General features: G+C 47.6%; 2 protein-coding genes across 4 annotated transcripts; both read right to left on the bottom strand.

Moving 5' to 3' along the window:
• Positions 1 to 31667: 31667 nt before the first annotated feature.
• On the bottom strand, positions 31668 to 36794 carry LOC144488555 (small integral membrane protein 26-like). Its single transcript, XM_078206616.1, has 2 exons — positions 36161 to 36794; positions 31668 to 34303 (listed from the first exon to the last, which is right to left on the bottom strand). Exons 1-2 carry the CDS (start codon positions 36309 to 36311, stop codon positions 34122 to 34124), a joined length of 333 nt encoding a protein of 110 aa, XP_078062742.1. The 5' UTR covers positions 36312 to 36794; the 3' UTR covers positions 31668 to 34121.
• A 2469-nt stretch (positions 36795 to 39263) lies between these two features.
• Positions 39264 to 69579, bottom strand: taf5l (TAF5-like RNA polymerase II, p300/CBP-associated factor (PCAF)-associated factor). Of its 3 annotated transcripts, XM_078206613.1 has the most exons (5): positions 69435 to 69579; positions 66848 to 67157; positions 62576 to 62680; positions 58754 to 59478; positions 49820 to 51415 (listed from the first exon to the last, which is right to left on the bottom strand). In XM_078206613.1, exons 4-5 carry the CDS (start codon positions 59405 to 59407, stop codon positions 50624 to 50626), a joined length of 1446 nt encoding a protein of 481 aa, XP_078062739.1. In that variant the 5' UTR covers positions 59408 to 59478; positions 62576 to 62680; positions 66848 to 67157; positions 69435 to 69579; the 3' UTR covers positions 49820 to 50623. The 3 variants fall into 3 exon arrangements, with proteins under 3 accessions (XP_078062741.1, XP_078062739.1, XP_078062738.1); XM_078206615.1 differs by lacking the exons at positions 49820 to 51415; positions 66848 to 67157 and adding an exon at positions 39264 to 39401 and having other exon boundaries at positions 69435 to 69576; XM_078206612.1 differs by lacking the exon at positions 66848 to 67157 and having other exon boundaries at positions 69435 to 69576.
• Positions 69580 to 71768: the final 2189 nt, after the last annotated feature.

The following is a 71768-nucleotide window of genomic DNA, read 5'->3' as shown; positions in this document are numbered from 1 at the left end:
TAGAGACTAGATAGGATTTGATTTGCTTTATTATTGTCACATGTATTGGGATACAATGAAAAGTATTGTTTCTTAAAGTAAAAGTTTTATTTATTAGTCACAAGTAGGCTTACATTAATACTGCAATGAAGTTACTGTGAAAATCCCCTAGTCGCCACACGCCTGTTCAGGTACACTGAGGAAGAACCTAACATGGCTAATGCACCTAACCCGCACATCTTTGGACTGTGGGAGGAAACTGGAGCACCCGGAGGAAACCCACGCAGACACAGGGAGAACGTGTAAACTCTACACAGACAGTGACCCAAGCTGGAATTGAACCTGCGTCTCTGGTGCTGTGAGGCGGCAGTGCTAACCACTGTGCCACCGTGCTGCGCACTATACAGACAAAGCATACCTTTCATAAAGTGCGTAGGGGAGAAGGAAAGGAGAGGGTGCAGAATGTCGTGTTATAATCATAGCTCGGGTGTAGAGAAAGATCAGAGACAATTCAAAAGAGTTCGCGTACAGTGTTAAAAGCATAGAACGAGAGTAAAAGATAGAATTAGATGGTATGCTGGGGACAAGAAGTCACCTCGCTCCAACACCATCTTAGATAACATTGTTGAACAATTCACCTTCTAACACCCTGCAAGCAATCTCACCGAAAACCCCAAATATTTATAATGCAGCCGCAAGCTTTCACATCTCGTTGTTTCTCCTGCTTCTAAACGGGTGTACGAATAAAGAACAAAGAAGATTACAGCATAGGAGCAGGCCCTTCGGCCCTCCAAGCCTGCACCGACCATGCTGCCAGACTGAACTAAAGCCCCTACCCTTCCGGGGACCATATCCCTCTATTCCCATCCTATTCATGTATTTGTCCAGACACCCCTTAAAACTCACTATCGTATCCGCTTCCACTACCTCCCCCGGCAGCGAGTTCCAGGCACCCACCACCCTCTGTATAAAAAACTTGCCTCGTACATCTCCTTTAAACCTTGCCCCTCACACCTTAAACTTATGCCCCCTAGTAATTGACTCTTCCACCCTGGGAAAAAGCTTCTGACTATCCACTCTGTCCATGCCCCTCATAATCTTGTGGACTTCTATCAGGTCTCCCCTCAACCTCCGTCGCTCCAGTGAGAACAAACCAACTTTCTCCAAACTCTCCTCATAGCTAATGCCTTCTACACCAGGCAACATCCTGGTAAATCTTTTCTGTACCCTCTCCAACGTTTCCACACCTTCTGGTAGTGTGATGATCAGAATGGAACATTATATTCCAAGTGCGGCCTAACTAAGGTTCCATAAAGCTGCAGCATGACTTGCCAATTTTTAAACTCAGTGCCCCGGCCGATGAAGGCAAGCATGCCGTATGCCTTCTTGACTACCTTCTCCACCTGCGTTGCCACTTTCAGTGACCTGTAACTCATCCAGTTAACACCGGCGTCCGAAAAGGAGTAGGTTTCACAGGTTTCTACCAATTTGTTGCCTCGAATGAATAAAAGGGAGTTATTCCTTCTTTAATTCGAGGAGAAAACTTTGAAATGATCCCCAAGACAGGATGTGTGCGACTCCTGCGATGTAAACGTGGAGTTCCGATCGCAGAGTTGTCGACGGAAAATAAATTAGGACGAGCCTATTTGGGCATTTTTACAAAGAGGTCGCTGCTGTGTGAGGATACATCCTCGATAGAGCAGTCACTTCATTCCTGGTTGGCGCCGACTGTTACGCATCTGATTGTGCTCTGGACACTGAGGTCACCAGTTAAAGGTCAACACAGGGAACGTGCCAAGGTGCTGTTTACAAAAAGCACAGCCACCGCCCCCACCCCCCCCTCTCCACCCCCCACACACACACCAGCACCCCCCTCCCTCCCCACGCCCCAGGTGCATACTCTGCATCCAGACTCACAAAGCAACGGCCCTTCCCGGAACTCAGTCACGGCAGAAGATTCCCAGGGGAACGGCGCAAATGAACCATAAAATATTGGGCGGCACGGTGGCACAGTGGTTAGCGCTGCTGCCTCACAGCGCCAGGGACCCGGGTTCAATTCCAGGCTTGGGTCACTGTCTGTGTGGAGTCTGCACGTTCTCCCCGTGTCTGCGTGGGTTTCCTCCGGGCGCTCCGGTTTCCTCCCACAGTTCAAAGATGTGAGGGTTAAGTGGATTGGCCATGGTAAATTGCCCCTTGGTGTCAGGGGGACTAGCTAGGGTAAATGCGTGGGGTTATGGGGATAGGGCCTGGGTGGGATGGTTGTTGGTGCAGGCTCGATGGGCCGAATGGTCCCCCTGCACTGTAAGGATTCTATTCTATTCTATCTATAAAAGAATCATAGAGTCCCTACAGCACAGAAGGAGGCCATTCGGCCCATTGAGTCTGCACCGATTCTCAGACAGAGCATCTTACCCAAACCCAACCCCCAACCCTATCCTCGTAACCCCATGAATTTACCCCACTAATTCACCTAATCTACACATCTTAGGACTTTAAGGGCAATTTAGCATGGCCAATCAATCTAACCCGCACATCTTTGGACTGTGGGAGGAAACTGGAGCACCCAGAGGAAACCCACGCAGACACGGGGAGAATGTGCAAACTCCACACTAAAACTCCACACAGACAGTGACTCGAGGCCGGAATTAAACCCAGCTTCCGGCGCTGTGAGGCAACAGTGCTAACCACTGCCACCCCCACAAAGCTTCAGGGATGTCCTTAAACCACCCTGAAGAGCTCAAAGATCCCCTCTGACTTTTGGCTCATGATGGACTAAAATGAAGAGGATTTATTCATGAAGACATCCAACACCTCGAGTGACTGAAATCTTTTTTTGTAAACATCACATACAATTATTGTCTCAGTGCAAGAAACCTTCCTCCACCCACTCCCCTCCCCACACCAAACCTCCCCCCTCCGCCCCCATTTCAGAGGGCAGTTGAGAGAGAACCACATCACTTTTACAGGTGCACCATAGAAAGCTGGTTGTATCACAGCTTGGTATGGCTCCTGCTCTGACCAAGACCGCAAGAAACTACAAAGGGTCGTGAATGAAGCCCAATCCATCACGCAAACCAGCCTCCCATCCATTGACTCCGTCTACACTTCCCGCTGCCTTGGGAAAGCAGCCAGCATAATTAAGGACCCCACGCACCCCGGACATTCTCTCTCCCACCTTCTTCCTTCGGGAGAAGTCTGAGATCACGAACCAACCGACTCAAGAACAGCTTCTTCCCTGCTGGACCTACCTTGCATTAAGCTGATCTTTCGCTACACCCTAGCTAAGACTGTAACACTACATTCTGCACCCTCTCCTTTCCTTCTCTATGAACGGTATGTTTTGTCTGTATGGTGCACGAGAAAGAATATTTTTCGCTGTATACTAATACATGTGACAATAATAAATCAAATCAAAAAATCTAGGCCAGACCGGGTAAGGACGGCAGATTTCCTTCCCGAAAGAACCAGATGGGTTTTTCCAACAATCGACAATGGTTTCATGGTCGATTCTTAATTCCAGATTTTGTTTTAAAAATTGAATTCAAATTCTACCACCGGCCGTGGCGGGATTCGAACCCCGGACGCCAGAACAAGGCATCGGAGAGAGAAATCGCACAAACTCCCCAACCATTAATTTACCCCCACGCCCCCCCCCCACCCAACAAGTGGCGCAGTCTGCACATTGTGCATTGGAGTTATCGGCCATCTCGGAACCTACTGAACGGGAGTGGAAACAAGTCAAGCTCCATCCCCAGAGAGTGCGTTAGGAAGACTCTGCAACAATGGTTCATTACCGGAGCCACGAATATAAATAGAGTGGGTAGAGTTAACACGGTGAATGCAATTGGTGATTGCAGCACTAATTGCACCCAAATATCACGCCTGTCATTAAAGGTGTTCTTCCCACAACTTCCACCCCACCCCCAACCAGGTTTCTGCTCACACCTCTTCGCACGATTATCAAATGCAATCAGACAGTGTTTTCAGAAAGAAAGACTTCCATTTAATCTGCGTTCCTCATGACCACAAAGTGCTTCACAGACAATCAAGTACCTTTGGAGAGCGCGAACACCGGAAAAACAGCAGCTATGGGGCGGCACGGTGTTTAGCACTGCTGCCTCACAGCGCCAGGGACCTGGATTCGATTCCGGGCCTCGGGTCACTGTCTGTGGGGAGTTTGCACGATCTCCCCGTGTCTGCATGGGTTTCCTCCGGGTGCTCCGGTTTCCTCCCACACTCCAAAGATGTGCGGGTTAAGTGGATTGGCCATGCTCAATTGCCCCCTAGCGTCAGGGGGTCAGAAGGGTGAATACGGGGATAGGGCCTGGGTGGGATTATGGTCGGTGCAGACTTGATGGGCTGAATGGCCTCGTTCTGGGGGCGGCACGGTAGCGCAGTGGTTAGCACTGCTGCTTCACAGCTCCAGGGTCCCGGGTTCGATTCCCGGCTCGGGTCACTGTCTGTGTCGAGTTTGCACATTCTCCTCGTGTCTGCGTGGGTTTCCTCCGGGTGCTCCGGTTTCCTCCCACAGTCCAAAGATGTGCGGGTTAGGTTGATTGGCCAGGTTAAAAATTGCCCCTTAGAATCCTAAGATGCGTAGGTTAGAGGGATTAGTGGCTAAATATATGGGGGTAGGGCCTGGGTGGGATTGTGGTCGGTGCAGACTCGATGGGCCGAATGGCCTCCTTCTGCACTGTAGGGTTTCTATGATCTATGTTCTGCAATGGAGGGATTCTATGGATTCTAATTTGTGCACAGCAAGATCCCGCAAACTGAGCCTTTTTTTTGTGATGTTGACTGAAGGATAAATATCGACCGAGACATCAAGGATAACTGCCCCCGGCCTCTCCCTCAGAATAGCGCCACGGGGATGTTATATTCCACACCCCCCCCCCCAGAGCAGGTAAATGATCCCTCAGTTTCAACATCCCATCTCAGAGATAGTGCACCTCCAACAATGCAGCACTTCCTCAGCGTTCCACAATGTATCAGCCTTGATTTTTGTACTCAGGTCCCGGATCCGGGGAGTTGGGGGAGGATCTAATCCAGATGTGGCAACGCTACCTACCGAGCCATGGCTAACATTTAAAACATTTTAAAACACAGGTTCAAGGTGAGAGGGGGAAAGTTTAAGGGAGATGTGTGGGGGAGGTTTTTCACCCAGAGTGTGGTGGGTGCCTGGAACGCGCTGCCAGAGGAGGTGGTGGAAGCAGGCACATTAGCGACATTTAAGAGGCATCTGGATGGGGACATGAATAGGGAGGGAATAGAGGGATATGGTCCGAGTAAGGGCAGATGGTTTTTTTTAGTTTAGTTAGAGCATCATGATCAGCACGGGCTTCAAGGGCCGAAGGGCCTGTTCCTGTGCTGTACTTTCCTTTCATAGAATCTCTACAGTGCAGAAGGAGGCCATTTGGCCCATCGAGCCTGCACCGACAACAATCCCACCCAGGCCCTACCCCCATATCCCTACACATTTACCCGCTAATCCCTCTAACCTACGCATCTCAGGACACCAAGGGGCAATTTTAGCATGGCCAATCAACCTAACCAGCACATCTTTGGACTTTGGGAGGAAACCGGAGCACCCGGAGGAAACCCACACAGACACGGGGAGAACATGCAGACTCCACACAGACAGTGACCCAAAGCTAGGAATCGAACCTGGGTCCCTGGCGCTGTGAGGCAGCAGTGCTAACCACCATGCCACCTTTTTGTTAAAACACTGAATTTGTTCGTTTTACTTTAAGAAAAATTCTGCTTACCATTCCTTCATATAGTTGAGATTGACAACTTAGTAAAGTTTGAATTGTACAGCTGAAAATGGGTTTATCTCAAATAAAATGAGCATTTTAAAGGGTGGTGTCAACCCACCTATAACTGAAAATAACATTTAAAACTAGATTACTGGAAGTAGCCCGCCATTGGCCAGCAGCAGGGTTTTCCAGTCCCGTCGCTGTCAGTTACGGTTACCGGGTGTAGGCCTCACTGGCTAGGCCTGTGTTTATTGCCCATCGCTGTCTTAAATGCTGCCATTATTTATTCAAGGACAGGCAACAAATGCTGGCCTAGCCAGTGAGGCCCACATTCCCCAATTTAATTTTTTAAAACCTAAAGCTGGAATTTTTCGGCCATTCCTGCCGGCGGGATTTTCCAGTCCCACCGACGGCCACAGCAGGGGAACCCAAAGAGGGGCAAACCAGGGGAAAACCCATTGTCAGCCACAGGACCTCTGTTGCCGTAAAACATGCTGCGGGTTGGAGGAGGGGAGCCACAAAATCCCCCCCCCCTAGCTCATCGCAGTCAGCTCTTTAGTACATTTATAAGTTAAGTTCATTGAACACCTCACTGCACACCTGCTTAATCCAAAAGATTCCATTAAATCTAAGCAAAGGTCGACAAAGGAGCCCCATTCGCGGAAAATCCAGTTGGAGTCTAATCCACCCGGGGATGGGTGGGCGGCCATTTTGTGAGTGAGGCCTGTCGCTGGAAACCATCGCAAAACACCACAGGAAACTCGAACCGAGCACAACTTGTCCTCCGAATTCCGTCAGCTCTTTTTTTTGCCCACCAACATCGGACAATTCCACCAACAAAACCGCGGCAATCCCAATTTACTTTTCATCTTTCTTGCAAAAGCTAGAACTTAGAAACATAGAAAACGGGTGGAGGAGTAGGCCATTCGAGCCTGCACCACCATTCAATGTGATCATGGCTGACCATGCACTTTCAGCATCCCCACTCCCGCTTTCTCTCCATTCCCCTTGATCCCTTTAGCCACAAGGGCCACGTCCAGCTCCCGCTTGAACATATCTAATGAACTGGCCCCTACAGCTCTCTGTGGTAGAGAATTCCACAGGTTCACAACCTGTGTAGTGGCATTGTCAACGGGCTGGTAATCTAGAGACCCAGGTTTGAATCCCATCATGGTGGATGGTGAAATTTGAATTCAATAAAATTCTGGAAATTAAAAGTTAAATCTGCACTGACCACAATCCCACCCAGCCCCTATCCCCGTAACCCCACATATTTACCCTACAAATCCCCCTGACACTGAGGGTCAATTTAGCATGGCCAAACCACCTAACCTGCACACCTTTGGACTGTGGGAGGAAACCGGAGCATCCAGAGGTAGCCCATGCAGACATGGGGAGAACATGCAGACTCCGCACAGACAGAGGCCGGATTCGAACCCGGGTCCCTGGTGCTGTGTGGCGGCAGTGCTAACCCGCTGGCTGCGCCACCGTGTCCAGGATTTATGGGGTCTGAGCTTTTTTTAAACACCAAACATAAAAGCAGACAGCCCCCTCGTGTTATTGAATTAACACAGGAGGTGAGTGATCATTTCTTACACAGCTAACAGCAACCTAACCTGAACCTTCCTGCAACACACTAATGGAAGAGCCGCACACAGTCTGCAAAGAGAGGATGGAGCACCGTCTCACAGTCGGATGCATTTGTAGATATTTTCAGAGCACTTTATTGGGTAAGGTGAGGGTTAGACAAAGAGTAACAGCTGGTTGGGGAATTTCACATGCTAAGCAGCTCATTTAAATTCACATCCATCTCCATAAATATTAATAAGTAACAACATCCTCATTTATTTTCCATCCTGAACACCCACCATCCCTGCCTCCAGTTTCTAGTCAAAGCCATGCTATGCTATTGATCATCTGTCCAGCGTGGCTCTCCCAATGAGTTCACAGCTCCCCCATTTCCCTTGGCAGGTTAATAACCCTCTTAAACAAACAAACTGACATTCTTTACCCACTTCTTCATCACTAACCACAATCCCGGCAAAGAACTTCTCTACACTTCCCCACTCCTTCCAAATCTTATCGAGTTGGCCCTGCGTTCCAACATGACCACCCACCCAAGCGGAATCCTTCTGATTCCTTTAAGGACGTTAGTCTCGCTCATTCTAGATAAGGCAGCAACATTTTATATCAAACTAGCAATATCAGCCAAACAGCACATTGTTTAAAGGGGGCTTCAGGAACAGAGATAGCAGGTGGCACGGTGGCGCAGTGGTTAGCACTGCTGCCTCGGAGCGCCAGGGACCCGGGTTCGATTCCCGGCTTGGGTCACTGGCTGTGTGGAGTCTGCACGATCTCCCCGTGTCTGCGTGGGTTTCCTCCGGGTGCTCCAGTTCCCTCCTTCTGAAAGACGTGCGGGTTAGGTGCATTGAGCTGAAAAGGCGCCGGACTGTGGCGACTAGGGGAATTTCACAGTAACTTCATTGCAGTGTTAATGTAAGCCTTACTTGCAACTAATAAATAAACTTTTTAAAAAATGGCTTGAGGAGTGTTTGAGGACTCTGGGTCTGTACTCAATGGAATTTAGAAGGATGGGGGGGAATCTCATTGAAACTTACAGAATACTAAAAGGCCTGGATAGAGTGGACGTGGGGAAGATGTTTCCATTAGTCGGAGAGACTAGGATCCGAAGGCACAGCCTCAGAGTGAAGGGGATGACCCTTTGGAACCGAGACGAGAAGGAATTTCTTCAGCCAGAGAGTGCAGAATCTAAGGAATTCAATGCCCCAGAGGGCTGTGGAGGCCAGATCATTGAGTGTATTTAAGACAGAGATAGATAGGTTCTTGATTGGTACGGGGATCAAAGGTTGCAGGGAAAAGGCGGGAGAATGGCGTTGAGAAACATATCAGCCATGATTGAATGGCAGAGCAGACTCATAGAATCCCTACAGTACAGAAGGAGGCCATTCAGCCCATCGAGTCTGCACTGACAACAATCCCATCCCCGTAACCCCACATATTTACCCTGCTAATCCCCCTGACACTAGGGTCAATTTAGCCTGGCCAGTCAACCTAATTTGATGGGCCGATTGGCCTAATTCTGCTCCTGTCTCTTATGGCCTCTCGGTGACAGGGCTACATTTGGGACCCTTGGCTTTATGGTGTTTGAGCATTGAGGACAATAGCAAGGAAATGATGATAAACATGTATTAAAAATGCTGGCGAGGCCACAGCTGGGGTATCTTGGCTAATTCTGGGCACGACACTTTAGGAGGGATGTCGAGGCCTAGGGGCAGGGTGGGAAGGATTTATTAGAATGGTACCAGGGATCGAGGGACTTTAGCTCTGTGGAGAGACTGGAGAAGATGGGATTGTTCTCCTCACAGCTTAAAGGGAGATTTGATAGAGGTGTTCAGAGCGGTGAAGGGTTTTGACAGTTGTAAATAAAGGGAAACCCTTTCCAGTGGCAAAAAGGGTCAGGAACCAAGAGGAACACTAATTTAAGGAGATTGGCAAAATGAGGTGACCTGGGGTGATAGGGGCGGAAAGAATATTCACCAAGTTACTCAGATCTGGAACGTGGGGGAGCTGATTCAGGACTAACTTTCAAACAGAATAAATACCAGAAGGGAAAAAATTGTACCAATACGGGAAAAGAGCAAATTAATGAAACATCTTTTTATTTGCTCTTGGGATATGAGTACAGCATTTATTGCCCATCTCTAATTGCCCTTGAATTAAGTGGCTGGCTAGTCCATTTCAGAGGACAGTTAAGAGTCATAGAATCATAGAATCCCTACATTGCAGAAGGAGGCCATTCGGCCCATCGAGTCTGCACCGACAACAATCCCACCCAGGCCCTATGCCCGTAACCCCACATATTTATTCTGCTAATCCCCCTGACACTAAGGGGCAATCCAGCATGGCCAATCCACCTAACCTGCGTATTGTTGGACTGTGGGAGGAAACTGGAGCACCCGGAGAAAACACACGCAGACACGGGGAGAACATGCAAAATCCACACAGACAGTTGACCACATTGCTGTGGATCTTGAGTCACATGTAGGCCAGGCCCGGAAAGGACGGCAGATTTCCTCCCCTAAAGGACATTAGTGAACCAGATGGGTTTTTACAACAATCTGGTCGTTTTGTGACCATTATAGAACATAGAACATAACAGCGCAGTACAGGCCCTTCGGCCCTCAATGTTGCGCCGACCAGTGAAACCAATCTAAAGCCCATCTAACCTACACTATTCCAATATCATCCATATGTTTATCTAATGACCATTTAAATGCCCTTAATGTTGGCAAGTCCACTACTGCTGCAGGCAGGGCATTCCACGCCCTTACCACTCTCTGAGTGAAGAATCTACCTCTGACATCTGTCCTATATCTCTCACCCCTCAATTTAAAGCTATGTCCCCTCGTGCTAGCCATCACCATCCGAGGAAAAAGGCTCTCACTATCCACCCTATCTAATCCTCTGATCATCTTGTATGTCTCTATTAAGTCACCTCTTAACCTTATTCTCTCTAACGAAAACAACCTCAAGTCCCTCAGCCTTTCTTCATAAGACCTCCCCACCATACCAGGCAACATCCTGGTAAATCTCCTCTGCACCCTTTCCAATGCTTCCACATCCTTCCTATAATGCGGCGACCAGAACTGTACGCAATACTCCAAGTGCAGCCGCACCAGAGTTTTGTACAGCTGCAACATGACCTCCTGGCTCCGAAACTCAATCCCTCTACCAATAAAAGCTAACACTCTGTATGCCTTAACAACCCTATCAACCTGGGTGCCAACTTTCAGGGATCTATGAACATGGACACCGAGATCTCTCTGCTCATCCACACTACTAAGTATCTAACCATTAGCCCAGTACTCTGTATTCCTGTTACTCCTTCCAAAGTGAATCACCTCACACTTTTCCGCATTAAACTCCATTTGCCACCTCTCAGCCCAGCTCTGCAGCTTATCTATCCTTATAAATAAGGATAGATTTTAATTTCAGATGTTTTAACTAACTGAAATTAAATTTACCCCAAGTTAGTGAGATTTGAACTCTCCAGGCCATTAATCCAGGTCTCTGAATTACTAGTAACATGATCATTATGCTATCAAGCATTCAAACTGGATAGCTCTATCAAATAGCCCGCACACGCATGTTGGGCTGAATTACATTGCACAGAGGGCCTACACTGGTACAGCAGATAATAAAGAAAGTGAATGGAATGTTAGCATTTATAGCTAAAGGAATAGAATATAAAGGTAAGGAAGTATTATTGCAACTATACAAGGCATTAGTGAGACCGCACCTGGAGTATTGTGCACAGTTTTGGTCCCCTGATTTGGGGAAAGATGTAGTGGCATTGGAGGCAGTTCAGAGGTGGGTCACTAGATTGATTCCAGAGATGAGGGGTTTGTCGTATGAAGAGAGATTGAACAGTTTAGGCCGATACTCCCTGGAATTTAGAAGAACGAGGGGAGATCAAATTGAGGCATACAAGATGATAAAAGGTATGGATAAAGTAGACGTAGATGCTTCCTCTTGTGGGGCATTCTAAAACGAGAGGTCATAGTCTTAGGATGAGGGACAGCAAATTTAAAACAGAGTTGAGGAGAAACTACTTCTCCCAAAGGGTTGTGAATCTGTGGAGTTCGCCATCCCAAAGTGCGGTGGGTGCTGGGACAGTGAGTAAGTTTAAGGAGGAGTTAGACAGATTTTTAATTGGTAATGGGTTGAAGGGTTATGGGGAGAAGGCAGGAAAATGGGGATGAGGAGCATATTCAGCCATGATCGAATGGCGGAGTGGACTCGATGGGCCGAATGACCTAATTCTGCTCCTATATCTTATGAACTGACTCTCTGACAGAACATCTTTACCCCAGTCCACCCCCACTCCTCCCCCTGCCCGATAAACCTAAAGGCAATGTTGTAAACACAACAACGACGATATGGTTACCATTGTAAGACTAAACACTGAGCGTACATTAAGTATGCAAGAATTATCAGACTGTAAATCACCACAGGCATAAATGGTAATCAAGTGGATTGTCATATCATTAGTTTACAACGGTAAAACAATGTTTTGTGTCCAAAACCATTACCAAGTTGGATTTACAGTCATTGTATCACATCTACCACTCAACAACTTCAGCTGCTCAATCTCCAATCTCAAATCACCCACTCTACAAATAATTCATTGACATGGAGAATCCTGGTACCTCAGTAAATGACGCAACCCATACAAAGGCTTTGACAAAGGGTCTTCTGGACTCGAAACGCCAGTTCCTTTCTATCCTTACAGATGCCGCCAGACCTGCTGAGATTTTCCAGCATTTTCTCTTTTGGTAGACGCTACCCATAACGTGTTCATACTTTCAAAGACTCCCACCTTTAATTACCTCTTGCACACCAATAAACCTTTCACGCTTTAGTTCCCTTTAAAACTTATTTCAACTAATTTTGTTTGAATTCCTTCTCCCCGTCACTTACAGCGTCCCCAATGTATTCAATGGTATTTCCCCCTTCACACACTCCTCTTCATCAGGCTTTTTGGCATTTCCTCTAAAGTTTGTTTATTAGTGTTACAAGTGGGCTCACATTAACACTGCAATGAAGTTACTGTGAAAATCCCCTAGTCGCCACACTCCAACGCCTGTTCGGGTACACCGAGGGCGCTCACCTGATGAAGGGGCAGCGCTCCGAAAGCTCATGACACCAAATAAACCTGTTGGACTTTAACCTGGTGTTGTGAGACTTCTTACTGAGGGAGATTTTAGCATGGCCAATGCACCTAACCAACACGTCTTTCGGACTGTGGGAGGAAACCGGAGCACCCGGAGGAAACCCAAGCAGACAACGTGGAGTGACAGACAGTGACCCAATCCAGGAATCAAAGCCGGGTCCCTGGCGCTGTGAGGCAGCGGTGCTAACCACTGTGCCACGTTGCCGTCCCCTAATCACTTACAGCATCCCCAACGTGTTTAATGGTATGTCCCCCTACTTAGGCCTTCAGATCCCCCTCTTCATTGGCCATTTTGGCATTTCCTCTAGTTAATGAGCCATACCCAAAGATAACCTGCAATCCTCCTCCAACCCTCCCCCCGTACCCCCCACGCCCCCTGCACCCCCCTCGCACCCCCCCCACGCCCCCTGCACCCCTACCCCCCTCGCACCCCCCACCCCCTGCACCCCCCACGCCCCCTGCACCCCTACCCCCTCGCACCCCCCACCCCCTGCACCCCCCTCGCACCCCCCCAGGGACCCGGGTTCAATTCCGGCTTGGGTCACTGTCCGTGTGGAGTCTGCACGTTCTCCCTGTGCATGGGTTTCCTCCGGGTGCTCCGGTTTCCTCCCACAGTCCAAAGATGTGCGGGTTAGGTGTATTGGCCATGCTAAATTGACCCGTAGTGTTAGGGTAAATACATGGGGATCGGGCTTGGATGGGATTGTGGACAGTGCAGACTCGATGGGCTGAATGGCCTCCTTCTGCACTGTAGGGATTCTATGATTTGTTATGCCTCTCTCTATCCATCTGGAAACAGTACCAGATTAGATGCCCACATAACCATAACAGGGCAGGGATATGTGCAAACTGGCTGCCACGATTCCCATATTACAACAGTGACAGCACTTCAAAAAGTACTTCAAAGTCCTTTTATAGATGCACCATAGAAAACATTTTTACTTGTTGTATTACAGCTTGGTATGGGCTCCTGCTCCGACCAAGACCACAAGGAACTACAAAGGGTTGGGAATGAAGCTCAGTCCATCAGGCAAACCAGCCTCCCATCCATTGACTCTGTCTACACTTCCCGCTGCCTCGGAAAAGCAGCCAGCATAATCAAGGACCCCACGCACCCCGGACATTCTCTCTTCCACATTCTTCCATTGGGAAAAAGATACAAAAGTTTGAGGTCACGTACCAACCAACTCAAGAACAGCTTCTATCCTGCTGCCATCAGACTTTTGAATGGACCTACCATATAGTAACTTGATCTTTCTCTACACCCTAGTTATGACTGTCACACTACATTTTGCACCCCCTCCTTTCCTTCTCCCGTGTACTCTATGAATGGTATGCTTTGTCTGTATAGCGCGCAAGAAACAATACTTTTCACTGCATGTTAATACATGGGACAATAATAATCAAATCAAATCATTGGCTGTGAAGTCCTTTGGGACATGCCTGGGTGATGAAAGGCGCTATATAACTGCAAATCTTTATCTTTTATATATAAGGATCCCCAAAGGCCTCAATGATCCCCGGGGGGTTTTTTGTCACTGATATTTTCCAGGAAACATTTTTATTTCACTCGGATTTCTTTTTTTATTTTTCCAAAATGGCACAGTGGCACAGCGGCAAGCACTGCTGCCTCACAGCACCAGGGACCCAAGTTCAATTCTGGCCTCGGGTCACTGTGTGTGTGTGTGTGTGTGGAGTTTGCATGTTCCCCCGTGTCCGCGTGGGTTTCCTCCGGGTGCTCCAGTTTCCTCCCACAGCCCAAAGATGTGTGGGTTAGGTGGATTGGCCATGCAAACACCTCTGCTGTTTGTGATATATATAAATGATTTGGAGGAAGATGTAGCTGGTGTGATCAGTAAGTTTGCGGACAACACAAAGATTGCTGGAGTTGCGGATAGTGATGAACATTGTCAGAGAATACAGCAGGATATCGATAGGCTGGAACATTGGGCGGAGAAATGGCAGATGGAATTTAATTCAGATAAATGCGAAGTGATGCATTTCGGTAGATCTAATGTAAGGGGGAGCTATACAATAAATGGCAGAACCATCAGGAGTATAGACACACAGAGGGACCTGGGTGTACAAGTCCATAGATCCTTAAAGGTGGCAGCACAGGTGGAGAGGGTGGTCAAGAAGGCATATGGCATGCTTGCCTTTATTGGACGGGGCATAGAATATAAAAGTTGGCATATGATGTTGCAGCTGTATAGAATGATGGTTAGGCCACATTTGGAATACTGTGCCCAGTTCTGGTCACCACACTACCAGAAGGACGTGGAGGCTTTGGAGAGAGTACAGAGAAGGTTTACCAGGATGTTGCCTGGTATGGAGGGTCTTAGCTATGAGGAGAGATTAGGTAAACTGGGGTTGTTCTCCCTGGAAAGACGGAGGATGAGGGGCGACCTAATAGAGGCGTATAAAATTATGGAGGGCATAGATAGAGTGAACAGTGGGAAGCTTTTTCCCAGGTCGGAGGTGACGAACACAAGGGGTCATGGGTTCAAGGTGAGGGGGGCAAGGTTCAACACAGATGTCAGGGGGACGTATTTTACACAGAGGGTGGTGGGGGCCTGGAATGCACTGCCAAGCAAGGTGATTGAGGCGGACACGCTGGGATCGTTTAAGACTTATCTAGATAGCCACATGAACAGACTGGGAATAGAGGGATACAAAAGAATGGTCTAGTTGGGCACATGAGCGGCGCAGGCTTGGAGGGCCGAATGGCCTGTTCCTGTGCTGTATTGTTCTTTGTTCTAAGTTGACCCTTAGTGTCAGGGGGATTAGCAGGGTAAATATGTGGATTATGGGGATAGGGCCTGGGTGGGATTGTTGTTGGTGCAGACTCGATGGGCCAAGTGGCCTCCTTCTGCACTGTAGATTCTATGAAAACAAAAGGATTTCAGTCACAGAAATCAAGTACTTAAAATCTGGAGATGGTGCCTGGAGAGAGCATTTTGACTTAAAGTTTATTTATTAGTCACACATAGGCTTACATTAACACTGCAATGAAGTTATTGTGAAAATTCCCTGGTCCCCACATTCTGGCACCTGTTTGGGTACACTGAGGGAGAATTTAGCATGGCCAATGTATCCAGCCAGCACGTCTTTCAGACTGTGGGGGGAAACTGGAGGAAACCCAGGCAGATCCGGGGAGAACGTGCAGGCAATTATCAGGGAAGAGCTTACTGCACAACACTGGGGTTGAAGTAGTGGATTTAAGATGATCAATTGTCAGGGAAAACCTTACTGCACACACACACACTAGAGAAAGCCAGTTCCTAAACACCAGGGCATTGTACATGTGAAGATTGAGTCATTGTTAATTGAGGAGCTCCCAGTTGCATCTTCCTAATCCCAATTAAGGAGAGGGGGAAGGAAGCAGTCCATTCTTCCCCTTGTCCTCTCTGTGACTGGGATTCATGGGGCTGGCTACAAGCTGAACAATAGCCAGGCACTGGAGGCTGGCTCCCTGCAGTTTGTGAATGTAGGCGCTGCCGGAAGAAAGCAGGGAGGAAGCCGGCTCTTTAAACTGGAGGGGAGCGAGAGAGCAAGCGCTGAGTGTAGCGAGTGGCAGCTGTAGCGAGTCAGCGCTGTCCAGCCTGCGCTGTGTCTGTGCAGCAACACACTGCCCACACTCACTCAATCACTCACACACACACTCGCTCAAGCAGCCCAAATCCACCTCCCAGCTGCAGACCCGGCCTTTGCTTTGTTACAGCAGACAGCCCCAATGAATTAATAATGCCAACAGCAGAGGAGGGGAGAGAGAGAACCTTTCCATTTAACAGACACGACAAAAAAAATAAGCTTTGCCACAAATACCGACTGACCTGTCACACTGGCTTTTGCCACTCTCTGAATAATGGCCTTCATGCTGTCTGATTGGTAACAGGACAAGCGGGCTGTGATGCTGGAAGCCGTGAGGGTTTTTTCTCTCTCTCTCTTGCCTTGGTGCAGTGTCAGTGTTGAATCAGACAGAGGAAGTCAGCTGTACGAAACTGAGCACAGTGTTTCCCCTACAGGACAGGAGCAGAGCTACACACTGCAACTGGACAAGATAGACACCTACCAGAAATAAGACAGAGCAAGGTTTGCCCACCTACAGTGGTGCGGCACCGTGGTCAGCACTAGGGACCCGGTTCCGATTCCCGGCTTGGGTCACTGTCTGTGCGGAGTCTACACGTTCTCCCCGTCTCTGCATGGGTTTCCTCCGGGTGCTCCAGTTTCCTCCCACAGTCCGAAAGACGTGCTGGTTAGGTGCTAAATTCTCCCTCAGTGTACCCGAACAGGCGCCGGAGTGTGGCGACTAGGGGATTTTCACAGTAACTTCATTGCAGTGTTAATGTAAGCCGACTTGTGACTTGAAACTTTAAACACACACACTAAACTGCAACTGGACACGGTATAGAACTCTAGAAAATTACAAGTAGCATAAATAGGGTTGACAGCCAGAATCTTTTTCCCAGAGTTGAAATGTTTAATACGAGCGAGCATGCACTTAAGGTGGCACAGTGGTTGGCACTGCTGCCTCACAGCTCCAGGGACCCGGATTCAATTCTGACCTCGGGTAACTGTCTGTGTGGAGTCTGCACATTCTCCCAGTGTCTGCATGGGTTTCCTCCGGGCGCTCCGGTTTCCTCCCACACTCCAAAGATGTGCGGTTTAGGTGGATTGGTCATGCTAAATTGCCCCTTAGTGTCGGGGGGGATTTGCAGGGTAAATTTGTGGGTTTGCGTGGGGATAGGGCCTAGGTGGGATTGTTGTCGTTGCAGGCTCAATGGGCTGAATGGCCTCCTTCTGCACTGTAAGGATTCTAAGGCGAGAGGGGGTAAGTTCAAAGGAGATGTGAGTGGCAAGTGTTTTACACAGAGAGTGGTAGGTGTCTGGGATGCGCTGCTAGGGGTGGTGGTGGAGGCAGATGAGTTAGGGGTGTTTAAGGGGCTTTTAGATAAGCACATGAATATGCAAAGAATAGAGGGATAGGGACCAAGGACAGGCAGAAGGGAATAGTTTAATTTGGCGCCATGTTCAACGCAACATTGTGGGCCAAAGGGCCTGTTCCTGTGCTGTATTGTTCCAGGTTCATATCAAACAGGAATAAGATAGAGCAAGGTTTATTCATACACACACACACACACACACACACACACACACACACACACACACGTATGTCTGTGTATGTAGGCTCCAATGACCCCATTAGAAGCCGAATGTTTAGTGTCACTTCTTTATTATTTTTTACACATTTAGTAGTGAATAAATTAGTTCCATTCTAGGGATATCTTCATAAAAAAGGAACTTAAACCTATGTTGTGAACACAGTAAGAAGTCTCACAACACCAGCTTAAAGACCAACAGGTTTATCTGGTGTCACAAGCTTTTGGAGCGCTGCTCCTTCATCAGTTGAGTGTGAAGCAGCGCTCCGAAAACTCGTGGTTCCAAATAAACCTGTTGGACTTTTACCTGGTGTTCAGTCATAGAAGTCATTGAAATCCTACAGTGCAGAAGGAGGCCATTCGGCACCGACCACAATCCCACCCAGGCCCTACCCCCATATCCCTACATATTTACCCGCTAATCCCTCTAACCTACGCATCTCAGGACACTAAGGGGCAATTTTAGCATGGCCAATCAACCTAACTTGCACATCTTTGGACTGTGGGAGGAAACCGGAGCACCCGGAGGAAACCCACGCAGACACGAGGAGAATGTGCAGACTCCACACAGACAGTGACCCAAGCCGGGAATCGAACCCAGGTCCCTGGAGCTGTGAAGCAGCAGTGCTAACCACTGTGCTACCGTGCCGCTCCGGTTGTGAGACTTCTTACTGTGCCCACCCCAGTCCAACAACATATTATGTTGTGACCAGTTGAGGAGATTGAGTCGAGGGGAGTCACCCCTTCTCACCTGGTGAAACAAGACCTATGGCGAAGATGAGAAAGATTATGATCACCATCGACTTGAAGCCATGCAGAGAACCAGGATTGAGCTAAACATCGGCAAATGTATTGTTAAAGTAACAGGATGTCAGTTCTTCGGAATAGTATACAAATCTCCCAGAGTCAAGCCGAGTCCTAAAAAAGTCACAGCCATCTCCAAGAGGCAAGAAATAGTTGAGAAATTTCCTTGGCCTGATCCAGTACAAGGGTTCCTTCATACCTCACACGTCAGAGCACACCGCAAATATACAAGTGCTGATCAAAGAAGAGGTTGATGTGGAGATGCAGGCGTTGGACTGGGGTGGGCACAGTAAGAAGTCTCACAACATCAGGTTAAAGTCCAACAGGTTTATTTGGAATCACGAGCTTTCAGAGCGCTGCTCCTTCATCGTCTGCTTCACTCACCTGATGAAGAAGCAGTGCTCTGAAAGCTCATGATTTCAAATAAACCTCTTGGACTTTAACCTGGTGTTGTGAGACTTCTTACAAAGAAGAGATTGGCCTGGGATTCTCTGACCTTGCCCACAGCTGACACTCTCCAGGACAGAGCCCAGTTCATCTCCTGGTTATTTAACTGATTTGCTGAATAGTTTAAAGTTTATTTATTTGTGTCACAAGTAGGCTCACATTAACACTGCAATAAAGTTACTGTGAAAATCCCCCGTCGCCACATTACACCATCTGTTCGGGTACACTGAAGGAATGGCCAATGCACCTAACCAGCACGTCTTTCAGACTTTGGGAGAAAACCCACGCAGACACGGAGAGAACATCTATAATAAAACCCACGCAGACACGGGGAGAACGTGCAAACTCTGCTTAGACAGTGACCCGAGCCGGGAATCGAACACAGGTCCTTAGCGCTGTGAGGCAGCAGAGTGAATCACTGTACCACGGTGCCGCCCATATGGGTTCAACCTCATCGTCATTACTTTGGGCACCACATTACTCAAAATGCACATAAAGTCACTCAAGAGAAACCCCAGGAAATACCGAGCGGTAAAGGAAGAGCCAAGCCTTGCTTTATTGCTGCTCCAATCTCCACCTCTGAAGGCTGACATAAAATTACCTGCAGGACTAGTGAATGGAAGAAGTACAAAACAACTCTGCCAAGTGTTGGGGTACAGATCAGAAGCCCGAAGGTATATTATGAAACTAGACTGGTCCCCAACTATTTGCTATTTTGGCATTAATGTGAGGATAGGATGTTTCACACCAGGGGTGAATCTACTGATACACTGGGGAAATGTTATTTAACTATAACAAATGAATTAGCTTAACTTTTAACAATTGGACAATACTTAAACAAGGCAATTCTTAACTACTCATCTATGAGTTTCAATTCAAGAAATATTCCTCTTATAGACTTAACCCCCCTCTTTAAAATTAGTCAGCAAAACACAGGTTTACTTGCTTCTCTCTAGAGCTCTCAGAGAGGCTTTTTCAAAGAGAGAGAGACACTGCTTCCTTCTGGCAGTCCAGGCACAAACTGCTTGTTTTAAAAAATGAAAGAGAAACCGTATCTTCCCTGCAAGCTTAGCTCCTCCCATTAAGCATACAACTCTGTCCCTCTCAATCAACCTAATCTACTCTGAAACCCCATGGGAAACCTAAGTAAACATAAATGCATTCGCTCAGCTTAAAACAATTACCCTGGGTACTTATTCTGTTCTCCCAGCTACCAATTTAAAAGCTTTCTTAAACAAATTGGCACCTTACAAAACAGATCTGAATTCTAAACATACCCCTTACAAGAAGCTTGATATACATATATTTCTTCAAGGTGCAGTATCATCACACAAGCAAGATTCTCCCTCCAAGTGACCAGGACATAAGACAACAACTCATTGAAGGTAGAAGGAACTCAACATTTCAACAAGTTTGCAAAATCCCTGCCTGAGTTGTTGAAAAGACAAACTATCCAACCAAACAAGATCACAAAAAACTACAGAGGGTTGTGAATGGCCCAATCCATCAAGCAAACCAGCCTCCCATCCATTGACTCTGTCTACACTTCCTGCTGCCTTGGCAAAGCAGCCAGCATAATCAAGGACCCCATCCACCCCGGACATTCTCTCTTCCACCTTCTTCTTTCGGGAAAACGTCTGAGGTCACGTACCAACCAACTCAAACTTCTTACCTGCTGCTGTCAGAATTTTGAATGGACCTACTTCGCACTAAGTTGATCTTTCTCTACACCCTAGCTATGACTGTAACACTACATTCTGCACTCTTTTCCTTCTCTATGAACAGTATGCTTTGTCTGTGTAGCGCGCAAGAAACAATACTTTGCACTGTATCCCAATTCATGTGACAATAATAAATCTAATTAAAGGCCACGCCCTAAGATCCAATAATGAAAGCCTGGAGCCCAGCAAGAATAGTTGGTGAAGCTGAGATGCCGAGGTCAGTCAGCATTGAGCCTGAAACCAGTAGGCAAATGAGAAGGAACAGACTCCATATTTGGCTTATGCTTGAACTGAAAATAAAACAGAAAAGGCCATCGACAACATCGAAAATATGAACAACATCACTTACCAGTGACACAACATCAGGCACCACTCCTTCAACACCAGGAGGGTGCACATGTGTGCGGTGTGCCAACCCATTGCTGAGATCGATGAATGCCAAGTCTACAAGATGGAGGCACGTACGATCAATTATATTTTTCAGAGAAAATAAACTAACTGTGGGGCGGTACGGGTGGCACAGCGCCAGAGACCCGGGTTTGATTCCCGGCTTGGGTCACTGTCTGTGTGGAGTCTGCACGTTCTCCCTGTGTCTGTGTGGGTTTCCTCCGGTTTCCTCCGAATGACGTGCTGGTTAGGTGCATTGGCCATGCTAAATTCTCCCTCAGTGTACCCGAACAGGCACCCGGAATATGGCAACTGGGGGATTTTCACAGTAACTTCGTTGCAGTGTTAATGTAAGCCTACTTGTGACACTAATAAATAAACTTCAAAAAATTATATTAAAAAACTATTAGGGGGTTCAGCCCATTGTTAATCTTCTTTTGTTTAGAAAATAAAGTTGACGATTGGAATTGGTGATGGAACATCAAGAAAATGGGGTGAAATTTTGTTTTCTTATTCATGAAAAGGTAGGAACTAATTGTTATGAGCAGGTGTATCCCAGGGTGCCAGATTCACTGTCACACTGCAGGCAGGTGCCAAGGACAATCAGCCAATCAGCCACATGAAGAGCAAGAGGAACACTCAATGAGGCTCCAGCATTTTGGGTGGAATTTTCCAGTCCCATTCACCATGGTAATCGTAGCTGGCGGAACATGGACAATGCAAATCTCTGTTGACCTCAGGCGGGATTTTCCAGTCTTCGGGCAAGCACGGTCTGAAAATTCCACCCTTTGAGTCTAGAGTGTAATTAGTGTGAACTTATGGGAAGCAGGAGACATGACAGTCATATGGATGAAGTACCAGTGGGAGATGAGGGCAAAGTGTTTTTACGCTGTGAGTGGTTAGGGTCTGGAATGTGCTGCCTCAGAATGTGGCGGGAGCAAATTCGATCACGGCTTTTAGAAGGGAATTGGCTAAGAGCCTGAAGATAAGCTGTGGGGAAAGGATGGGGGAGTGCATGCGAATAGCTGAGTTGTTCTTGCAAAGAGCCAGCATGGACATAATGGATCAAATGGCCTCCTTCTATTCTGTAAACTATGTGTGGCATGGTGACACAGTGGTTAGCACTGCTGCCTCACAGCGCTAGGGACCTAGGTTTGATTCCCGGCTCGGGTCACCGTCTGTGCGGAGTCTGCACATTCTCCCCCGTGTCTGCGTGGGTTTCCTTCAGATGCTCCGGTTTCCTCCTACAGTCCGAAAGACGTGCTGGTAAGGTGCATTGGCCATGCTAAATTTTCCCTCCGTGTACCTGAACAGGTGCCGGAGTGTGGCGACTAGGGGATTTTCACAGTAACTTCATTGCAGTGTTAATATAAGTCTACTTGTGACACTAATAAATAAACTTCTAAAAAAATTAATGGTTCAAGGCACCCAGCTATGGGCTGCTTTAAATAGCTCATGCAGAGGAAGGAGAAATTCTAATCTTTAATGGATGAATGTTTACGGGAAGTATTTGAATGTGTTAAGCACTTACCCATATCTCTCGTTCTCGTAAAGATAACAATATTGATGGCCAGCACTATAACTTCATTAACATAGTTATCCTTCCTTTCTTTCAAAGACACCAATTCCCATGAAGATAATGGAATTGGCTGGATGAGAATTAACCCTTAAAAACATTGAAACACAAGTTTATTGGGAAATATATTGTAGTTTAAAGCTGAAACCCACACCAGGTCATGCATGATTCATAAGCCATGAATCAATAGAGAGATGTGTTGTGGCACAGTGGGTTAGCAACCCTGCCTCTGAGCCAGAAGCTCCAATATTCAAATCCCACCTCAGGATTTTTAATTTATAAGTTTATTATTCATTAGTCACAAGTAAGGCTTACATTAACACTGCAATGAAGTTACTGTGAAATTCCCCTAGTCGCCACAGTCCGGCACCTGTTCGGGTCAATGCACCAAACCAGCACGTCTTTCAGACTGTGAGAAGAAACCAGAGCACCCGGAGGAAACCCATGCAGATACGGGGAGAACGTGCAAACACCACACAGACGGTGACCCGAGCCGGGAATCGAACCCGGGTCCCTGGCACTGTGAGGTAGCAGTGCTAACCGTTGGGCCACTGTGCCACTCGATTTGATGGCCAAGGAAGGTGCATTCATAATGTGATCAAGCAGGTTGAGTGCCAACATGCAAAATCCTTCCAAACACCGCACCAATGGTTGACGGTTAGAGTGGGACAGTCTCCTGGTCAGCCACGCTTGAGGAAGAGTGACACCCACTCAAGCCAGTGGCCTGTTCCAGGTAAAACCTCACTGTGGGAAGAGATGAAAGTCTGCCTTGTGCACATTGGGTGCTGAAAGTCAAACAAACAAATCATAAATCAATATCATGGCAAAATAAAATCAACGGCTCCCTGCAGCCATTCTTGGCTGGCTGTATGTTCTCATGATGTGGAGATGCCGGCGTTGGACTGGGGTAAACACAGTAAGAAGTTTAACAACACCAGGTTAAAGTCCAACAAAGCTTGTGTGGCTTTTGCTACCAAATAAACCTGTTGGACTTTAACCTGGTGTTGTTAAACTTCTTACTGTATGTTCTCAGCCATGTTATGGGCGGCACGGTGGCACAGTGGTTAGCACTGCTGCCTCACAGCACCAGGGACCCGGGTTCGATTCCTGGCTTGGGTCACTGTCTGTGCGGAGTTTGCACGTTCTCCCCGTGTCCACATGGGTTTTCCCCGGGTGCTCCAGTTTCCACCTAGAGTCCAAAGATGTGCAGATTAGGCGGGTTTGTCATGATAAACTGCCCTTTAGTGTACAAAGATGTGTAGGTTCGGGGGATTAGCCACGGTAAATGTGCGGGGTTAGGGGGATAAGGTGGAGGGGAGGGTCTGGGTGGGATGCTCTTTCAGAGATGGGCTGGCTGGCCTCTTTCTGCACTGTAGGGATCCTATGATTTGGTTTCCTCATTTAAAGGTGTCTAAAAGACTTAGACCAGAAACCATGGGAAATTACTTGTAGATTGATTAAGACTAGGAAGGTCCAAAGACGTGCGGTTTAGGTGGATTGGCCATGCTAAATTGCCTCTTAGTGTCAGGGGGGCTAGTTAGTGTAAATGCATGGGGTTATGGAGATAGGGTTTGGGTGGGATTGTGGTCGGTGCTGAATGGCCTCCTTCTGCACTGTAGGGATTCTATGATATTATACAAGCAGACTATTGGGATGAATTCTTTGCTGATTCACATGGTGATCTCAAATGATCTAGAAGGATTTCAATGTGAGGTTTTGCGGTTTATTTGTTACAGTACATATTAATATGGATTTTGATGAAATGTATAAAATTTATACTGTGATTGTTATATATTTAAGTGGTTGCATGATTGCTTTAAGAGCAGGTCATATGATTTGATGTTGTCATTGGGGTGTTTCGTGGGCACCTGCCTTAGTTTCGTTTACTACTCTGTATAGACAATAGCTCCTACAATAAATCTGTTGTTATTTTGAATCGACATGTGCAAACCACGGGTGGGATTCTCTGGTCGCGCTCACCCCAAAACTGAAGAATCCCATCCGAGATCAATGGACCTCTGCGTGGTCCGCACCCGCCCCCCGCCCGCCCACTAAGATTCCCGTGGCGGGATGGGAGAATTCCCCCCACATCTTTTCATTTTGTTTAAAACCCACAACCTCTACCATAGTTAGGACATTACAGTTATAAACTAAATAAAAGATATTAAATTAATTCTTTAGTGTTATTGGTTTTTACTTCCATAGAATCATAGAATCCCTACAGTGTAGAAGGAGGCCATTGTGGTGAACCATAGTTGGTTACCACTATGAGTGCTGAGCCATGGATGGTCAGCACTATGGGTGTTTGTAGACATGTTACTGTTGTCACTGTTGGGGTTAGGGTTGGGCTGTTCTACCTGTTGATATTGTTCTGTGGTACACTCCAGTTGGCTCCGCCTACCTGGGGAAGTATAAAGGTCACTGCACTGCCTGGTAACCCTTTAGTCTGGGATTGTATTGTATATAGTGTGCTCCATTCTTGTTAGTAATAAAAGCCTTTATTTCCCGGGTACAATCTAGCCTCCCGAGTGATTTAATCGCGCATCAATTTTATTACTAACAAAATTTTGGTTAAAAAAAAACCATGGAGCAAATGTTGAAACCCGATCGGCTTATTTTAGATCCACGTGCGGCAGGAGCGTCAAACACTTTCGACCATTGGTTAAAGTGTTTTCAAGACTACATCGATGCCTCAACAGCCATTCAAAACGACGCCGAAGGTGCCTGGTGACCCTTTAGTCTGGGATTGTATTGTATATAGTGTGCTCCATTCTTGTTAGTAATAAAAGCCTTTATTTCCCGGGTACAATCTAGCCTCCCGAGTGATTTAATCACGCATCAGCCATTCAGCCCATCGAGTCTGACCGACAACAATCCCACACAGGCCCTATCCCCATAACCCCACAAATTTACCCTGGTAATCCCTCTGAAACTAAGGGTCGATTTCATGGCCAATCCACCTAACCTGCTCATCCTTGGATTGTGGGAGGAAACCAGATCACCTGGAGGAAACGCACGCAGACACGGGGAGAACATGCAAACTGGATGGCATGGTGGCACAGTAGTTAGCACTGCTGCCTCACAGCGCCAGGAACCCAGGTTCGATTCCCAGCTTGGGTCACTGCCTGTGTGGAGTTTGCACATTCTCCCCGTGTCTGCATGGGTTTCCTCCGGCTGCTCTGGTTTCCTCCCACAGTCCAAAAGATGTGCTGGTTAGGTGCATTGGCCATGCTAAATTGCCCCTTAGTGCCAGGGGGTCTAGCTAGGGTAAATGCATGGGGTTATGGGGATGGGGCCTCAGTGGGATTGTGGTTGGTACTGACTTGACGGGCCGAATGACCTCCTTTTGCACTGTCGGATTCTATGATTACACACAGTCACCCAAGATCAGAATTGAACACGGGTCCCTGGCACTGTGCCACCGTGCCACCTCATTGCTTTGCAACAGTCTTTGTGGGGCCCAACTCAAACAGATATGTCAATCCCTCAAAAACATTCCTGTGTGAAGACCCATGACCTTTGGTCGAAAAAAATTGCTCTGAAAAATTTGACTTCAACATGAGTATATATGTGAAAATGAGAGGTCTGGAATTTAACCCACCGTAAGCAACCTTGGCTGATCTCATCCTCAGTCACTGTGGGTATTGGCTTTGCAACCTCTAAATAATGGAGGGTGAAATTCAGTCAGAAAATGCCCCTTTTACAGGTTGCTGTGACTCTAATGGAACGCAGACATTCAGGGAGCACAGGACTAGGCTTGGCTGTGGATTAGGAACCATTTTCTCATTGGGAAGTAATTTTCATTTAGCTTTCATTTAGCAAGAAGGAGATAGCTGTTAAAGGCTTCTCTGTGAGTAGCTACATGTGCAACATGGTGGCATTGTGGTCAAGTCACTGAATTAGTAATCCAGAGACACAGACATTGGGCAGCACAGTGGCACAGTGGTTAGCATTGCTGCCTCACAGCGCCAGGGACCCAGGTTCAATTCCCAGCTCAGGTCACTCTCTGTGTAGAGTTTGCATGTTCTCCCCGTGTCTGCATGGGTTTCCTCCCACAGTCCAAAGATGTGCAGGTTAGGTGCATTGGCCATGCTAAATTGACCCTTAGTGTCCCAGGATGCTTAGGTTAGAGGGATTAGCAGGGTAAATATGTGGGGTTACAGGGATAGGGCCTGGGTGGGGATTGTTGTTAGTGCAGATTCAATGGGCCAAATGGCCTCCTTCTGCACTGTAGGGATTCTATGATTCTAGGGACACGGGGTTTCAATCCCAGCATGGCAGTTGGTGGAATTTGAATTCAATTAATAAATCTGCAAATAAAACCATGACCACAACTTGTTGTCTGGTTCACTAATATCCTTTAGGGAAGGAAATCTGCCATCCTTACCTGGTCTGGCTGACATATATTTGGAGCACAAGAGCAAGGAGGTTATGTTGAATTTGTTTGTCATTAGTTTAACCTCAGCTGGAGTGAACGGCACGGTGGCACAATGGTTAGCACTGCTCACAGCGCCAGGGACCCGGGTTCAATTCTGACCTCGGGTGACTGTGTGGAGTCTGCACGTTCTCCCCGTGTCTGCGTGGGTTTCCTCCGGGTGCTCCGGTTTCCTCCCACACTCCAAAGATGTGCAGGTTAGGTGGATTGGCCGTGCTAAATTGCCCCTTAGTGTCTCAAAATGTGATGGATAAATGGGTCAGCCATGGTAAATTGTCTCTTAGTGTCCAAAGATGTGTAGGTTAATGGAATCAGCCATGGTAAATGTGTGGGGTTACGGGGCTAGGGCGGGGGAAGAGAGCCTGGGTAAGATACTGTATCAGAGAGTCAGTGCAGACTTGATGGGCCAAATGGCCTCCTTCTGCACTGTAGGGATTCTATGTGAAACATTAACCCGGCACCTCTCTCTACAGAGGCTGCCCAACCTGCTGAGTGTTTCCGGCGTTTTCTTGGTTTTTATTGAAGATTCCCAGTGTTCGCAGTATTCTTGTATGTGAATAAAATTCTCGGCCTTCCTACTCAGCGAATTATCCATGAAAGTCATTTACACCTACCTACCTGTGTCAGCAATTGATAGCTCTGTCCCATATTGAGGAGGTAAACATATCCTCCTAGGCACCCAATAGGAATTCTTACGTCACAGAGCCTGCACTCAGGTGGTGTGGAGAGTGTCCAGTTAAAATGTAAAACTATTAAGCTAGAAATTGAGTCTTGTTAGATCTGAAAAGCTGTACTCGGTATTATGGTTGATCACTTGTACTTAACCATTTACCCAGGATATGGTATATACCCAGTACGACTGAACTGTTGACAAATTGTAGCCATACAGGCACTGTATGCACCAAATAACTCACCCAACACACAAACAATCCCAGAATCACAAATATGTTCTTGGTTTTTTAATATTTATTTCCAAAAACTTCAAATCACACAGATCAAACTCCTGTTAGCTGGAATAGTGGTCGGAACTCATAGAATCCCTACAGTACAGCAGGAGGCCACTCGGCCCATCGAGTCTGTACTGACCACATCCCACCCAGGCCCTATTCCCCTAATCCCACATATTTACCCTGCTAATGCCCCTTACATTTGGGTCAACTTAGCACGGCCAATCAATCTAACCCACGCATCTTTGGACTGTGAGAGGAAACCCAGGCAGACATGGGGAGAAAGTGCAGACTCCGCTTACTCAGTGGCCCGAGCTGGGAATTGAACCTGGGTCCCTGGTGCTGTGAGGCAGCACTGCTAACCACTGTGCCACTCCAACTCTACCACCTTGCCCGCCACGGCATCAGCACGGGCAAGGATCCAACAACAGGAATCTCCGTTGACTTCGGGCGAGAATTTCCGGTCTCGCCCGAGGGTGGGTATAAAATCCCACCCAGTGTGTACGGTTCTGGATGCCACACTATGGGAAGGATGTGAATGTAATGGAGAGTACAGGAGAGGTTTACAGGAATGGTTCCAGGGATGAGAAACTTCAGTAATGAGGATAGATTGGAGAGGTTGGGACTGTTCTCCTTGGAGAGAAGAAGGCTCAGAGATTTGATAGAGATGTTCAAAGTCACATGGGTGGGCTGGACAGAGTAGAGAGGGAGAAACTGTTCCTGCCCCGTAAAAGGATCGATAAGATTTATAGTGAGTTGCAAAAGATGCAAATGTGGGGAAAACAACTTTTTCCACACGAGGTGGTTGGGGTCTGGAATGCACTGGCTGGAGGTGTGGTGGAGGCAGGTTCAATCGAGGCATTTAAGAGGGCATTAAAGTGGGTGGTAAGGTGGCACAGTGGTTAGCATTGCTGCCTCAGAGCGCCAGGGACCCGGGATCAATTCCTGGCCTCGGGTCACTGTCTGTGCACGTTCTCCCCGTGTCTGCGTGGGCTTCCTCCGGGTGCTCTGGCTTCCTCCCATAATCCATAAGATGTTCTGGTTAGGTGCGTTGGCTATGCTAAATTCTCCCTCTGTACCCGAACAGGTGCCGGGGAGTGGCGACTTGGGGATTTTCACAGTAACTTATGGGGAAAAGGCAGGGGCATGGCTCTAACTCATGATGACCGTTTGGAGAGCCGGTGCAGATACGATGGGCCAAATGGCCTCCCTCTGCAGCCGTAACAATTCTGTGATAGTTATTACAGGCTTTAACTGGGTGCTGTTCACCCACTGATTCTAGCTCCTGTCATTTAAGAATCAGTTTCTGTAACTGGGGTGTTTTACTTCAGAACTCACTGAATCCCCACAATTTTATATCCACGAGAGAGACTGAGCAGATGAGCCGGCCAGCACAGCAGCAAATTCCAGCGCCCGTCACTTAGATAACATGAGCTGATGAGAGCAGATAGCTTGATTATTCCTCCCCGTAACCCCAGACCCAGAAATCAAGCCATTTAACCATTGTGTACAATTCTGGTCGCCACACTACCAGAAGGAGGTGGATGCTTAGGCAAGGGTACAGAAGAGGTTTACCAGGCTGTTGCCTGGTCTGGAGGGTATTAGCTTTGAGGACAGGTTGGATAAACTCCGTTTTTTCTCACTGGAACAGAGGTTGAGGTGACCTGATAGAGGTTTACAAGATAATGAGTGGCATAGACAGAGTGGATAGTCAGATGCTCTTTCCGAGAGTAGAAAAGTCAAGTACTGGGGGACATAGGTTTAAGGTGCATGGGGAAAAGTTTAGAGGAGATGTGTGAGGTAAGTTTCTTTACAGAGGGTGGTGAATGTCTGGAACGCGCTGCCCGGGGAGGTGGTGGGAGCAGGTACGATAGCGGTATTTAAGGGGCAAGTAGACAAATACATGAATAGGATGGGAATGGAAGGATACGGACTCCCTAAGTGCATACGGTTTTAGTTTAGGCAGGCATCAAGATCGGTGTAGACTTGGAGGGTCGAAGGGCCTGTTCCTGTGCTGTACTGATCTTTGTCCTTTATTACAAGAATTAAAGTACAGGCGGGTCGAGAACTAAATCTTACAATCCAGATACTTGAATCTGCAGAGGCATATCTTCACAACAGGTTTGCATCAACCTGTCAGACAGATGCAACTAAAGAATGGATTCCAAGTGATTACTTATAATTTCAAATGAGAGGTCACTGGTTTTGCTGGTTAACAATATATCACGATGAAAATCATACATAATCACAGATAGCAAATCTCAATCAAGGAATCTAATCCCACTTTTTAATTTCATGTAAAATGCTGAGTTTTACATGATCCTGTATTTAGGAGCTGCAATCATTTAAGATTACTTTTTAGTTGTTCACAGGATGTGGGCATCGCTGGCTAGGCCAGTATTTATTGTCCATCTCTAATTGCCCTCAAGATGGTGGTGGTGAGCCACTTTCTTCAACTGCTGCGGTCCACGTGGTGTAGGTACACCCACAGTGCAGTTAGGGAGTAAGTTCCAGGATTTCAACCCAGCGACAACCAAGGATCAATGATGTATATTTCCAAATCAAAATGGTGTGTAGCTTGGAGGGCAACTTCCAAGCGGTGGGTATTATCACATGTCTGCTGACCTCACCCTTCTAGGTGGTAGAAGTTACAGGTTTGGAAGGTGCTGTTGAAGGATGCAGGGTGCAAGGTCCTATGTATTTTGCTACCTACCATGTTGTAATCATATAAAGCCTTTGCTCAAAGTGGGAGGCGGGTGGCCTAGTGGTATTATCACTAGGTTATCAATCCAGAAACTCAGCTAAGGTTCTGGGGACCCGGGTTCGAATCCCACCACGGCAGATGGTGGAATTTAAATTCAATGGAAAAAAAAATGTCTGGAATTAAGAATCTACTGATGACCATGAAACTATTGTCAATTGTTGGAAAAATACCATCTTGTTCACTGATGTCCTTTAGGGAAGGAAATCCCAGCTTGGGTCACTGTGGAGTTTGCACATTCTCCTCGTGTCTGCGTGGGTTTCCTCTGGGTGTTCCGGTTTCCTCCCACAGTCCAAAGATGTGCGGGTTAGGTTGATTGGCTGTGCTAAAATTGCCCCTTAAGTGTCCTGAGATGCGTAGGTTAGAGGGATTAGCGGGTAAATATGTAGGGATATGGGGGTAGGGCCTGGGTGGGATTGTGGTCGGTGCAGGCTCGATGGGCCGAATGGCCTCTTTCTGCACTGTAGGATTTCTATGATTCATAGAATCCCTACAGTGCAGAAGGAGACCATTCAGCCCATCAAGTCTGCACCGACCACAATCCCACCCAGGCCCTATCCCCGTAACTCCATGTATTTTCCCTGCTAATCCCCCTGACACTAAGGGTCAATTTAGCATGGCCAATCAACCTAACCATCTTTGGACTGTGGGAGGAAACAGGAGCACCCGGAGGAAACCCACGCAGACTCAGGGCGAATGTGTAAACTCCACACAGACAGTGACCCTAGTGCTGTGAGGCAGCAGTGCTAACCACTGTGCCATGCTTACCTCACATGTCTGGCCTACATGTGACACCAAAGCCACAGTAATGTGCTTGACTCTCAACTGCCCTCGGGCAACCAGGAATGGGCTACAAATGCTGGCCAGCCAGCTACACCCATGTCCCATGAATGAATAAAAATAAAGTGAAGGCGTGTTGTGATGGTAGTAAGATCCACATTGCTTTCAAACAAATTTTAATCTCTTTCACATTGGCTGATTGTTAAATCTGACAGATAAACGTTGATAATTAATTTGTATAGAATATAATTTGTGAATAATGAAAAAGAAATGACATTAGACTCTAACGAATGGTCATCTGTAGTCGAAATATTAACTCTTGTTACTTTCTCCACGATGCTCGCAGACCCGCTGAATCTTTCCAGCATTTTCTGTTTCTATTATACACAGGAGTGTTTTACATTGAATATTTCCTATTTCCTTCTAGTTTGAGTCTTCATTGTATGTGAGTGGCAGGCTTCAATTGGCTTCATTTGAGTACATTCAAAGAGACACTTATTGAAATTGTGTCTGGTTGAGTTTGAAGGTGGATATCTGTAAGTGTTTCACTAAACAGATAATGACTAACTCCAGTGCTGTCTTTCACCAATTAGCTTCCCAGCTTGTACCGTTCATCAGGCTTATAAAGGGCATCTGGAGAGAGCAGAATCATTCATCTCAGCCATTCCAAGCTGACCAGCTTCAGTGCAGCACTGGGAGAAAGGAACAGAGAAAGAAAACCAAAAGAGAAAACGCTGCAAAATCTCAGCAGGTCTGGCAGCATCTGTGAGGAGAGAAAAGAGCTGACGTTTCGAGTCCCTTTGACGCTTTGAAGCATCAGGAAGCGTAAAGGAGAACATGTCCCTGTCTACATCAATGGGACAAAGTAGAAATGGTCAAGAGCTTCAAGTGTTTAGGTGTCCAGATCACCAACAACCTGCCCTGGTCCCCCCATGCTGACACTATAGTTAAGAAAGCCCACCAACGCCTCTACTTTCTCAGAAGACTAAGGAAATTGGCATATCAGCTACGACTCTCACCAACTTTTACAGATGCACAATAGTAAGCATTCTTTCTGGTTGTATCACAGCTTGGTATGGCTCCTGCTCTGCACAAGACCGCGAGGAACTACAAAAGGTCGTGAATGTAGCCCAATCCATCACGCAAACCAGCCTCTCATCCATTGACTCTGTCTACACTTCCTGCTGCCTCGGCAAAGCAGCCAGCATAATTAAGGACCCCACACACCCCGGACATTCTCTCTTCCATCGGAAAAAAGATACAAAAGTCTGAGGTCAGGTACCAACCGACTCAAGAACAGCTTCTTCCCTGCTGTCACCAGACCTTTGAACGGGCCAACCACATATTAAGTTGATCTTTCTCTACACCCTAGCTATGACTGTAACACTACATTCTGCACTCGCTTGTTTCCTTCTCTATGAATGGTATGCTTTGTCTGTGTAGCACGCAAGAAACAATACTTTTCACTATGTTAATCCATGTGACAATAATAAATCAAATCAAAAGGGTCATCTGGACTCAAAACGTCAGCTCTTTTCTCTCCTTACAGATGCTGCCAGACCTGCTGAGATTTTGCAGCATTTTCTCTTTTGGTTTCAGATTCCAGCATCCGCAGTAATTTGCTTTTATCCAAAGAGAAAAAACGGGTTTGCGCGACAATAAAGGTGCTTGAGTTTTGACCACTTGAGGCTTTTTTCCCAGGGTGGAAGTGTCAATTACAAGGGGGCACAGGGTTCAAGGTGAGAGGGGAAAGTTTAAGGGAGATGTGAGGGGGAGGTTTTTCATACAGAGAGTGGTGGGTGCCTGGAACGCGCTGCCAGAGGAGGTGGTGGAAGCAGGCACATTAGCAACATTTAAGGGTCATCTGGATGGGTCCATGAATAGGGAGGAAATAGAGGGATACGGACCGAGTAAGGGCAGAAGGTTTTTTTTTATAGCTTAGTTGGCATCATGATTGGCTCAGGCTTGGAGGGCCGAAGGACCTGTTCCTGTGCTTGTACTTTTCTTTTTAAAAATGTTTTTTAAAAGTTAATTTATTAGTCACAAGTAAGGCTTATATTAACAGTGCAATGAGGTTACTGTGAAACTCCCCTAGTTGCCACACTCCGGCGCCTGTTTGGGTCAATGCACCCAACCAGCACGTCTTTCAGAATGTGGGAGGAAACCGGAGCACCCGGAGGAAACCCATGCAGACACGGGGAGGATGTGCAAACTCCACACAGACGGTGACCCAAGCCGGGAATCGAACCGGGGTCCCTGGCGCTGTGAGGCAGCAGTGCTAACCACTGTGCTGCCGTGCCGCCCATTTTTGTTCTCTTTAGCTGAAAAAAGTATCTGCGCGGAATTTTGAAACAGTTTAATTCTCTCAAAATGCTGCTGAAGTCCCACTCCACATGACAGCACTGTAAAGATGCTACAGACACTATCCACCACAAATCTGCATGCAAGGTAATAGATCAGTCAAAGCTCACTGGGTCAGGGATACCACACAGGCACAGCGTGCTCTGCTCAAGGCAACTGGGGGTGTGTTTATTTGTGAAATCTTCGGCGGCCGATGAAGACTGAAGCACGACCTTTTATAACAATCAAATCCAAAGACCTCGTCGTTCTGAACTCTATTTCTCTATTGAAGATTCAGATGAAGCACCAAAGACAGACTTCCCGTACGTGTAGATTCTGGATGAATGGGGAACAAAACCTTCCTTCACAACCACAGTTGTACTGACAGCTTCTTTGGCGGGTTGTTTGTGAGGCATTGAAGTGATGTCCTCTTCGAGTTCAGGTTGGCCCGGGACTTCTGAAGAAAGGAAAGCAGAAACCAATTAACACGGGGAGGTGAAAGGCCATTTTATCATTAGCCCCTAAACATGGGTCAGCAGAAGATAAGTTTTTTATTAAAGTTTATTTATTAGTGTCACAAGTCGGCTTACATAAACACTGCAATGAAATTACTGTGAAAATTCTCTAGTTGCCACATTCCGGTGCCTGTTCGGGTACACTGAGGGAGAATTTAGCACGGCCAATGCACCTAACCAGCATGTCATTCGGACTGTGGGAGGAAACGGGAGCACCCGGAGGAAACCCACGCAGACACGGTGAGAATGTACAGATTCCATGCAGACAGTGACCCAAGCTGGGAATCAAACCAGAGTCCCTGGCGCTGTGAGGCAGCGATGCTAACCACTGCGCCGCCGAGCTGCCCATTCCAAAATGTTTCAGGTCATGTTATTTGAATACTTTAAGACTGTAAGTCAGGTATCATAGAATCCCTACAGTGCAGAGGGAGACCATTCAGCCCATCGAGTCTGCACCGACCACAGCTCCTATCCGAGTAATCCACATATTTACCCTGCTAATCCCCCTGACACTAAGGGGCAATTTAGTGTGGCCAATCCATCTAACTCACACATCTTTTGGAGTGTGGGAGGAAACCGGAGCACCCGGAGGAAACCCATGCAGACACGGGGAGAATGTGCAAACTCCCCCTCTCGGCGTGGGTTTCCTCCGTGTTGCACATAAAGCTCCCTGGAGAAGGTTAAAAGCAGATTGTGTATGGAAGGAGTTTGAAAAAACAATTTTGCATTTACGTAGCGCCTTTCATATGGTTTTGAAAAATCGCCAGGATCTTCGCAGGAATGATTAACAAATCCAATTTGACATCGGGGGATTAGGGCAGTGACCATGAGCTTGCTCAAAAAGGTAGATTTTAATGGAGATCTCAAACGAGGAAGAGGAGGGAGAGAGGGTTGGGAAGGGAATTCGGAGGCAAGGACCTACCTTGGCATCTGAAGACACAGCATTGACAGTGTACTAATTAAAATTGAAGATATATCACGAGGCCAGTTTCAGAAAAGGGAAGATCATAGAATCCCTACAGTGCCATCGAGTCTGCACCGATAACAATCCCACCCAGCCCTATCCTTGTAACCTCACATAATCCCCCTGGCACTCAGGAAATCCCAGCCAGACCTGTTCCCCGTAACCCCAAGTATTTAACCCGCTAATCCCCCTAACCTACACATTTTGGGAAACTAAGGGGCAATTTAGCATGGCCAATCCATCTAACCTGCACATCTTTGGAGTGTGGGATGCAACCACGCATTGGAAGATGTGCAGGGTTACGAGGAGAAGCTGGTACTAGGCTAGCACTCAGCGAAGTGCTCGTTTTGGAGACCTGGCTCAGACAGATCTGGGAGGGCTGGAGGAGGTTAGAGATACAGAAAGGTGAAGGCTGCAAGGTTTTCACTGCTGGTTTAGAACCCTAGAACATGCCTAACATTGTTGTGGGACAGTCACATTGGGCCAAAGGACCTCCCATTCTGGAAAGGCTGAGATTTATTCTGCATGTGGAGATGCCGGCGTTGGACTGGGGTAAACACAGTAAAAAGTTTAACAACACCAGGTTAAAGTCCAACAGGTTTATTTGGTAGCAAAAGCCACACAAGCTTTCGAGGCTCTAAGCCCCTTCTTCAGGTGAGAACCACCTGGTGTTGTTAAACTTTTTACTGTATTTATTCTGCATCCAATGCCCCCCTCCTGCCTGGAGTCTGCTACATTCCTCCCTTTCACACAAGACTCTTCAATGCCTCCATTTGAACCACCCCCACCCCCGGCAGCCACAGGGTGAGGCTTATTTAGCCCGCGGTGTTTTTACCTGTAGTTTCCGTGGCGTTGCTCTCCAGGGTGGCCAGTTCTCGCTTCTTTTTCAGGTGGAAGAAGCCATAGGTTCCCAGCATGGTCCAGATGCCAATGGCATAAACCAGGGAGACCCTGACATTCCAGCGGGTCATGTCCCTGAGGGTCATCCCGGCAGCACGTGACCCACAGCCGCAGCCCCGCCCCCGCGATAGACCCACCCCCTGAGATAGACTCCGCCCTTTGAGACAGACCCCGCCCCGATACACAGACCCGCCCCCTGAAACACAGACCCCGCCCCGCGAGACACAGACCCCGCCCCTCGAACTTGGGACCTTAGTCACAGACCTCGCCCCTTTATCTCGGCCCCGCCCCCTTGTCCCGGGTCCCGCCCCCTTGTCCCTCCCCTCCGGCCTCCCTCAGTTCAATCTCCGGACTTCCCGCCGAGACGACAGCAAGTCGAGCTCCGGCTGCACGGTCCCGGGATCCGACCCCGGCTTCTCAGAGTTAATGTTTCAATAACGCAGCGGCGGCGCCATCTTATCGCCTCCGCTCTCCACGGCGCTTCCAGTGCCCGGGGTGTCCCACACTCCCGCCGCAGCGCCCTCTCGGCCCGGTCCTCCGGCTGCAGCGCCCTCTCTGGCCGGTCCTCCCGCTGCAGCTCCCCCTCTGCCCGGTCCTCCCGCCGCAGCGCCCTCTCTGCCTGATCCTCCCGCTGCAGCGCCCTCTCTGCCCGGTCCTCTCGCTGCAGCGCCCTCTCTGGCCGGTCCTCCCGCCGCAGCGCCCTCTCTGCCTGATCCTCCCGCTGCAGCGCCCTCTCTGCCCGGTCCTCTCGCTGCAGCGCCCTCTCTGGCCGGTCCTCCCGCTGCAGCTCCCCCTCTGCCCGGTCCTCCCGCCGCAGCGCCCTCTCTGCCTGATCCTCCCGCTGCAGCGCCCTCTCTGCCCGGTCCTCTCGCTGCAGCGCCCTCTCTGGCCGGTCCTCCCGCTGCAGCTCCCCCTCTGCCCGGTCCTCCCGCCGCAGCGCCCTCTCTGCCCGGTCCTCTCGCTGCAGCGCCCTCTCTGCCTGGTCCTCCCGCCGCAGCGCCCTCTCTGCCCGGTCCTCTCGCTGCAGCGCCCTCTCTGGCCGGTCCTCCCGCTGCAGCGCCCTCTCTGGCCGGTCCTCCCGCTGCAGCGCCCTCTCTGGCCGGTCCTCCCGCTGCAGCGCCCTCTCTGGCCGGTCCTCCCGCTGCAGCGCCCTCTCTGGTCGGTCCTCCCGCTGCAGCGCCCTCTCGAGCCCGGCTCGGAAATACAAAGCGAATCAGCGTCCAGAGGAACTCTGAAGGAGGTCATTCGGCCCATCAGCTGTCTGTCTGTCGAGGAAGCCAATCAGTCCCATTGCCCCACTCTCTCCCCTGACCCAGTAGATTGATGATTTGAAAAGGGAAGCCCACTTAAATAAATCAAAGTAATTACTTCCACCATAAGTTTGCTGTATTTGCAGAATGAAAAGTCTCTGATTCATTTAACTTAATGCTTTCCTTCTGCAATGTTTTCCTATGTAACAGGTTAAGGGGCTGAATAGCCTCATTCTGTTCCTATATAAACAGAAATAGGGGCTGAATGGCCTCCTGCTCAATTTACACAGTGTAGAAGAGGCCCTTTGACCCATCAAGTCACCGAATCATGAAAGGCCCTGACCTGCCCACCTAATCCCACTTACCAGCACTTGGCCCATAACCTTGAATATTATGACGAGCCAAGTGCTCATCCACGTACTTTTTAAAGGATGTGAGGCATCCTGCCTCCACCACCCTCCCAGACAGCGCATTCCAGACCGTCACCACTCTCTGGGTTAAAAAGGTTTTTCCTCATATCCCCCCAAAGTCTCCTGCCCCTCACCTTGAACCTATGTCCCCTCGTGACTGACCCTTCAACTAAGGGGAACAGTTGCTTTTTATCCACTCTGTCCATGTCCCTCAATCAGGTCGCCCCTCAGTCTTCTCTGCTCCAACGAAAACAACCCAAGCCTATCCAACCTCTCTTCATAACTTAGATGCTCCATCCCAGGCAGCATCCCAGTGAATCTCCTCTGCACCTCCTCCTGTGCAATCACATCCTTCTGTTAATGTGGCGACCAGAACTGCACACAGCACTCTAGCTGTGGTCTCACCAAAGTTCTATACAACTCAAACATAACATGTTTTTCATGCCACAATTGAAGGTAAATGTCTTGTGTGCCTTTTTCACCACCCTACTAACATGCCCTTCCATCTTCAGAGATCTATGGATAAACACACCAAGGTCCCTTTGTTCCTCAGAACTTCCTAGTGTCATCCCATTTATTGAGTACTTTCTTGCCAAATTACTCCTTCCAAAGTGTATCATGATGTGGACTGGGGTGGGCACAGGAAGAAGTCTCTCAACACCAGGTTAAAGTCCAACAGGTTTATTTGGAATCAAGCTTTCGGAGCGCTGCCCCATTCATCACCTGATTGAGCAGCGCTCCGAAAGCTTGTGATTCCAAATAAACCTGTTGGACTTTAACTTGTTGTCGTGAGACTTATTAAAGTGTATCATCTGTCACTTTCCAGGATTAAATTCAATCTGCCACTTATCTGCCCATTTGACCAACCCATCTATATCTTATTGTAGTCCAAGATACTCAGCCTCACTGTTAACCATCCGGCCAGTCTATGTGCCATCCACACATTTACTAATGCTGCCTCCGCCGCCCCCCCCCCCCCCCCCCCCCCTCCTCCACATAGTTATCCATGTCGTTTAGATAGGGGACACTAACTTCCAGTCACAAAAGCAGCCTCTGTCATCGCCCTCTGTCCCCTACACCTGAGCCAATTTTGAATCTACCTTATCAAATTACCCTGCATCCCATGTGAACTTGCCTTCTTTAAGTCTCCAATGTGGTACCTTGTCAAAGGCTTTGCTGAAATCCAAATAATCCAATGTAACAGGGCAAGGGACTAAATGGCTTCTCCTGCTCCTATGTAATGGGTTGAGGGGCCAAATGGCCTCCTGTTCCTATCTAACAGTTTGAGTGGCTGAATGGCCTCCTCCTGTTCCTGTGTTGTGGAGATGCCGGCGTCGGACTGGGGTGGACATAGTAAGAAGTCTCACAACAACAGGTTAAAGTCCAACAGGTTTATTTGGTATCACGAACTTTCGGAGCACTGCTCCTTCCTCAGGTGAGTACGTAACAGGTCAAGGGGCTGAATGGTCCCATTCATTCTGGATCAATCATGAAGCAAAGCAGGGAGCAATTGAGGCTGCAGAAGTTGAGATTTAAAAAAAAGATCATTTTAGATTCAAGTTAAAATTACAAAAAAATAAAATCTTGTTGGTAATCTCTGCCTTTGGGATCATTCAATCAGTTTGATTATTTTGGTTAACAGATTGGTATCAGTAAATATGAGTTTGGAGCTGTTGGATTTTTGTAAAAATCCCACCAGTTCACTAATATCCTTTTGAGATGGCAAACCAGCCTCCCATCCATTGACTCTGTCTACATTTCCCGCTGCCTCGGAAAAGCAGCCAGCGTGATCAAGGACCCCACGCACCTCGGACATTCTCTCTTCCACCTTCTTCCATCGGGAAAAAGATACAAAAGTCTGAGGACACGTACCAACCGACTCAAGAACAGCTTCTTCCCTGCTGCCATCAGACTTTTGAATGGACCTACCTTGCACTGAGTTGATCTTTCTCTACATCCTAGCTGTGACTGTAACACTACATTCTGCACTCTCTCCTTTCCCCCTCTATGAACGGTATGCTTTGTCTGTATAGCGCGCAAGAAACAATATTTTTCACTGTATACTGATACATGTGATAATAATAAATCAAATCAAACCTGCTGCAGTTATCTGGATTGATTCATGGTATTCCAATCTCTCAAATTGGCTGACTCTTAACTGCTTTCTGAAATGGCCTAACAAGCCACCAGAATGAATCACCGCCTCTCAAGACAATAAATGGATGTGCAATAAATTCTCTTCTTGACAGCAGCATGCATATCCCAGGAAATGAATTAAGTGCACCTTTTACATCACAGTGGATGGAAACTGTTCTTAAAAAAGGGCTAAAAGCAGGAAATGGCAGATCCTTTAGATAAAGAATTTGTCACGGTCAAAGTTTTCTTTGATAGGAACTGTTTGAAAGGAATTTACATAGAGCTTTACACAATCTCAAGACATTACAAAACACTACCCTGATAATGAGATACCAGTGTACACACTGTTGTAGGAAAATGCAGCATTCAATTTTCATACAGTAGGCTCACACTACAGCAGTGTGATAATACCACACAAATCAGGAGCAGCAAGCAACCATTCGGCCCCTCGAGCCTGTCCCACCATTTTGCTAAGATCATGGCTGATCTGTTTGTGGCCTCAACTTTCCGAAATCTCAGGAAATTTGGAAAATTACAACCGATGCATCTCCTGTCTCTGCAGTCACTTATTCTTACAAGACCCTAGGATGAAGGCCACGAGGACCTGGTGGACTCGTCAGCCTTGTTTGCTCAATACCCTTTCCCTGGCGATAGCAATCATCCAGGGACGGCACGGCGGCACAGTGGTTTGCACTGCGGCCTCTCAGCTCCAGGGACCCGGGTTCGATTCCCGGCTTGGGTCACAGTCTGTGCGGAGTCTGCACGTTCTCCCGTGTCTGCGTGGGTTTCCTCCCACGGTCCAAAGATGTTACAGGTTCGGTTGGTTGGCCATGCTAAATTAATCCTTAGTGTCTTGGGTTACATGGTTAGAGGGATTAACGGGGTAAATAGTGAATCGTGTGGAGGACGGAGAAGATCTGCAGAGAGATTTGGACAGGCTGAGTGAGTGGGCGAGGATATGGCAAATGGAGTATAACGTTGATAAATGCGAGGTTATACACTTTGGAGGAAATAATAACAAATGGGATTACTATCTCAATGGAAACAAATTAAAACATGCTACCGTGCAAAGGGACCTGGGGGTCCTTGTGCATGAGACGCAAAAGCCCAGTCTGCAGGTACAACAGGTGATCAAGAAGGCAAATGGGATGTTGGCCTATATTGCGAAGGGGATAGAATATAAAAGCAGGGATGTCTTGATGCACCTGTACAGGGCATTGGTGAGGCCGCAGCTGGAATACTGTGTGCAGTATTGGTCCCCTTATATGAGGAAGGATATATTGGCATTGGAGGGAGTGCAGAGAAGGTTCACCAGGTTGATACCGGAGATGAGGGGTTTGGATTATGAGGAGAGGCTGAGGAGATTGGGTTTGTACTCGTTGGAGTTTAGAAGGATGAGGGGGGATCTTATGGAGACTTATAAGATAATGCGGGGGCTGGATAGGGTGGAGGCGGAGAGATTCTTTCCACTTAGTAAGGAAGTTAAAACTAGAGGACACAGCCTCAAAATAAAGGGGGGTCGGTTTAAGACAGAGTTGAGGAGGAACTTCTTCTCCCAGAGGGTGGTGAATCTCTGGAATTCTCTGCCCACTGAGGTGGTGGAGGCTACCTCGCTGAATATGTTTAAAGCGCGGATGGATGGATTCCTGATCGGTAAGGGAATTAAGGGTTATGGGGATCAGGCGGGTAAGTGGTACTGATCCACGTCAGATCAGCCATGATCTTATTGAATGGCGGGGCAGGCTCGAGGGGCTAGATGGCCTACTCCTGCTCCTATTTCTTATGTTCTTAAATATGTGGGGTTACGGGAATAGGGCCTAGGTGGGATTGTTGTCGGTGCAGACTCGATGGGCCAAATGGCCTCCTTCTGCACTGTAGGGATTCTATGATTCAAAGTTCTTCCCTCCCTTCCACCTCTTGATTTACAAGTTTTTCTGGGAAGTTATTTGTTTTCTACGGAGATCAGAGCATTTGTGTTTAGGTGGCATTATCGGGAAAAGATTGACCAGAACACTGGGGAGAACATCTTGGTTCTCCTTCAAAATGGTGCCATTGAAAAGTCTGCTCTCCAAGGTAGCTGTATCATCACACCTGAAAGACAGCACCTTAGACAACACCAGCACTCTCATGTTGCCACTAAGCCATGACTGACATATGTTGAAAACGTTACTGGGAATTTGCACCATGTAATGGCAAAGTGAAGATGATACTGCTGACATCACTTCCAGCTTCCTTCGGACTCCAGACATTGTGACTGGGGTTAAAGCATAATCTTCAATCTGACTTACCACAGGCTATATGACAATGTTCTTTAGCAATTCTCATGTTCAAAAAGAAAAGAGAGGCTAGGTCCCTAGCCGGTGTTCCCCTTCCTGGTCTGACCATTCCTGACGGCATTCTGAGAGGCCTGGATAAAGCGGCCATGGAGAGGATGTTTCCAGTAGTGGGAGAGTCTAGAACTCGAAGGCATAACCTCAGAGTGAAGGGACGCTCCTTTAGAACTGAGATGGAGGAAGAATTTCTTCAGCCAGAAAGGTGGTGAATTGGTGAAACTCAATGCAACAGAGAGCTGTGGAGGCCGGGTCATTGAGACAGAGGTAGATAGGCTCTTAGTCAGTAAGGGGATCAAGGGTTCGGGAAAAGGCAGGAGAATGGGGATGAGATTCATATCAGCCATGATTGAATGGCGGAGCAAACTCGATGGGCCGAATGGCCTAATTCTGCTCCTATATCTTATGGTCTTATGGCAGACAGGCCACGGGCTATATTACAACATTCGTGGATCACTGGGAAGTCTTCCGGGGAGGGTGGGACCTGTACAAGAAGGACGGGTTACACCTGAACTGGAGGGGCACCAATATCCTGGCTGCGAGGTTTGCTAGTGTGGTTCGGGTGGGTTTAAACTAATGTGGCAGGGGGGTGGGGATCAGAACAATAGGTCAACAAGCGTAGAGACTGGGGACGAGCATGGGGCCAAGACAAGGCTACCTAAAAGGAAGAGCAATCTGGGGGAGGATGAACTCAGTGGGCCTGGAGGTCTGGAGTGCATCTGCTTCAATGCAAGGAGCGTAATGGGCAAGACAGATGAACTTAGAGCCTTAATGCTTGCGTGGAGCTTGGATGTGGTTGCAGTGACGGAGACTTGGTTAAAAGGAGGACAGGACTGGCAGCTGAATATTCCGGGGTATAAGTGTTTTAGGCGAGACAGAGGAGGGGCTAGAAGAGGTGGGGGAGTAGCAATACTGGTTAGGGAGCATATTACAGCGGTACAGAGGGTGGACAATTTGGAAGGATCATGTAACGAGACACTGTGGGTAGAGCTCAGAAACAGGAAGGGCGCAGTCACTATGCTGGGGGTATACTACAGGCCTCCCAACAGCCCACGGGAGGTTGAGGAACGGATATGTATGGAGATTCTGGACAGGTGCAGAAAAAATAGGGTTGTTGTAGTGGGAGACTTTAATTTCCCTCATATAGACTGGAAATCCCTTAGGGCTGGGGGTCCAAACGGGGAGGAATTTGTAAAATGTGTCCAGGAAGGTTCTTTGGAACAATATGTTGATAGTCCAACTAGAGAGGGGGCTATACTGGACCTAGTACTGGGGAATGAGCCCAGTCAGGTATCAAAGTTTCAGTGGGGGAACATGTGGCGAACAGTGACCACAATTCTGTAAACTTTCGGATAGTCATGGAAAAGAATGAGTGTTGTCCTATGGGTAAGGTGCTGAATTGGGGGAAGGCTAACTACAGCCGGATTAGGCAGGATTTGGTGGCTGTTGATTGGGAGAGGCTGTTCGAGGGTAAATCCACATCTGGCATGTGAGTGTCTTTTAAGGAGCAGTTGATAGGAGTGCAGGGCAGGCATGTGCCTGTAAAAAGGAAGGACAGGAAAGGTAGGATTCGAGAGCCATGGATAACCAGAGAAATTGTGGGTCTAATCAAAAAGAAAAAAGAGGCATACATAAAGTCCAGGCAGCTAAAAACAGATGAAGCACTGGAGGAATACAGAGAAAGTAGAAAAGAACTCAAACAGGGAGTTAGAAGGGCAAAAAGGGGTCACGAAATGTCCTTGGCAGACAGGAGTAAGGAGAACCCAAGGCATTTTATACATACGTTAGGAACAAGAGGGTTGTCAGAGAAAGAGTCGGACCTCTCAAGAACAAGGGGCGGCACAGTAGCACAGTAGTTAGCACTGCTGCTTCACAGCTCCAGGGTCCCGGGTTCGATTCCCGGCTCGGGTCACTGTCTGTGTGGAGTTTGCACATTCTTCTCGTGTCTGCGTGGGTTTCCTCCGGGTGCTCCGGTTTCCTCCCACAGTCCAAAGATGTGCGGGTTAGGTTGATTGGCCAGGTTAAAAAATTGCCCCTTAGAGTCCTGGGATGTGTAGGTTAGAGGGATTAGCGGGTAAAATATGTGGGGGTAGGGCCTGGGTGGGATTGTTGTCGGTGCAGACTCGATGGGCCGAATGGCCTCTTTCTGCACTGTAGGATTTCTATGATTTCTATTCTATGAAAAGGAGGGGAATTAAGGAAGTAGGTGAGATCCTAAATGAATACTTTGCATCAGAATTCACAAAGGAGAGGGACACGTTGATTGGTAGTGTCTCAGAGGGATGTGCAGACCCGTTAGAACAAATCTCAATTACAAGGGAGGAAGTGTTAGGTGTTTTAGGAAGCATTAAGGTAGACAAATCCCCAGGGCCAGATGGCATCTGTCCCAGATTACTGAGACAAGAGACGAAATTGCTGGGCCTCTACAGAAATCTTTGTTTCTTCATTGGACACAGGTGAGGTCTCAGAGGATTGGAGGATAGCAAATGTGGTCCCGTTATTTCAGAAGGATAGCGAGGATAACCCAGGTAATTATAGGCCAGTGAGCTTGACGTCCGTGGTAGGGAAATTGTTGGAGAAGATTCTTAGAGATAGGATCTATACACATTTAGAACCGAATAATCTCATCAGCGATAGACAACATGGTTTTGTACAAGGGAGGTCATGCCTCACAAATTTGGTTGAGTTTTTTGAGGCGGTGACAAAAATGATTGACGAGGGAAGGGCCGTGGATGTCATCTACATGGATTTTAGTCAAGCATTTGACAAGGTCCCTCATGGCAGGCTGGTGCAAAAGGTTAAATCTCACGGGATCAAAGGTGAACTAGCTAGATGGGTACAGAACTGGCTAGGCCATAGAAGACAGAGGGTAGGCACTGGTCTGTGACTAGTGGTGTTCCGCAGGGCTCTGTACTGGGACCTCTGCTGTTTGTGATATATATAAATGATTTGGAAGAAGATGTAGCTGGTTTGATTAGTAAGTTTGCGGACGACACAAAGATTGCTGGAATTGCGGATAGTGATGAACATTGTCAGGGAGTACAGCAGGATATAGATAGGTTGGAAAATTGGGCGGAGAAATGGCAGATGGAATTTAATCCAGATAAATGCGAAGTGATGCATTTTGGTAGATCTAATGCAGGGGGGAGCTATATGATAAATGGCAGAACCATCAGGAGTATAGACACACAGAGGGACCTGGGTGTACAAGTCCACAGATCCTTAAAGGTGGCAGCACAGGTGGAAGTGGTGGTGAAGAAGGCATATGGCATGCTTGCCTTTATTGGACAGGGCATAGAGTATAAAAGTTGGCATATGATGTTGCAGTTATATAGAAAGTTGGTTAGGCCACATTTGGAATACTGCGTCCAGTTCTGGTCGCCACGCTATCAGATGGACGTGGAGGCTTTGGAGAGAGTGCAGAAAAGGTTTACCAGGATGTTGCCTGGTATGAAGAGTATTAGCTATGAGGAGAGATTGAGTAAACTAGGGTTGTTCTCCCTGGAAAGACGGAGGTTGAGGGGCGACCTAATAGAAGTTTATAAAATTATGAAGGGCATAGATAGGGTGAACAGTTGGAAGCTTTTTCCCAGGTCAGAAATGACAAACACAAAGGGTCACAAGTTCAAGGTAAGGGGGGCAAGGTTCAATACAGATATGCGGGGGACGTATTTTACACAGAGGGTGGTGGGGGCCTGGAATGCGCTACCAAGCAAGGTGGTTGAGGCAGACACGCTAGGATAATTTAAGACTTATCTGGATAGCCACATGAACAGACTGGGAATAGAGGGATACAAACGGATGGTCTAGTTAGGAACACATGATCGGTGCAGGCTTGGAGGGCCGAAGGGCCTGTTCCTGCGCTGTAGTGTTCTTTGTATTCTTGCGCAACTAAAAGATTTATTTGCGGAGCTCATCGCCTTTTGACTTTTACCAAAGAAATGGAGATTTGATAAAGATTAAAGGTGTTCAGGTATCACCCATGGCTCAGCTGATAACACTGCTGCCTCCGGATCTGAATGTTACAGATTTAAGTCTCAATCCAAGGCATTAAAAGAAAACAATCTAGGCTGAGACGACAGGGCAGCATTCTCTTTTGGACGAGGCGTTAAATTAAGGCCCAGTCTAATCACTCTGATAGATGTAAAAGGTCCTTTGGCACTATTTTAAAGAACGGGGAAAAGGGGGGGGGGTTGCGGTAGGATCATCTCCAGCGTTCTGGCTAATATTTATTCCTCTATCCACCCCCCACCTCCCCAAAAAATGATCTGGTCAACATCGCATTGCTGTTTGTGGGAGTTCTCTGTGTACAAATTGGCTTCCACCCTTCCTACATTACAATGGTTAGCACAGCTGTCTCACAGCGACAGGGACCCGGGTTCGGTTCCCGGCTTAAGTCACTGTCTGCATGGAGTCAGCATGTTCTCCCCGTGTCTGCGTGGGTTTCCTCCGGGTGCTCCAGTTTCCTCCCACAGTCCGAAAGATGTGTTGGTTAGGTGCATTGGCCATGCTAAATTCTCCCTCAGTGTACCCAAACAGGCGCCGGAGTGTGGCGACTAGGGGATTTTCACAGTAACTTCATTGCAGTGTTAATGTATGCCTACTTGTGACACTAATAAATAAACTTTTTAAAAAACTTTGACCGTACCACATTTCAAAAGGTACTTAATATACTGAAGATGCTGGAAATCTGAAATAAAATACTGAAAAGGTTAGAAATGCAGAGTGGGTTTGGCAGTATCTGTGGAGAGAGAAACAGAGTTAACATATCAGGGCTATGATCCTTCATGCGAGTAGTATGGAGTGCTTCCGGCATTTTCTGTTCCAACTTCAAAAGTACTTCCTTGGCTGTAAATGGTTTTGAGACATCTAGTGATCACGAGGCAAGCCTTTCATAGAATCATAGAATCCCTACCTTGCAGAAGGAGACCATTTGGCCCACTGAGTCTGCATCAACCACATTCTCACCCAAGTCCTATCCCTTCAACCCCATTTACCCTGCTAGTCCCCCTGACACGAAGGAGCAATTGAGCATGGCCAATCAAACTAACCAGCACATCTTTCGGACTGTGGGAGGAAACCGGAGCTCCTGGAGGAAACCCACACAGACATGGGGAGAATGAGCAGACTCCACGCAGACAGTGACCCAAGCTGGGAATCCAACCCGGGTCCCTGGTGCTGTGAGGCAGCAGTGCTAACCCCTGTGCCCCCGTGCCGCCCAGCCTGCCTTTCTTGTACTGTTTTTATATAGCTTTCAGCCTGGCATTCTCCCGAACGACAAATCTGTTGTTTTAGCCTGCTGGAAATGGGTCCTTTCAACCCCAACAGCAGATGCAGTGCGAACAGGTTAATTCCACTCCATGGGATTGCTCAAAAAAAAGGTCTTTTTTTCCACAAAAAAACTGTCAGCAACTTAATTAAAACAGAACTTAAGTTTTGTTTTGTGTAAATTAATAATTTAAATGAAATGTGTTTGAATTAAACCATGGTCTGCAATATTAATGCTGGAATATGCAATGTAATACATACACTACCCATTCATGAGAAGTTAAGACCACTCAGTGGTGAGTTTGTTAAACTATTTAAGAGACTGCACAGCAACATTACTTCCATGACACGATTCTGAGACCTTTAGTATATAAATAAAACTTCCAACTTTACCCATCCTAAAACCCAATGTTCTTAATATAATGCAAGCTTTATTAAAATAAAAATTCTTTCATGGGATGTGTCCATCACGGACAAGGCCAGCATTAGGTGCTAATCCTCAACGGAGTGGCTAGGTGTCTGGATTACTAGCCCAGTGACATTACCACCACACTAACATCTCCCCAATAAACTTACACGGTTGTGATTAGCACCAACCTCTAAGTGGCAGCACTGCAGCACCACCACAAGCAGCAGGTTGCAATCCCACCCTACCTGGATTTCGCCTTTGTGGGGAGGCTGTGGCTCAGTGGTATTATCGCTAGACTATTAATCCAGAAACTCAACTAATGTTCTGGGGACCCAGGTTCCAATCCCGCCACAGCAGATGGTGGAATTTGAATTCAACAAAAAAAAATCTGGAATTATGAATCTATTGATGACCATGAGTCGATTGTTGGAAAAACCCATCTGGTTCACAAAAGTCCTTTAGGGAAGGAAATCTACCATCCTTACCTGGTCCTGCCTACATACGACTCCAGAGCCACAGCAGTGTGGTTGACTCTCAACTGCCCTCCAAGGGCAACTAGGGATGGGCAATAAATGCTGTGATGTGGAGATGCCGGCGTTGGACTGGGGTGGGCACCGTAAGAAATCTCTCAACGCCAGGTTGAAGTCCAACAGATTTATTTGGCAGCACAAGCTCTCTGAATCTCGCTCCTCCCTCAGGTGAGTGAGGAGTTGTGCTGACCTGAACTCACACAACTCCTCACTCACCTGAGGAAGGAGCGAGGCTCCGAGAGCTTGTGCTGCCTAATAAGCCTGTTGGACTTTAACCTGGTGTTGCAATAACTGCAGGCCAGTCAGCAACGTCCATGCCCCACAAATAAAAAAAAATTAATTATCGACTCGGGAATTTATAACGGGAATGAAATAGTAAGGGGGGGGGGGGAGAGGAGGAGGAGGAGAGAGAAGAGAGAGAGAGGAGAAAGGTGGGCAGCGGGAGGAGGAGAGACTGAATTATATAGAATCTCTCCACTGATTGGAATAATACCTGGCGGAAAGGAAGGTGGTTGTTGGAGGTCAATAATCTCACCCTCGTTGCAGGAGTTGATTAGGGCAGTGTCATTGGCCCAGACATTTTCAGCTGCTTCATTAAAAGTTGGGGATTCGTTGAATATCTTTCAGCTTCTCAGACAGAGGTAGTCCTTGACAAGATGCAGCAAGACCTGGACTGTATGTACTCAATCATAGAATCTCTACAGTGCAGAAGGAGGCCATTCGGCCCATCGAGTCTGCACTGACCACAATCCCACCCGGGCCCTATTCCCGTAACCCCACATATTTACCCCTGCTATTGCCCCTGACACTAGGGTCAATTTAGCATGGCCAATCCACCTAACCCGCACATCTTTGGACTGTGGGAGGAAACCGGGTGAGCACCCAGAGGAAACCCACGCAGACACGGGGAGAATCTGCAAATTCCACACAGATTCCTGAGGCCAGAATTGAATCCAGGTCCCTGGCGTTGTGAGGCAGCAGTGCCAACCACTGTGCCACCTCACATTTGTATATCATGCCTAATTATTTCCCACCCTCTAACTTTGCTTTATTAAAAGATTCTACTCGAGTTCTTTCCCCATGTCAAAACTATAGGAGAGGGAAGCAAATATATATCTTTGTCTCGATGTTACAATTAAACTGAGAGATTTCTTCCAAACACAACAGCATCTCTATCACTGGTAAAAGATCATAACCAGCAACTGACATTGTATTCAGAAACTACGGACTGTATTTGGAAAGCAGCAACTGAACTCATGCCTCACTGTGCAAAACAGAGTTTAATACGCAGTTTAACAAAAATGGATACTGAATGCTTTTCTGGGGACAAAGCTGAAGGTTCATTTTGTTTTCCAAAGGCCCACAGCCTTGTGTAAAATCTCAAACACCTTTCATCGTTTCAAATACACCACTTCACAGATTAAACACAACCAACATCTGCCTTGCAAGGGTATTTTCCAGAGAAATAAAATCGCAGAATTGAAGATCTGGGCTAGTGTAACGAAGGGGCTCAAATTTCAACCGGGATTTTGTTTTGTTCTGAACACAAGACCAAACGAAATAAATTCCAGCAGGAACGCTCCAGTCACCTTCTGGCTGATTGTGTACGAGTGGCGTAATTCATCAGACAGATGGACAATTGGCAGTCAATTAGGAGACTATGTCCAATTCACGTTCCGAATGTCATAGCAATACAGTGATGCCAGCATACATCTTAACCTCAAACTGTGGGGCAGCCGGAACTCCTGTGCCCAGTGGATTGGCAGAGGGCTGCAAACTGAGTGACGCAGACACCCGGCACAGGGTTGGCATGGGAACCACCAATACCGGTGCCAGTGTGCATCATGGAATCACTCTTTCCTGTCTATATATTGGGAAGATTGTGCAACAGGTGGTGTGTGTTTGGCTGCAACGCGATATATTCAAAGCCAGCCTGTTAAGGTACACTCACGATGTGTCTCCCCAAAGCAAGCCAGTAAGGTACATTCATGATACGCCCGGGGCCTATTGATGGCTTACTTTGCGAGGAGCTTCGAATTAAATAGCAGGAATTGTTCTTTTATGCTTATTGTTCTTTTTTCTCTTGTGCAACCCCAGTAACCAACACCAGATTACAGGCCATGAACTGCACACTCAAAAGGTTGCTGGTCTGTCCCATATAGACGCCCACCAGTTCACTGGAAGATCCATCTACCAACGAGTTAGAGTAAGTGTTACGAATATCCCAGACGCGAACGGAATTATCAACAGATGCAGAAACTATCAAACTGCTATCCGGGCTGAACGCAAGATTCGTTATATTGTCAGAATGCCCTCTCAATTCTTTGAACAAAGTACCCGATGCAAGGTCCCATAGCTTCAGTCGCTGATCTTCACCCGCTGAAGCCAAGTACTTCCCATTCGGAGAGAAAGCCAATGCCAACACAGGTCCGCGATGCCCTGTGAAGAGACGGACAGTATTCCCTTGCTGTGTGCTCCAGAGTCGCACAGTTTTATCTATTGAGCCTGTGGCTATGTAATTAGAGTTTGGGTGGAATTTGACGCAGTCCACATCTGCCAAGTGGCCTGCATAAATGCGCAGCGGGTATGTCCTGTCAAGTGCCCAAAGTCTTGCTGTCCGATCGTGTGATCCGCTCACAAAGTACAGGCTCAAGGGACTAATGTCGATGTCCCAGACTGGATAAGCATGACCTTGATACAAACCAGTGTTCTTGAAACTGCACAGGTCCCAGTAACGGACTGTTGTGTCCTCCGAACATGACAGGAGTCCCGAATTATCGGAGAGGAATTTGGTACCGTATACAGGCCCACAGTGCCCTCGTAGGATTTTCATTTCACTGCCCACATCATCTTCCACCTGCATTAGGGGGGAAAAAAATGCAGAAATTAACAGGAGTAGGTAGGAAGATCTACACCTCTCAGTGTGTGTGGTCTCGGGAGTGCAATGGCAAAGTGAGACACATTTATACTGTCCTTTGCTTCTGCTATTCCTGTCCATCAACTGTGAATTCAGAACATGAGACATGGTATCTCTGCACAAATGGTTTTTCTAAATCAGCTTCCAATGGGCAAGAGAGCAAAAGCCAGAGGACAGCAAGATGTCTTTCCTTCTCTAAGCTGTCCTTAGACAGCTTAGGACATTTGTGGTATACATTTGTGAAAACTAATGTTTGTAGGCCTGGAAAACAGCATCAAGCCAGTCTCGAACATTGGGCTTGTGACAATGCTGCCCTGTGTCAGGGGCTAAACACCTGGACATGCAGCTGGTGCAGCCAAAAAGCAGAGAGCCGCAGAAAGTCCCAACTACAGAGCAGTAAAACCTAGGTTCTCCAGCTGTGGAGCGCAGTTTATAGTCAATAACAGGAAAACAGGGTCAACTCGAGGGGCAGGAACTCTTCACCAACCTCTCTCTGATCCTAAAGTATAACAGTGACATTTTCATTGAATAGAATCCCTACAGTGCAGAAGGAGGCCATTCAGCCCATCAAGTCTGCATCAACTCTTCGAGAGAGCATCTTACCCAGGCCCTACCCCTGTAACCGCACATATTTATTCCACAAATCCCCCCCTCAGCTACACATCGAAGGGACAATTTAGCATGGCTAATCCACCTAACCTGCACATCTTTGGACTGTGGGAAGAAACCAGAGCATCTGGAGGAATCCCACGCAGACACGGGGAGAATGTGCAAACTCCACACAGACAGTCACCCAAGGTTGGAATCGAACCCCAGTCCCTGACGCTGAGAGGCAGCAGTGTGGCCCCCCACTCTGCAGTTAGCACTGCTGCCTCACAGCGCCAGGGACCAGAGTTCGATTCCTGGCTTGGGTGACTGTCTGTGTGGAGTTTGCGCTTTCTCCCCGTGTCTGCGTGGGTTTCCTCCGGGTGCTCCGGTTTCCTCCCACACTCCAAAGATGTGCAGGTTAGGTGGATTGGCCAGGCTAAATTGCCCCTTAGTGTCAGGTAGGGTGGTGTTAGCTAGGGTAATTGCGTGGAGAGTTATGGGAATAGGGCCTGGGAGGGATTGCAGTTGGTACAGACTTGATGGGCCGAATGGCCTCCTGCACTGTAGGATTCTATGATACCATCCAGCAGATACAATGCAACAACTGGCAAAGGCTTCTTCAAAAGGGAATACGTACCTTGGGAAATGCATCACCAAGTTTCCCTCTTAAATCTTCCACCATCCTGACTTGGAAATACATAGTCATTGGATCAAAAATCCCGGAATGCCCTAAAGTGTGAATGTACACACACCACACGGATTGCAGCGGTTGATGGCAGTGACTTATCATCACCTTCTCCAGGATACGGTGGGATGGATATTAAATGCTGCCTTGTCACCGGCGCCCACGTTCCGTGAATGAATAAAAAGAGGTCCCTGATTGATTTGTCTCGGTGTCTGACGGGACCGCCTCAAGCAGCACTTGCTTTTTATACAGGACACAGTAAATTGCTCCAAAGTACCTCACAGGAGCACGGTCAGACAAAAAACAGACATTAGGACAGATGATCCAAAGCTTGGTCAAAAAGGTCATGTTTTGCTGGAAGGAGCAGTTCAGGAAGAGAATCCGAGAGTTTGAAGGCCTAGAAGCCAATGGTAGGGTGAAAGATTTTGGCACAAAATCACTCACTCTCCATTTCCCCATTCTAGAAAGCAAGAACAGTCCAATGTACGGAGGGCAGTGTGTTTAGTTAAAATTTATTAGTCACAAGTAGGCTTACATTAACACTGCAATGAAGTTACTGTGAAAATCCCGCCGTTGCCACACTCTGGCGCCTGTTCGGGTACACTGAGGGAGAATTTGGCATGGCCAATGCAGCTAACCAGCACGTCTTTCGGACTGTGGGAGGAAACCAGAGCACCTGGAGGAAACCCATGCAGACACGGGGAGAATGTGCAGACACCGCTCAAACAGTGACCCAAGCCAGGAATCAAACTCTGGTGTTGTGAGGCAGCAGTACTAACCACTGTGCCGCCCTGAAGTTAAAGGGATGTTCAGGTTGAGGATCCTATAGTTCCCTGTTGCTCTCTCCACGGCATGGCCTCAGCCAATTTGAGTCGACTTGCCAGCCAATCAGCACCCCGTTCTCCTGCAGTACAAATTGTTGCAATCATTTGAAATTTGATATTCTTGCATTTGTCCTGATGAGTACGGGCGGAAAACTTCAGCAACCCGTCTCTCTTATCAGCAACCCTTTCACCAATACTGACTCCATTTATCCTTCATCTCTCCCATTCCAATTTTCTTTTCACCTTTACATTCCACAGGCAAAAATTGACCCTGCCTGAATATGGAGCAGAAAGTATCCTCACCCAGCAGAGAATCCCCACATTTCAGTGCTGTAGCTCAACCCCTCTTCCCCATCACTATGTACAAGATTCTCCAGGTTTATATTCCCGAGGACATTAGGACCAGCGAGTGTACGCAGGCGACCCTAAAGCAGGAATAATTCATTCATGGGACATGGGCATCGCTGGCTGGGCCAGCATTTATTGCCCATTCCTAGTTGCCCGAGGACAGTTGAGAGTCAACCACATTGCTGTGACTCTGAAGTCACATGTAGGCCAGACCAGGTGAGGACAGCAGATTTCCTTCCCTAAAGGACATGAGTGAACCAGATGGGTTTTTTCCAACAATGATTTCATCAGTAGATTCTTAATTCCAGATTTTTTTTATTGTATTCGATTTCCACCATCTGCCGTGGCGGGATTCAAACCCGGGTCCCCAAAACATTAGCTGAGTTTCTGGGTGAATAGTCTAGTGATTACACCACTGGGGAAATCGCCTCCCCAATAACGGATGTGTCTGCTTTAATAATAATCTTGGACGAACATAGGGAGCTTTAATCTTCAATAACAAGTGAAATAGATGTTTTAAAGCCATTATTACCAAAGGCTGCCTCAACAACTTGAAATTACTCTATTCACTGTGTGTATAGAATGTTTGGATGAAAATTGAGCTGCAGTGTCAATGAACAAAGAACATATTTCACTGCCAGCTGCTGCTAAGTCACGTGCTGCACGACACAAGCTATCGCTGGGATCACTGCATTCTCTCTTATGCGGAAATTTAATTTTAGGTTATTTAGACCTTTCATGAACTCAGGACAACCCAAAGCACTTTTAAGTTTGTAAACACTGCTGTACTGCAGAAACTGGGACAGCCAGTTGTGCACAGCAAGGCCCCATAAACAACGTGATTATCTGCTTTAGCGTTGGAGATTGAGGGATAAATCATCAGGACGCCGGGGATAACGGCCCTGCTCCTCTCTGAAATAGTGCCAAAGGATCTTTTACATTCATCCCAAAGACTAAGTCAACAACTTATCAAAAGACAGCAATTCCGACAGTGCAGGACTCCCTCAGTGTGTACTGGCCCGTCAGCATAGATTTCTCAAGTCCCTGGAATAGACCTTGAACCAAACAATCTTCTGAGTTTCAGAGTGTTACGAAGTTGCATTTGCAAGGATAAAAATGTGGTGTTTGACAAATGTAAATATTGAAAAAAAAATGCTGAAACCAGAAAAAGAGGTCATATCGCATTGCCTCTTTAAAAAGCATATGTTTTTGTGCTTGGATTTTTAAATTGAAGAAAGCAGGCTGCAGAAGCCAATTTTGCAACACTGTCAAAAACCTAGCATGATGTGGAGATGCCGGCGTTGGACTGGGGTAAACACAGTAAGAAGTCTCACAACACCAGGTTAAAGTCCAACAGGTTTATTTGGTAGCAAACGCCACCCAATAAACCTGTTGGACTTTAACCTGGTGTTGTTAGACTCCTTACTGGGAAAAACCTAGCAGCCAGAGTTCCAGCATTGCAAAACAGGCTTTTGATTTGGACCAATGAGTTTAAAGCAAGCACTCAAAAGACACCGAGCCAATTGAATTCAAATTTGAAGTGTTGTTGACAGCCTCAAATTGCAGGAATACTGTGAGGTAATTCTAGGTACTTAAACCCAGACAAAGGGAAATAACGGTTAGAGTAACCTTGCCACTTCTTTAGTCAGAAGGAGAGGCGAGTCTCTCATATAGAATCCTGCAGTTTAATGTATGTCTTCATAAAACTTACCACGTACAGTCGAAAAATAGGTCAACTCGGAAGATGTGTCAGACCTGAACAGCAAAGACCTTCAGACTTCTAACAAGTGCCTGGTTGCCTACATATCCTTTTGAGAATGACTGGAATTTATAAGTCTTTGTTTCATTCATGAGTCTTAGAAACATAAAAACAGAAAAACTACAGCACAATACAGGCCCTTCAGCCCACGAAGTTGTGCTGAACATGTCCCTACCGTAGCGATTACTAGGCTTACCTATAACCCTCTATCTGACTAAGTTCCACGTACTTATCTAAACGTCTCTTAAAAGACCCTATCGAATCCGTCTCCACCACCGTTGCTGGCAGCCCATTCCACGCACCCACCACCCTCTGAGTGAAAAACTTACCCCTGACATCTCCTCTGTACCTACTCCCCAGCAGCTTAAACCTGTGTCCTCTTGTGGCAACCATTTCAGCCCGAGGAAAAAGCCTCTGACTGTCCACTCAATCTATGCTTATCAACATCTTTTACACCTCTATCAGGTCACCTCTCATCCTTCGTCTCTCCGAGGAGAAAGGGCCAAGCTCACTCAACCTATCCTCATAAGGCATGCTCCTCAACCCAGGCAACATCCTTGTAAATCTCCTCTGCACCCTTTCTATGGCTTCCACATCCTTCCTGTAATGAGGCGACCAGAACTGAGCAGAGTACTCCAAGTGGGGTCTGACCAGGATCCTATGTAGCTGCAACATTATCTCACGACTCCTAAACTCAATTCCTCGATTGATGAAGGCCAATACACCATACGCCTTCTTAACCACAGCCTCAACCTGCACAGCTGCTTTGAGCGTCCTATGAACTCGGACCCCAAGATCCTTCCGATCTTTCACACTGCCAAGAGTCCTACCATTAATATTATAGTCCGCCATCCTATTTGACCTGCCAAAATGAACCACCTCACACTTATCTGGGTTGAACTCCATCTGCCACTTCTCCGCCCAGTCTTGCATCCTATCAATGAGTCTTATATTATCCAGACAGCATTCTATTGGGGAGTTTATTCAGATTGTTAATTGTTTTAATAAGGTTGTCACCAGTTTAAAAATAAAGACCTGTTAATTGTTCAGAGACAGTGTCCGGTCCTGCTCTAACTTACCTAAACTAATAACTTGTAAAAAGGGAGAGCGCCACATCCTGCGAGCTGTATTCTTCCCATAGCTGTCATTGGCAAATCTGAGCGGCTGCACTTGCAGTATTTCCCCACACATCACCCAAAAAGAACAGATACAGAAAGAACCAGCAAAAGGCACAGAGGAGAAAAAATAAGCAAAACTGAGAGAGGACGGACAGCACAAAGACAAGAGGAGCCCATTTTCCATCATGGCAGATTCACTTTTGTCTATACAAAGAAAAACCTGCTTCTATCACGTTCTATCCACTATGTCACAACCTGCTGCTATCCAAGTCATTGAGCTAGGAGCAAAGTGGAGCCTCGAGCTCCAATCTGTAACGTTAAGGAATGCACACCAAGTGGATTCACCAGCCGTGCCCTGCCTCCATTACAACACAGGAACCGTACTTCTCATTTCTCAACTGTACTGGGCGGCACGGTGACACAGTGGTTAGGACTGCTGCCACGCAGCGCCACGGACCCAGGTTCAATTCCCAGCTCGGGTCGCTGTCTGTGCAGAGTCTGCACCTTCTCCCTGTGTTTGCGTGGGTTTCCTCCGGGTGCTCCAGTTTCCTCCCACAATCCAAAAGACGTGCTGGTTAGGTGCATTGGCCATGCTAAATACCCCCTCGGTGTACCCGAACAGGCGCCAGAGTGTGGCAACTCAGCGATTTTCACAGTAACTTCATTGCTAATGTAAGCCGACTTGTGACTAATAAATAAACTTTTTAAACTTTAAATTTAGCAATAGTTAATTCAATTAACAATTAAGGTAAAGTGATTAGATTTACAAGAAACCATTGGAAGATGTCAGCACAGAGCCAGCTGTGCTACTGGCTGCATCAACTCACTTGGAGCCTCAAGTTCAGCTGTAATCAAGATTAAATCTTTCTGAAAACATTTCTTCACTGATCTCGAGTAAATGGAATGGTTATTCTTAGAAACATCTCACCTGCGTGCAAGAGTCCTACGAGTCCCACACAAAGGACGGCACAGTAGCACAGTGCTTAGCACTGTGGCCTCACCGCGCCAGGGACCCGGGTTTGATTTCAGCCTTAGGTGACTTGTGGGTCGAGTCTGCATGTTCTCCCCGTGTCCGCGTGGGTTTCCTCCGGGTGCTCCGGTGTCCTCCCACTCCAAAGATGTGCGGGTTACGCGCATTGGCTATGCTAAATTTTCCCTTAGTGTCAGGGGGATTAGCTAGGGTAAATACGTGGGGTTATGAGGAGAGGGCCTGGGTGGGATTGTGGTCGATGCAGGCTCAATGGGCCGAATGGGCCTCCTTCTGCACTGTAGATTCTACGTATCCTATTAACGGCACAATAAGATGGTTGTTCCGCCATCCTGCTGTGGGAATACGAATGGGAATTTAAAGGGCAACTTCCAGAACCCAATGAAACTTCGAGTTCTCGGGATCTCTTACCAGTGATCAAATATTAAACAACAAGCCTCGCGTCTAACTTTATACTGGCTGCTAGATTTTTAAAAATTATTCAAGGGATGTGGGCATTGTTGGCTAGGCCAGCATTTATTGTCCATTCCTAATTCCCCTCGAGAAGGTGGTGGTGAGCTACAGTGGGCAGCCCAGAGGCACAGTGGGCAGCCCTGCTGCCGCTCAGCTCCAGGGACCCGGGTTCGATTCCAGGCTTGGGTCACTGGCTGTGCGGAGTTTGCACGTTCTCCCCGTGTCTGTGTGGGTTTCCTCCCACAGTCCGAAAGACATGCTGGTTAGGTGCATTGGCCATGCTAACTTCTCCCTCAGTGTACCCGAACAGGTGCCGGAGTGTGGTGAATAGGGGATTTCAGGAGTTTCAATGCAGTGTTACTGTAAACCTAGTTGTGACACTAATAAATGAACGTTAAACTTTTTTGAACTGCTGCAGTCCCTGAGGTGTAGGTACAGCCACCGTGCTGTTAGGGAGGGAGCTCCAGATTTAGCCCGTCATCACAAAACCCAGGGAGCACAAAGACCTTCCTTACCTCATCATCCAGGATATCACAGGCGAGGTTGACCCGCGAGACATCCACCTGCTGCGGTCCGAACTTGAGCTTCTTCGACCTCAAGCTCCAGAGTTTGATGCAAGAGTTGTCGAAACCAGCACTCAGCAGCTTGTTGTCCGGTGAAATTTCCGCAGTGTTGAGTAACTTCTCTGTGTTATAGAAAGCGTAGAAACAAATGGTCGTGAGAGAGGGGGGTCCATCTTTTACCCGTTTTATAGTGTCCTGCAACATGTCCAGCGCAGCTTCATTCTGCAGCACGGTAGAGGGCAGCTCGGAGGGCTCCATGCCCACCCCCTCGCTGCGAGATAGCGTGCCAACATTGTACAGCTGATAGCCCGTCTGCGGTGAACACTGCACGTCCAGCTGAACCCGAGAGGCGAGAACCTTGCACAAAGCACTATTGTTGTCACTCTGGAGGTAGCGGAGGAGATAGTTGTAGCTTTCTTCAGTAAGGCTGAGAACATATTTGTTTTCTATCAGGCTACGGAGCTTAGAGTTTGTATAAATGTCCTGGCTGTTCAGAGTAGTCCGCAGCTGTTCCATGATGTCCTTCTGATCTGTATTTTGTAGGAACATCCCGTGGAAGCGGCTGTAGAAGCTGTCTGCTGCACTCTTCAAACCACTGTGCACCATGTCGAGGTGGAGGTAGATGAATAAAGGGTAGAGCAATTGTTTCACTTCTTGGCTGTACTTCGATTCAGTTTCTGGAACCAGAAATGAGATAGCGGTTAGAACTCAAACTTTATTTTTCCCTAATATTCAAAGGCAGTAATCTCTGAATTACTGCTGGCACCGTGCACAAGGAAAGACCGAATCGGGAGTATCGAGCAGATGAACACGGAGCTGGAGAGAAGTACACGGGGGTATATTCCCACAAGGGAGAAACGTAGAAACTAGAAGCAGGAGTAGGCCATTCGGCCCTTCACTCCGTCCCAATATCCCTTGATCCCTTTAGCCCCAAGAGCTATATCTAATTTCTTCCTGAAATCACACAATGTTTTGGCCTCAACTACATTCTGTGGTAGTGAATTCCACACATTCGCCACTCTCTGGTTGAAGAAATTTCTCCTCACATCAGTCCGGAAACCCTTATCCTCAAGTTATCAAAGGTAGGGAAACCAAAGCTCCCTGTGTGACAAAGGAGACAAAAAAATATGTATGACAGATATCAGCTTGTTAACCAGGCTGAATGTAAAAAGTTCAGCGGGGAAATGAAAATAGAAATGAGAGGGGGGCAGAGTGTGAGAAGAGACTGGCAGTCAACATAAAAGGGGAAACAAAAGTCTTTTATAAAATAGATAGGCATTCAAAAATAAGGGTGCAAGGATAAACCCAGTAACGACAGGCCAATCAGTTTAACTCTAATGATGGGAAAGCTGTTAGAAACAATAACCTGGGACCAAATTAACAGTCACTTGAACAAGACTGGATTAAGGAAAGCCAGCACGGATATGTTAAAGGCAACTTGTGGTTAACAAACTGATTTGTCTGGGAGTAACAGAGAGGGCTGATGAGGGCAACGCAATTGATGTGGTGTACACGGGCTACCAAGTGGCATTTGATAATAGCCACATATTAGGCTTGCCAGGAAAGTTGAAGTTCGTTCAGCATAAGGGGCAGTGGCAGCACAGATAGGTAGTTGGCTAAGTGACAGGAAAAGATAGCTGGTAACTGGATGGTTGTTTTTCAGAATGAGGAAGATATACAATGGTGCTCCCCAGGGGTTGGTACTAGGGCCATTGCTTTTCTTAGACTACATTAATGACTTACGACTTGGGTACAAAGGGCACAATTTTGAAATTTGCGGAGGACACAAAACTTGGAAGCATTGCGAATTGTGAGGAGGGGAGCGATGGGCTTCAAAACAGACAGGCAGGCTGGTGGAATGGGCAGACACATAGAAATCATAGAAACCCTACAGTACAGAAAGAGGCCATTCGGCCCATCGAGTCTGCACCGACCACAATCCCACCCAGGCCCTACCCCCATATCCCTACATATTTTACCCGCTAATCCCTCTAATCTACGCATCCCAGGACACTAAGGGGCAATTTTAGCATGGCCAATCAACCTAACCGGCACATCTTTGGACGGTGGGAGGAAACCGGAGCACCCGGAGGAAACCCACGCAGACACGAGGAGAATGTGCAAACTCCACACAGACAGTGACCCAAGCCGGGAATCGAACCCAGGTCCCTGGAGCTGTGAAGCAGCAGTGCTAACCACTGTGCTACCGTGCCGCCCACATGGCGAATGTAATTTAATGCAGAGAAGTGCAAAGTGAGGCATTTTGGTAGGAAGAATGAGAAGAGGTAACGTGAAACAAAGGGTAGAATTCTAAAGGGGTTGAAGGAACAGAGAGACCTGGGGGTATATGTGCACATGTCAGGACAGGTTGAAAAAGTAGTTAGAATCCCAGGTTTTACAAAGAGAGTCAGAGAGTACAAAAGCTAGGAAATGGAACCTTGATAAAACACTGGTTTGGCCTCATCTGGATGTGAAGGCTTTAGAGAGGGTGCAGTAAATGTTTGAGAGAATGGTTCCAGGGATGAGGATCTTCAGTTATGTGGACAGACTCAGGAAGCGGGGATTGTTCTCCTGAGCAAGGAGGTGGTGAGAGGAGATTATTGATACAAGTGATCAAGATCATTAGGAGTGTAGACACAGTATAAAGGGTGCAGCTGTTCCCGTTGTGGAAGGGCAAGTACCAGAGCGCACTGATTTAAGGTGAATGGCTCAAAGACCAAAGGAAAAAAAAGTGTTTTAAACAGCGAGTAGTTAGGATCTGGATTGAACAGCCCGAGGGTGGCATGAAGGCAAATTCAATTGTGGCTTCCAAAAAGGGAACTGGGTAAGCACCTGAAGGGGAAACAAATTGCAGGGCTATGGGGAAAAGGGTCAGGGGGGACTTGATTACCTGTTAAGACTCGCATTCCAACCTTTATCTTGTAATTGAGTCTGTGTCTATATATGCCGTTTGTGAACCCAATCCTCCATTCACCTGATGAAGGGGCAGTGCTCCGAAAGCTCGTGCTACCAAATAAACCTGTTGGACTTTAACCTGGTGTTGTGAAACTTCTTACTGTGCCCACCCCAGTCCAACACCGGCATCTCCTCATCATGTACGGAAATAGGACCCTGGGTGGGATTGTGGTCGGTACAGATTTGATGGGCCGAATGGCCTCCTTCTGTACTGTAGGGGTTCTATGGACACTTACAATGATCTGGTAGTTTTATGGTCATCCATTAATGATGCTACCGTTTATTCCAGAGTTATTTAATGAATTGAATTTCCCAATTGGAGTGGTGGGATTTCAATTGTCTCTGGATCATGAATCCAGGCCCCTGGATTACTAAATTACCAATATCTCCCAAGTCTGTGTTCTGAACTTGGGTGGTAAAATTTAAACATGTATGACAGTACCATTAAGTCAGTGGTACCTGTTGAATACCTTCCTTTTGATTCGAGCACTGCTCAGTAGCTATTTGACTAATCTTGAAGACAAGAGGACAAACTTCAAATAATACTATCTTTCAGGTAAAACATTGACTGACACATGCACACATTTAGCTTTTTAATGTGATCTATCCATTTCAGAAAGGGTACCAAGCAGAGAGTGAGACACACTAACTCAACGCATGGACAGTTTTACACAAACTACACACACCCAAACAGGCGCCGGAGTGTAGCGACTAGGGGATTTTCACAGTAACTTCATTGTGGTCTTAATGCGTAAGCTTATTTGTGACACTAATAAATAAAAACACTTTAAACACGTGCCTGCTTCTGTCCAAACTTACCGAAGAGGAAGATTTTCAGCCGTGCAAACTGTATTTCATATTGATTAGGATCCGCTTGACAAGGAGCTGCAGACACCACATTGGGAGAACCAGATTCTGCCTGAACTGTTTTTGGAAATATAAAATGGATGCGGTCAGCATCAAGGACTTGGCACATACGGGTAAAAGCAAATATGGCAAATTTCCCATTTGAAAATAGATGCATTGACAAGCTGAGATCATTTGGTTTATTATCATGCTTCTGTTTGTAACCCTGGAAGGCTTAACCATGGAAATGTCTTAGCCCTGGGAGGCGAAACCCCAGAAAGTTAATGATTTACAATGGACTCCATTCTTATTTAGAATGAGAGTTGATTGCTACTGTATAAAATAAGGCATATTTGCTATTGTTATTGTGCTGTGACAGATTGTGCTGTTGTATTAAGGATGGGATATTCACTGCTGAAATTGTGTTATATTGGTTTGTCGTTCTACAATTTATTATTGTGAAACTGTAATGTATTCTGGTTTGTAATTCATTATTGTGAAATTATAATGTATTTCAGGTGTGTATTTGGATGAATTGTTTTAAATAAACCGATTGACAAGCTGGGGTCACTTATAAAAGGGACAAGACCAATTCAGCTGGTACACAGATGACATTGCAATTAACTGGAACCAGTTTGATTAAGGAGTGGCAAAGGCAATTCCTTACAGACCCGAGTTGCAATTTTTCCAAAGCTTAATTCCAGTCATCAACAGGGAATATTTTGCGACAAACAGCATGCTATTGCATATATATGCAAATAAAATATTTAATATACAAATCTCACACATGCACACGTCACTATTGTACGACACTCCAGTTGATATGTGATACCCCTTTATTCAACTGGTTTGACACAGACTGTGTAAGCTGGTGGTTGGATTGAGAAGAGTGCTGCACGAATGGCAGTTTCAGACTGCACATGATGGAAACGGTCTCAGAACACCAGCAGATAGTTGAGGCAGCACTTTCAAAAGTTTATTATTTGCACAGATTCTTGCTAATCCCTACCCCATTCCACCCTTCCTGGTTCTGGACTGAAAGCTGAAGAACCTGGCACTAACTACACATATACAAAGGCTGCACACACCCCGTGTGCGCCCAGTTGCCCCGAGAACATCAATATGGAGATTTGGCAGAACAGAACGCATACAGTGCAATACTGAAAGCGGCTGAATGTTCCTTGGACATATTCGAGCAACCTGACATCTTACTTGCCATGGTCCAACATTCCGCTTGCCCAAGAGCATTTTAAATGTCGTAATACAACTTGAACCTCATGCCTGTGGGTTGCTGGTCCAGTACCATTAATCACTTGTTCCTGGAATAAGGGAGACGAGTGCAAAGCTGTATTACCCATCCAAACTTCTCCATTAAGATTCAACCACATTGTATGGGACTGGCAGGGTCACTTCCCCAAACAGCATTAGGCCACCCTGATCATTTGCTGCACTAAATGCACAAATTACTAGATTAACAGAATTAAATTGCCATGGTACAATTTGGACTCGTGACTTCTGGGTTGCTAGTCCAGCACCATAATCATTGGGCTATCACACCCTGCTGGGGGCCATACAGAGAAGCAACATACACATCTCATCAAATGCACCAAAATCCTTTTTTTGCTACTTTCTAATTAGTGCTACCCCACAGCCATTTTTAGCACCTGCGTACATCTTACTGTGACTTTTGCTCATAACACGGGACATGGGTACGGGTGGCAAAGAGACTTCCGACGGGTGGCACAGTGGTTAGTACTGCTGCCTCACAGCACCAGGGGCCTGGGTTTGATTCCAGCCTCGGGTGACTGTCTGTGCGGAGTTTGCACGTTCACCTAGTGTCTGCGTGGGTTTCATAAGAACGCAAGAACTAGGAGCAGGAGTAGACCATCTGGCCCCTCGAGCCTGCTCTGCCAATCAATAAGATCAAGGCTGATCTTTTCGTGGACTCAGCTCCACTTACCCGCCCGCTCACCATAACCCTTAATTCCTTTACTGTTCAAAAATTTATCTATCCTTGCCTCAAAAGCATTCAATGAGGTAGCCTCAACTGCTTCACTAGGCAGGGAATTCCACAGATTCACAACCCTTTGTGTGAAGAAGTTCCTCCTCAACTCAGTCTTAAATCTGCTCCCCTTATTTTGACCCTAGTTCTAGTTTCACCCGCCAGTGGAAACAACTTCCCTGCTTCTATCTTATCTATTCCCTTCATAATCTTTTATGTTTCTATAAGATCTCCCCTCATTCTTCTGAATTCCAATGGAGTACAGCCCCAGTCTACTCAGTCTCTCCAGTTTCCTCCCATATTCCAAACATGCGCAGGTTAGGTAGATTGTCCCTTAAATGCCCCACGATGTATAGGTTAGGGGAATTAGTGGGATAATTATGTGAGGGTTTCGGGATAGGGTCTGGGTAAAATATTCTATCAGAGAGTGGGTACAGACTGGATGGGCCAAATAGCCTCCTTCTGCACTGTAGGGATTCTAATCCACAAGAATGGGGTAGATTGAAACGATCTCCAACAGAGACAGGCAAGCTACATCTCAAATGCAACGTGCCCTTTCACATATTATCTCATTCAAGTCTATTAAAACCTTTGTCTGCAATAAATCCTTGCTTATATAGCCCAGTGGGTTGAGCCCACTTCCTCAGTTTACAATGGTGTGTGTTATGTACGGATAATCACAGGACTCAAAGTAACACCACCTTGCAATATATATTATTTTGCAGTATTTTGCTTTTATCTTATTGCAATTTATATCATCTGGCATCTCTTGGTGTTAACATCAACTCATTTGCTCAATTACTTCAGGACTATAGATCACTTTACAATCAAACAGACCTCCTCAAATCAACCCCGTTTCCAATATAAATCATGCCTTTTTAAATAGAAACATTACATCAAATTCAGTATTTTAAAAACTAAGAATTCTTATGCTCATTCCCCTGGGAGTTCTGATTGCCCAATTACAACTGTGTGGATAATTATCCCAAGTTGCATATCACGAGTTAATTAACATTTCAAAAAACTCCTCATCCCACATATTTTATTTTTAGCCACTACACCTTTGTGAACTAACACTCACTATAGCTGCTTCTATATAGCTGCTTAGCCCCAATTCTGAAGAGAAAGTGATTAAGTAGCTACCCACTCTACTGCTAAGGTCAGAGGGCTGCAATTTGGTAGGACAGCACAGTGGTTAGCACTGCTGCCTCACAGCGCCAGGGATCCGGGTTCAATTCTGGCCTCGGGTCACTGTCTGAGTGGAGTTTGCACATTCTCCTCGTATCTGCGTGGGTTTCCTCCCACGATATGCAGGTTAGATGGATTGGCCATGCTAAATTATGCCTTAGTGTCCCAAGATGTGTACGGTTAGACGGATTAGCCATGGTAAATGTGTGGGGTTACAAGGATGGGGCAAGGTGGAGGGCCTGGGCAAGATACTCTGTCAGAGAATCAGTGCATATTCGATGGGCTGAATGGCCTCCTTCTGCACCGCAGGGATTCTATGAACTCTATTAAAGAACAATACAGCACAGGAACAGGCCCTTCGGCCCTCCAAGCCCACGCCGCTCCCTGGTCCAAACTAGACCATTCTTTTGTATCCCTCCATTCCCACTCCATTCATATAGCTGTCTAGATAAGTCTTAAACGTTCCCAGTGTGTCCGCCTCCACCATCTTGCCTGGCAGCGCATTCCAGGCCCCCACCACCCTCTGTCTAAAATACGTCCTTCTGATATCAGTGTTAAACCTCCCCCCCCCTCACCTTGAACCTATGACCCCTCGTGAACATCACCACCCACCTGGGGAAAAGCTTCCCACCGTTCACCCTATCTATGCCTTTCATAATTTTATACACCTCCCATTAGGTCACCCCTCATCCTCCATCTTTCCAGGGAGAACAACCCCAGTTTACCCAATCTCTCCTCATAACTAAGCCCTTCCATACCAGGCAACATCTTGGTAAACCTCCTCTGCACCCTCTCTAAAGCCTCCACGTCCTTCTGGTAGTGTGGCAACCAGAACTGATTCTATGACCACAAGGAGTTGTTTTGCCAGAATCCAAACAGGAATTTGCATAAAACCCATTGTGACATTCCTAACTGAGACTTGGTGTTTAAATTTTGTAACTTTTTTTAATCGTAAAACTGGTTCCAATCTCTTTTTATGCATGCCGTCAATGATGGAGTGAATGTGGAAGAAATTGGGATTATAAATATAGCACCAAGTGTTATTTATACAATACCACTAATGTAGTAAAACGATCCACTGAAAAATTAGCAAACAAAATTCAACACTGAACCAGATATTAGGGCAAATAGCCAAAAGCTTAGTCAAAGTCACAGAATTTTAAGGGGGAAAGAGCGGAAGATAGTCAGGGAGGTCTTGGAGGGCAATTTCAGAGCTTTAAAGTCTTGGCAGCTGAAGACACGGCTGCAAAAAGGGGATCAAAATCAGCTTGCTCAGGAGGACAGAACTGGACGAGTGCAGAGATTGCAGAAGGTTATCGGGCTGGAGGGGGTGGTAGAAAGGGTGTGGTGGGGCCACAGAGGGATCTGAAAACAAGGAGGAAAATTTTAAAATTAAGGACTTGTTTAATCAGGAGTCAACAGAGGTTAGTGAGCACAAACTATTGGAAAAATGGGATACGGTGTAAGTTTGAATACAGACAGCAGAGCTTTGGATAAGCTCATGTTATGGAAGGTAGAACATGCATGGTCAACCAGTAGTGCACTGGAAGAGTCATGATTGATTTGATTTATTGTCATGCAATGGGATACAGTGATGAGTATTGTTTCTTGCGCACTCTACAGACAAAGCATACTGTTCATCGAGTACATAGGGAAAAAGGAAAGGAGAGGGTGCAGGGCAGCACGGTGGCACAGTGGTTAGCACTGCTGCCTCACAGTGCCAGGGACCCGGGTTCAATGCCCAGCCTCGGGTCACTGTCTGTGTGGAGTTTGCACGTTCTCCCCATGACTGCCTGGGTTTCCTCCGAGTGCTCCGGTTTCCTCCCACACTCCAAAGATGTGCAGGTTAGGATGATTGGCCATAACAAATTGCCCCTTAAGTGTCACGGAGATTAGGAGAGTAAATATGTGGGGTTACGGGGATGGGACCTGGGTGGGATTGTTGTCGGTGCAGGTTCAATGCGTCAAATGGCCTCCTGCTGCACCGTGGATTCTATGATTCTAATATAGACTGGGAAATGATTGAGGGTTGCTGCAGCAGATGAGCTGATGTGGAGATGGAAGTAGGGCGTCTTAGTAATTGGTGCAGAAACATGATTAGAAACTTGTCCTTGGATCAAATGTGGCACCGAGATTGCGAACAGACTGCTTTAGTCTCAACAGTTGCCAAGGAGAGGGACAGAGGCAGGGTGAGGGTGTTTGAATTACTTTGGTCATCCCAATGTTTAGTTGAGGGGCAATTTCTGATCATCCAGTACCTGCCAGACAAGCATTCTGACAATCAGAGATAGTGAAGGGGTGCAATTTCAGAGCTGGAGCAAAGGCGGGTATTGTCAACACACGTGGAAAATGCCACCATGCTTTCAGATTTGCCAGTGCGCAGTATGTAGATCAAAAATGGGAGGGAACAAAGGATATATTCATTGATCCCTGGGGGACACCAGAAGCAACAATGGGGATGGGGGGAGGTATTCCAAGGCCAAAGAGGTTGGGGTTTTTTGCGGAATGAGATGATGATGGTAGATTTGTAGGAGGGGAACAAAGAACCAAATGAGAGAACACCATTCATAATATCAGCTGTGAAACATGGTGCAGCAGTAATGTCACTGGACTGGTAATGCAGAGGATCAGGCTAATGCTCTGGGGACACAGGTTCAAATCCCACCACAGGAGCTGGTGGAATTTAAATTCAATTAATAAATCTGGAATTATAAAGCTAGGTTCATTACTGGTGATCATGACAACTGTCACCAATTGTTGTGGAAGTCCATTTGGTTCACTAAGGGAATCGGCCATCCTTACCCGGTCTGACCTACAAGTGACTCCTGACCCCAATAACGTGGTGAACTCTTAACTGTCCTCTGAAATGACCCAGCAAGCTATTCAGTTCAAGGGCAATTAAAAAAGGCAACAAATTCTGGCCTTGCCAACATGCCACAAAAAAGAAAAAAATAACTGGAAAATAAAAAGGGCCATCGTGTGGTCAACAGTTTAATGGGAATAAGGTTGAAGGAGCAAGAAATGGGTCTCATGGCCAAGAATGGGTTAAGGTTCACAGCAAAGGAAAGTTTTTTTTTAATTCGTTCCTGGGACATGGGCGTCGCTGGCTGGTCAGCATTTATTGCCCATCCCTAGTTGCCCAAGGGCAGTTGAGAGTCAACCACATTGCTGTGGCTCTGGAGTCACATGTAGGCCAGACCAGGGAAGGAAAGAAGATTTCCTTCTCTAAAGGGACATTAGTGAACCAGATGGGTTTTTCCGACACTCGGCAATGGTTTCATCGGCATTGCTTCAGTGAATTCTTAATTCCAGATGCGAGTTCAAATTCCACCATCTGCCGAGGCGGGATTCGAACCCGGGTCCCCAGAACATTAGCTGAGGTTCTGGATTTACAGTCTAGCGATAATACCACTGGGCCAGCGCCTCCCCATAACATCACACACAGAGTTCACAGCAGAGGGACAGGTTATTCTACCCATCCATTCAGTCCGTGCTCCACACAGGTCTTTCCCCATTTTATTTACTTCATATCACCCCATAAGCATAACAAGGAGCTTCATTCTGTGAGATACTGATACCTAGTCCACAAAGTAAGATACAATGATTCACATCATTGCTGGAATTGGTCTTTGATATATATACCTGTTAAGTTAGTTGCCATTTCCTCCGCGGTCTGCGAAAACTTGGGTCCTTGCTTCATGGCCCCGTCAGAGTCTACATATTGTCTTCTTCGGAGGTAGTGAGCCACTGCAGTCTGAATCTGTTCTGTACGCACTCGCTTCATGGTCTAATTGTGAATAGGAAACAAAAAATCAACATGAAGGGCAGTATACCACTGTCATACTTGCAAGGCTATTGTGTTATCAATACATTTATCAGGCTGATTCTGGGGATGGCAGGATTGATGTACGAGGAGAGATTGACTTGGTTAGGATTGTTTTCGCTGGAGTTCAGATGAATGAGGGGGGAAATCTCATAGAGACTTATAAAATTCCAACAGGTCTAGACAGGGTAGATGCAGGGAGGATGTTCCCGATGGTGGGAGTGTCCAGAACCAAGGGTCACAGTCTGAGGATTCGGGGCATTTAGAATGGAGATGAGGAGATATTTCTTCACCCAGACTGGTGAGCCTATGGAATTAATTACGACAGGAAGTAGTTGATGCCAAAACATTGAATGTATTCAAGAGCCGGCTGGCTTTAGCACTTGGGGCGAATGGGATCAAAGGTTACGGGGAGAAAGCAGGGTAAGGCTATTGATCAGCCATGATCGTGATGAATGGCAGAACAGGCTCGAATGGCCAAATGGCCTCCTCCTATCTTCTATTTTTCTTTGTAACATTTCTGCAGTTACCCATCAGCTGAACTGCAGCCTTTTCGTTTGAGACCTTAGTTCCCAATGAAACTATTTTACTCTCCCACACCATGACCATTCACCTTGGTACCGCCCTCGGCTCCACACATCAGGCGTGAGCCATGGCAGAGAAACAAGGTTTAAAACATTCAATGCCAGATTTCTGAGAGACAATAAAGCTCCCTATTCACACCAGCTAAAACCTTCATTACATGGGTTCAAAGGGGGTTGCGTTATCCAGGTCAGGGTTTGGCGGAGGTTGCATTACTTGGGTTGTGGGGGGGGGGGGGGGGGGGGGAAGAAGAAGGGGTACCTGGAGGAGGAGGGAAGGGAGGTATCCTGGGGGCGTACCCAGTGCGGGCGGGGGAGGGGGGGTACCTAGTGCGGGAGGGGGGGTACCCAGTGCGGGCGTGGAGGGGGGTACTCAGTGCGGGCGGGGGAGGGGGGTATCCAGTGCGGGCAGGGGAGGGGGGTACCCAGTGCGGGCAGGGGAGGGGGGTACCCAGTGCGGGCGGGGGGGTACCCAGTGCGGGCAGGGTGGGGGGGTACCCAGTGTAGGGGGGTACCCAGTGCGGGGGGGTACCCATGGGGGGGGGGGGTACCCAGTGCGGGGGGGGGGGGGTACCCAGTGCGGGGGGGGGGTACCCAGTGCGGGGGCCAGGGGGGGTACCCAGTGCGGGGGGGGGGGGTACCCAGTGCGGGGGGGGGGGGTACCCAGTGCGGGGGGGGGGGGGGGTACCCAGTGCGGGGGGGGGGGGGTACCCAGTGCGGGGGGGGGGGTACCCAGTGCGGGGGGGGGGGTACCCAGTGCGGGGGGGGGGGGGGGGGTACCCAGTGCGGGGGGGGGGGGGTACCCAGTGCGGGGGGGGGGGGGGGGGTACCCAGTGCGGGGGGGGGGGGGGTACCCAGTGCGGGGGGGGGGGGGGGGGTACCCAGTGCGGGGGGGGGGGTACCCAGTGCGGGGGGGGGGGTACCCAGTGCGGGGGGGGGGGGGTACCCAGTGCGGGGCGGCGGGGGGGTACCCAGTGCGGGGGGGGGACCCAGTGCGGGGGGGGGGTACCCAGTGCGGGGGGGGGGGGGGTACCCAGTGCGGGGGGGGGGGGTACCCAGTGCGGGGGGGGGGGGGGGTACCCAGTGCGGGGGGGGGGGGTACCCAGTGCGGGGGGGGGGTACCCAGTGCGGGGGGGGGGGTACCCAGTGCGGGGGGGGGGGGTGCACCCAGTGCAAGGGGGGGTGCACCCAGTGCAAGGGGGGGGTGCACCCAGTGCAAGGGGGGGGGGTGCACCCAGTGCAAGGGGGGGGGGTGCACCCAGTGCAAGGGGGGGGGGTGCACCCAGTGCAAGGGGGGGGGGTGCACCCAGTGCAAGGGGGGGGGGGTGCACCCAGTGCAAGGGGGGGGGGGGTGCACCCAGTGCAAGGGGGGGGGTGCACCCAGTGCAAGGGGGGGTTGCACCCAGTGCAAGGGGGGGGTGCACCCAGTGCAAGGGGGGGGTGCACCCAGTGCAAGGGGGGGGTGCACCCAGTGCAAGGGGGGGGTGCACCCAGTGCAAGGGGGGGGTGCACCCAGTGCAAGGGGGGGTGCACCCAGTGCCAGGGGGGGGGGGGCACCCAGTGCAAGGGGGG

This window comes from Mustelus asterias, unplaced genomic scaffold (genome assembly GCF_964213995.1).
Source record: "Mustelus asterias unplaced genomic scaffold, sMusAst1.hap1.1 HAP1_SCAFFOLD_1658, whole genome shotgun sequence".
In the NCBI taxonomy this organism is placed as follows: domain Eukaryota; kingdom Metazoa; phylum Chordata; class Chondrichthyes; order Carcharhiniformes; family Triakidae; genus Mustelus; species Mustelus asterias.
Note: the sequence above shows the minus strand (reverse complement) of the source record. Positions and strands in the feature narration are given on the sequence as shown.

What these genes read in the sequence shown, in the direction of transcription:
- LOC144488555 (XM_078206616.1), bottom strand. Translation starts at nt 36,311, where the DNA reads ATGACCCTCAGGGACATGACCCGCTGGAATGTCAGGGTCTCCCTGGTT. An exon ending in CAACGCCACGGAAACTACAG is followed by an intron (nt 34,304 to 36,160) that starts GTAAAAACACCG and finishes TCCTTTCTTCAG; the next exon opens with AAGTCCCGGGCCAACCTGAA.
- taf5l (XM_078206612.1), bottom strand. Translation starts at nt 69,576, where the DNA reads ATGAAGCGAGTGCGTACAGAACAGATTCAGACTGCAGTGGCTCACTAC. An exon ending in AATGGCAACTAACTTAACAG is followed by an intron (nt 62,681 to 69,434) that starts GTATATATATCA and finishes TTCCAAAAACAG; the next exon opens with TTCAGGCAGAATCTGGTTCT. An exon ending in GCTGAAAATCTTCCTCTTCG is followed by an intron (nt 59,479 to 62,575) that starts GTAAGTTTGGAC and finishes TTCTGGTTCCAG; the next exon opens with AAACTGAATCGAAGTACAGC.